At 59.2% G+C, this 69382-nt stretch overlaps 1 protein-coding gene and 1 long non-coding RNA gene across 2 annotated transcripts; both read left to right on the forward strand.

Annotated features, from left to right (window-relative positions):
* The first annotated feature begins 2509 nt into the window (after window positions 1–2509).
* On the forward strand, window positions 2510–33770 carry LOC119095230 (dynein heavy chain 3, axonemal). Its single transcript, XM_037218099.1, has 31 exons — window positions 2510–2579; window positions 2908–3107; window positions 3483–3636; window positions 4750–4833; window positions 5254–5456; window positions 5750–5844; window positions 6349–6455; window positions 9607–9706; window positions 10294–10400; window positions 11185–11299; window positions 12169–12272; window positions 13566–13660; window positions 14169–14337; window positions 15778–15971; window positions 16755–16883; window positions 17462–17535; window positions 18302–18429; window positions 19821–19959; window positions 20786–20877; window positions 22016–22166; window positions 22646–22806; window positions 23207–23329; window positions 25161–25313; window positions 26217–26318; window positions 26926–27071; window positions 28382–28505; window positions 28804–29042; window positions 29946–30129; window positions 31834–32019; window positions 32599–32825; window positions 33764–33770. The coding sequence occupies exons 1-31, from the start codon at window positions 2532–2534 to the stop codon at window positions 33768–33770; spliced, it is 4140 nt and encodes a 1379-aa protein (XP_037073994.1). The 5' UTR covers window positions 2510–2531.
* Window positions 33771–63411: 29641 nt separating this feature from the next.
* Window positions 63412–64826, forward strand: LOC119095623 (uncharacterized). Its single transcript, XR_005093929.1, has 3 exons — window positions 63412–63574; window positions 64111–64258; window positions 64743–64826. It is a non-coding gene; the product is annotated as an uncharacterized LOC119095623 (long non-coding RNA).
* The last annotated feature ends 4556 nt before the right edge of the window (window positions 64827–69382 follow it).

Here is a 69382-nt window from a genome sequence, read left to right on the forward strand (position 1 = left end):
AATTTTATCATTGACGAATGACAATTTTTTTTTAGGAACGGGCTGTGCCATCCTCCGTGTTCCTAACAAAGACGCTGAGGTACTGATGCAGAATGCATTGCTGTCCTCTGTGTGCAGGAAGTGCATTGTATGTGTATTTCCGGGTGGTGTCATACTTTGCATTGTTTCGAAAAGCGTATGATCTTTACGCCCTCGTCATACCCCGATCTTGATATCTTTACTGAAGCTTGACATGCGTGAAATATGGCCAGCCCTGATGTGCTGCGAAATGCGTCTCACATGCGACGTGGCTCCGCGGCAGACTGGACGAGTACAACAAGGCGCTGGAGGCTTTCAAGAAGAAGGACTCGCCCGTACTGAACATGGAGGAGATGAAGTCGAACGTCGACACGCTGAACTGGCTGGGCGAGGCGCTGGCCGACGCCAAACAGGAGCTGTTTGTAAGCTACGCTGTCTGAGCTGGCCTCCCCTTTGACCTGACGAGCTGACCTGGAGACTGAGCTGGTTTGTAAGCTACGCTGTCTGACGTGGCCTTCCCTCTGACCTGACGGGCTGACCTCCTCCGGACAGGGCTGGTTTGTGAGATACGCTGTCTGACGTTGCCTTCCCTCTGACCTGATGAGCCGACCTCCTCCGGATAAGGCCGGCTTGCGAGCTACGCTGTGTGACGTTGCCTTCCCTCTGACCTGACGGGCCGACCTCCTCCGGACAGGGCTGGGTTGTGAGCTACGCTATCTGACCTAGCCTTCCCTCTGACCTGACGGGCCGACCTCCTCCGGACAGGGCCGGCTTGTGAGCTACGCTGTCTGACGTTGCCTTCCCTCTGACCTGACGGGCTGACCTCCTCCGGACAGGGCTGGCTTGTGAGCTACGCTGTCTGACGTTGCCTTTGCTCTGAACTGACGGACTGATCTTCTGGAGGCAGCAGGGGATTGTTACTGACACCGTGTCTTGTGAACGAGAGACGTGCTTGACGCCGTCGCACAAGAACGGCTCTGAGCGAGCTCTCAGTGGTGCTGCCAGCCCTGGTCGGTAAAGGAGGTGTTGGTCAAGCCCTATGTATCCTGCGCGTCAGGGGTGGAGTGTGGAATTGAGAACACTCGGCAGGAAAGCACTGTTACAAGCATGCCTCGCGTGATGTTTTACGCTGCACTGCACGCAATACATGCGCCAAATATCCCTGCTATATGGTGTCATTTCCACATTATTCCGCACGCACAAGAGGCCATCGCACACGAGGCGCCGTTGACGCCCTCCAACTTATGACCTGAAGCGTCTCCAGCGCGGGGCGCCGTGAGAGCAGCGGTGACCGGGCCGCGCGGCTCGGCTGCAGGACATAAACGAGGAGGAGCGTCTGCTGGAGTGGGAGATCTCGCCCTTCCCGCTCGTCGCGCACATGATCTCCTTCAAGGACCCGTACGACAAGCTGTGGAGGACCGCTTACGACTTCCACGTCAAGTATGAACGCTGGTACAACGGTGAGTGGCCGCTAGACACTCTCTGGCGTGAAGGGCTGCCATGCGAGGGGGGAGGGTTCCTGGCGGTGGGCTGAGAGCTGAGACCTGCTGGCTCAGTCATTTCTCTGCTGTAGAGAACTGACAGACTCCTGATATATATATATATATATATATATATATATATATATATATATACGTGGGAGTGGGCGTGGGCGTGGGCGTGGGCGTGGGCGTGGGCGTGGGCGTGGGCGTGGGCGTGGGCGTGGGCGTGGGCGCGGGCGCGGGCGCGGGCGTGGGCGTGCGTGCGTGCGTGCGTGCGTGCGTGCGTGCGTGCGTGCGTGCGTGTGTGTGAGAGAGGTCACGCTGTCCATGGCAGTCACTTTTTAAACATGACTTGACAGTGACTTGGCTGTGAATCGAACGGACTTCTACCGATAATCAGCTGCCTGACTAACGCGATATGACTGATATGATGTCAACTTATTATGACTCGCCTTGACTACAACAGAAGCCCTGGCCATGTTCTCCTGGCCTCATACTCCTGCCTTTTGAACCGGACCCCGCCCCTCCTGATCGCCCCGTTCTGTGTTTGGCCGTAGCTGTAGCCGGCGGATACTTGCACACACCGTTCTAGGTCTGGCCTCGGGTTGTGACTGGCCCCTGTCGAAGACCACGAGCCGAGTATGACCCTGACGCCTGTCCCTGATCTCTGACCCCTGGCTGACCTCTGTCCTGTGGCGGACATCCGTCCTGTGACTGTCGTGTGATGACCTCTGTCCCGTGACTGACCTTTGTCCCATGACTGACCTCTGCCCTGTAGCTGACCCCTGTCTGGTGACGCCGTCGACCTCTGCCCTGAGACTGACCTGTAACCCGTGGCTGACCTCCGCACGTGATCCCTCCCGCCCAGGCCCGTTCCGCGGCATCGATTCGCTGGCGGCCGAGGAGGACGTCGAGAACATGTGGCGCGTGCTCTACAAGCTGGGCAAGGCGTTCATCGACACGCCTGGACCGCGCCGCGTGGCCGAGACAGTCCGCCTCAAGGTGGAGAAGTTCAAGCAGTTCATACCTGTCATGCACTGCATCTGCAATCCGGGCATCCGAGACCGGCACTGGGAGGAGGTGAGGGTGACGACAGGTGTGGACGGCGGCAGACGGCCGGTATGCGGGTGCGTGCGTGCGTGCGGGCGTGCGTGTGGCATGATGCGTGCTCGGCTGTTTGTGCGCTATATCTGCTAGCGGCTTCGCTTCCTTCGTTTTCCTGACTGAAGCTCTGGCCTGTCCTCTGCAGCTTCTCTTGTAGCAGCGTCTATGTGCGGTGTGTTCCTGCTGACTGTTGCCGTCCAGGTTTGACACTGATGCTAGCCCGAGTTTCACATTTTGTACTTTCGCTCCCGCCCTCGCCCCTGCCGACCGCCGCCGCAACTGCAGCTTTTACGGCCGCCGCCAGATGTCAGAAGCGCTGGGCTTCAGCATCCAGCCGCCGCCGGAGGCCTCGCTGGCGCAGATGATCGAACTGGGCGTGCAGAAGTACGTCAAGGTGCTGGAGGAGATCGGCGTGTCAGCCAGCAAGGAGTACGGCCTGGAGCGCGCCCTGCGCAAGATGACGGACGACTGGACGGACGTGCTCTTCGAGTTCATCCCGTACAGGTGCGCCCGGACGTCGGCCCGGCCGCGGCGCGGATGGTGGGCAAGGCTGCGCCAGCTTTTGCTGTTCTGGAGTTCGTTCCGTTTGGGGTGTTTGTTGTAAGAAGCACTAAGGACGCGTGCCGAACCAAGGATAGAAGGAATATATGCGTTGTTTCCATTTCGCATCAGAAGCCTTCCTAAGGCGGCATGACACGATAGTTGATCTTTACACAAGTAAACAATCGGTCAACAGAGGCATGCATACCGACCTACACAGCAATGCGTATGACAGTCCGGCTGCGCGACAAAAGACACGGGATTGAGTCCCCGGGAACTGGAGCCTGAGCTGTGGCGCTGGCGCCGATCCCAGCTGACCTTTCACCCGGCGTGCGCCAGAGACACGGGCGTGAGCATCCTGTCGGCGGTGGACGACATACAGGCGCTGCTGGACGACCATATCGTCAAGGCGCAGACCATGCGCGGCTCGCCGTACGTCAAGCCGTTCGAGGCTGAGATGCGCGCCTGGGAGGAGAAGCTCGTGCGGATGCAGGTGAGGGGAAAGAAGGAAGCAGGGAGGCAGGGAGGCAGGGAGGCAGGGAGGCAGGGAGGCAGAGAGGCAGGGAGGCAGAGAGGCAGAGAGGCAGGGAGGCAGTGAGGCAGGGAGGCAGGGAGGCAGAGAGGCAGTGAGGCAGTGAGACAGAGAGGCAGGCAGACAGAGAGGCAGAGAGGCAGGGAGGCAGGGAGGCAGAGAGACAGGGAGGCAGAGAGACAGGGAGGCAGCGAGGCAGCGAGGCAGCGAGGCAGGGAGCGAAGGAGCGAGGGAGCGAGGGAGCGAGGGAGCGAGGCAGGGAGGCAGGGAGGCAGGGAGGGAGGGAGTTTGGCAGGCGGTAGCGCGCGCACCGGGCGCCAGCGGCGTGCCGTAGCCTCATCTGGCGCGACCTCCGCCCGCAGCGGTCAGGGTTTGTGTGAGATGGACCGTTGCACGGTCACCACCATTATGATATGGACCACGCCAAAATAGCGACCACATGGCCGAGCGATGCTGTATTCAACCCGCACAGGGTGTTCCGTTTCACTCAGCTGTTTAACGCTGAATGCTGGCTATTCACATGGGCCCGGCCCGGCGCACTTAAAACACTAATTAATACAGGATGCTTAGTGTTATAGTATGAGGCGCAAGTGTTTTATGGTAGCACGCCGGCGTGATCCCGCCGGGCCGCTTATTGCGAGGCTGGGCCAGACAGCACCCGGCTCGGTGAGATAACATGAGGAGGGACTACGAGGACTTGTCGACCAGCGATTTGGCTGCCCAACTCCTGTTGCTAAACAGGAGCATATTCTGGTCCCTCGTGAAACAATGCCAGGCACCGCACCGTCTCCTCTGATCTGGAGACAGGTCAGGTCAAGTCGGGTCAGGACAGGTGGTTGTCATGTTCCTCGGTCTCTGTGGCGGAGGCGCCTCACCCTTATATCTGTCTCCGCTTTTCTGGTGGGTACCTGTGGTGGTCCTCTGGTGGGTACATCTGGTGATCGTCTGATGGGTACCTCTGGTGCTCCCTTCGTGCCGTCCGTTGCGCGCGGCCGCGACAACGCCCTGTGCTGGCGTCCGGCGCGCCATCTGCTGGTGAGCTCTGCCACTAACAGTGCTCCTGCGCACCGCCAGGACATCCTGGACGCCTGGCTGAAAGTGCAGGCCACCTGGCTCTACCTGGAGCCCATCTTCGGCTCCGAGGACATCGTCAAACAGGTGCGGACAGCGCTCTCCGAGCTGGGAGCTTGGCGCGCTTCTGGTAGGCTGTCACGGCCGTTGACCGGATTTGGCGCGACGCCGTGGAAGATCGCAGATAATGTCGCTTCATGTCCGGCGCGGGGTCTCGTCTTGTGTCCCGGTCTAACGAGTAGCGGTGTTCGCCGAATCCTCATTGGAGGGACACATTGGGCTCCATGCGTCTATCAAAGTGTAGTGATGCACGTATAGTCTTATTGCTTGATTGGTAAATCAATTCGCAGTTCCATCTTCAGCGCGCTTCACCGCGCTGCCGAAATCTCAGACTTGGCCGCCATGAAATGTGGTCCGACCCGCCGACTAGCCTCGGTGACCTGAGCGGCACGGAACAAGCGCTCAGCGTCACGTCCCGGCCCGGCTAACCCGCCCGTCCGGCTGCAGATGCCGGCCGAGGGGAAGAAGTTCGTGCGGGTGGACCGGATCTGGCGGGACGTGATGGGGAAGGCGGTGGTGGACGCGCACGCCCTGGCGGCCACCGACCAGGACCAAATGCTGGAGCGGCTCAACGACGCCAACCGCCTGCTGGAGGAGATCCAGAAGGGGCTCAACGACTACCTGGAGAAGAAGCGGCTCTTCTTCCCGCGGTGAGCATGCTCGTAGACGAGGCTGCCGCTGCGGTGAGCGCCGGTGGGGGTCGATCCAGCTGCCGCTCTTGCCTTGATGCACACAGCTCGGCTGCTGCCACCTCGTGGCGGAGCGAAGGTCACCGCGCAGCCGGTGACGAGTGAATCCGAATCCGAAGCCGAATCCGAATCCGAATCCGAGCTGTATCCGATCCGGGTGCTGCTGTGTGCGGCGGCGGCGGCGGCGGCGGCGGCGGCGGCGATGGCGGCGGTGTCCTCCGTATGTGGCTCACACGAGTTTGTTTGCTCTGCAGGTTCTTCTTCCTGTCTAATGATGAACTGCTGGAGATTCTGGCCGAGACCAAGGACCCGCTGCGCGTGCAGCCTCATCTGAAGAAGTGTTTCGAGGGTGCGTCCAGCACAGATGTCAATGGAACAGGCCATCTGGCGCCACTGAAGCACGCCTCAAGGCGTTACAATGCTCCGAGGACATGCTCATAGTGTCTTGGATCGATACATTTGCTTTCCAGCTGGTGTCCGTAAAGACCGGGGCAGCGGCAGTGCTGGCTTTAGCTTTGTAAGATATGCAAGGTGATCTGGATGCACGTGTAAGAAGGAGAACGTGCGTGAATGTTGCACATGATGGATGCATCGTGATTTGGGCGTAGGTTAGAAATAGTTTGGATAGATAATCGTTGTTTCATGCAGCCTGGCATCTCATCTGCCCACTGTGATCTGACCTCATCTGTGGGTGACCGATCCGGTCCTCTGTGACCTGACCTGGCCTGCCGGGTGACCGAACCCCGCCCTCACCAGACCTCCCTCTGTGACCTGACCTTGTCTGTGGGTGACCAATCCCGGCCCTCTGTGACCTGACCTGGCCTGCCGAGTGACCGACCCCCGCCCTCTCCAGGCATCCACCGGCTGCGGTTCACTGACGACATGCTGATCGTAGCCATGATCTCGACGGAGAAGGAGGAAGTGCCGCTCAGCACCGCCATCCGGCCGGCAGACGCGCGGGTCGGTGCTGGCGCCGGCGGCCGGAGGGTGGCGCGCTCTGTGGACCTGGTGCCGGCCGGCCGATCTGTCCCACCGCAGGGGTGGTCCGCACTCGGGCGGTGGCTGTGCAGCGGGTGCTAGTCGTGTACCCGCTTGACGTTGGGACGGTCCGTGGCTGGAGTCAGATCTGGGCGGGCGTCCGCCTGCCGTTGCCGCTGACAGCTTGGGAGCCAGCTCACAGTTTGCTCCGCGGCGCGCAGGGTGAGCCTTGTAGCGCTCGTACAGTAGTTCCCTCAGCCGGGGTGAGCCAGATAGCACAAACGCGGCGTGTCCAGTGGCGATCGGTGAGGTAGAATGGTAAGCCGCCGTGTACCCGCCTGTCCACTGACCGGTGTCGTCTCGCCTCATGCCGCCGCCGCCAGATGGAGGTAAGGTGCCGGCGGGCTGTCTGAAGACCGCCCCCCCCCCCCCCCTGCCGACGGGGCGGCCGTCCCCGCAGTCGCCGCAGGGCCGTGCCCCCGCCCGTCCCGCCGGCGGAGCGGCACGATCAGTCGGACTCGAGGGGGGGGGGGGGGATACGAGAGATGGCGCGGCGTGCCCCGGGCTGGGTGGAGGTATCGGGGCCGCAGGCCATGGTTGAGCACCCACACGTTGTTTTGTGCGGGGTGCGTAACGTAGTGCGCAAAAACCCATTGTACGAGCATGAGTGATGTAAGTTCCAGAAATGGATGGTGCTTTCAGCGTTATATCTTCTGTGGTCACCTTCCCTAGGCGGTCTGTTTAGCATGTTTGCAGTTGGAGCAGCAGCAGCTGCAGCAGCCGCTGAAACAGTTGTTCTAGGCCAGCTGGTGGCGGTTGAGCTCATGAGCTCCCCAGTGTTTCCTCGGTGCGGCTGATAGTCCAGGCCTGTGCAGTTTGTCTATGAAGGTAGATTGGGATATGTCATTCTTTGCTTTATCTGTGGGCCAATGTTCCCGTGGTGTTTGCACCCTCACAGAAGGCGCTGCCCGATTTTGGGTGAGTTCATGGCAGCGCTTCCAAGCTTCTGGATGAACCCTCTCGCATCCACTTGGGGATGCCCGTGACGTCAGGACGCTGCAGTTAGGGGTTTGCAGAAGGCATCCAGATATGATTCGGGGCCCTTGCCTCTGTTGAGTCTAGCTCAGGTGCGGACTGACCTTGACGCCTACGGGTTACTCACGGTCGATAGTCTGTAAGTGCCGTTTAACGAGTGTGCCTGCTCAGTACCAAGCGCAGTCCATCTCTTGACTAGTAAGCTGGCTCCAAAGCTGGCCGGTGTAATGCGAAGCGTGGGAACTGCTGTTACACACACTTGTCTGAAGTTGGACATGTTCGTGAAGGCCTTGGCCGGTCGTTGGGCGGCCGGTCGTCTTCGCTCCCATTCACTGCTTATCCCGGCCTTTTTCAGCGCGGGAAGATGTCCAGAGAGGTAACACACGCCAAGCGTGAATAAATGCCATACAAACTGCATGGGGTGCAGCGCGTGATAAACGATAAACAGGAGAACCGGCAGACGCGATAAACTAAAGGCAACGTAGGCATCGGACGCGCTTAAAGACAGGGGTCCGAATTAGCCCCTTGTCAATCACAAAGATGCTAAATAAAGCTGATTTTCTCTTGCTTTCAGTCCAGGTCGTAGTAGCGCCGTATAAAATCGCAAGCCAATACGGCTAATTTCATGATTTTGCTCATATATAAATTCCTTCATGCGCTCATGTCCGAGCTTCTGTTCTTTCTGTTCCTGTAGCATCTTACGATGCCTTGTGTGCGCCTCTTCGCGATGAATTTCAGCGAGGCAGCCGCAGCCTTATCAACAGCGATTGCACAGTAGCCGATAACGTCCTCCGTGTGCCGCTGTGCTTTGCCTGTTCCTCAAGCGATGATGCTAACCCCGCTTCCGTCTTCTCTGTCCTGAGGCTTTCAGCTTTGTCAACTAAACTAATCACCGAACGCTTCATCGCTAAATTGATTCGACATTTGCGCTTTTGTAATCCGTCAACCAATGCTAAACCAACGGCCCTCCGTCACATCCACCGCCTGAGGTCCAGTCCACGCAGCTCCTTGGGGAGGAAAGCCGACAATTTTTGGACGTGGACGCGCGAACGGACAGGGTCAACGAGTGCTGTTAGCTCGCGCTGGCAATGTTGACGGTTGTCCCGCACGTGCGGTGCGCCTGTTGTACGGGTAAACCTGGTGACGGTTGTCGCGCACGTGCGGCGCGCCTGTTGTACGAGTAAACCTGGTGACGGTTGTCTCGCACGTGCAGCGCGCCTGTTGTACGGGTAAACCTGGTGACGGTTGTCGCGCACGTGCAGCGCGCCTGTTGTACGGGTAAACCTGGTGACGGTTGTCTCGCACGTGCAGCGCGCCTGTTGTACGGGTAAACCTGGTGACGGTTGTCGCGCACGTGCGGCGCGCCTGTTGTACGGGTAAACCTGACTCACGTCTGCCTGGCATGGCGAGTCAAACAGGCAGCCTGCCCAGCTTCTGTCCGTCACGATATGGTGCTCAGCATTTTCCCATCTGGGACAGCCGTCACTGCTCGCTGTGCTTTCCGGCGTCGGCATCCGTCCCCACCGCGGCCCCTTGGTCGGCTCCTGTGGTGGCCGACTCACCCCAGGAGCTGTGACCCACGAAACGTGATGTTTTGTAAGCGTGACGGGCGTGACGTGACAAAAATCGTGACGGGCTCCGCCCAGCACCAGCGTCGCACGTGACTTGACCTGTGCTGACCTGACCCGAGCGGCACCTGACGACCTGAGCTGACCTCAGCCGAAGTGAATGGCGCCTGACCCGACCTGTCATGACTCGAAGTGACCTGATCTGTGCGATGTTTGACCTGGGCTGCGCGCGGTATGGCTGTACCCGTCGCGAACTTGATGTGACCTATGCTAGTGAGGCCTGTACGAGACAAGGGCTGGACTTGACCTGGGCTAAACGTGACCTGGCATTACCCCCATCACGTGGCAGAGTAAGTCAGCCAGATCCAACTTGACAGGGCCTTCCGTGCAGACCTGACCTGACCTGACGTGGCCTGGCCTGACCATCGCTGGGCCTGACACGAACCGCACGCTACGGACCTGCGCATGACGTCAGCTGCGTGCAGGGCCTGACCCGACCTGATTTGACCTGACCTGACCCGACGCGGCAGGGCATGGTGGAGAAGTGGCTGTCGCAGGTGGAGCAGCAGATGATGGTGTCACTGCGGGACGTGGCCGAGCGGGCCGTCCAAAGCTATCTGAAGACGCCGCGTGAGTACGGGCCCACCCCGGCCGGGGACAGATCCCGCGTGTCTCGGCGGCACGCGGCGCGCGGCCCGCCGCCCCGGCTGGCGAGCTCGGACCCTGCTCAGCCGGGGCCCAGTGTGAAGCCTCCGGCGGCGACGGTGACTGGCTGTGGGTGGTCATGGTTCGCTGATGTCGCGAGCGAGGGGGCGCCGGCTGCGTCCCCGCGTGCCGCGTGTTGTGGTCCCCCGACCTTGTGTTTCAACTGCAGCATTTGCACTTTGGTGCGACGGATATACAAAGGCTTTTGACGGTTCTGTCAGGCGAAAATGATGACGGCAACATCCCTTAATGTGCTGAAGTACTGGGTTTAAGGTGCATCCAACAACCCGTGCTTAGCAGGCCTCAGCATGTTGGCTTCCACGCAAGCTTTTGCGAAGTGTTTGCCGCAAAGCATCATCAGACAGCGGGCCAGCGTGTGACGCATACGGCTGTTCGTGGTACCGACCTTCCTGGTAACGGCTCACACCACCCCGAGGCTCCTCCAGAGAGGGAGGCATCTGGTGGCCGTGTGACACTGACCGTCGCTCGCGGGCGCGTGCCTGTGCCGCCAGGGGAGCAGTGGGTGCTGGAGTGGCCGGGGCAGATCGTGCTGTGCGGCAGCCAGATTCACTGGACCACCGAGGTCACCGAGGCCATCCAGACGCAGGGCGGCCTGGAGGTGGGCAGGCACTGCCGCAGCGGGGCGCGGCCCAGGCGCGGCCACCGGTCTGCTGGCTGGTCTGCCTGGTCCGCCGGCTGGTCTGCCCGGTCCGCCGGCTGGTCTGCCCGGTCCGCCGGCTGGTCCGGCCGGTCCGCCGGCTGGTCCGCCCGGTCCACCGGCTGGTCTGCCCGGTCTACCGGCTGGTCCGCCCGGTCCGCGGGCTGGTCCGCCCGGTCCGCCGGCTGGTCTGCCCGGTCCGCCGGCTGGTCTGCGGTCGTGCGGTCTTCTGGCACAGATATGTGGTCCTGTGGTCTCTGTGGTTTCTTGTGGTCTCTTGGTGTCGCTTGAGGTTGCCGCATGGTCTCATGACACCCTCGTGCGGTAACGCGATGTTCTCAGTGACTGGTGATCGTCCCTGACCCGTGGGCTCATGTTCCTGTAAAGCGGTCGAACAGTTCTGCTGGGGAAGCTGTATGGTGTTCTCAAACGGTGACGCGGTGGCGGGGTTCCCCGTGTATTCGGAAATGAGTCTTTTTGAGCAGCTCAGGTGGTTTTGCGAGTTCCAGGATTGCGAAAATCGGACACAGAGCGGGCTGACCACGTGAGCTCCTCATCTGCACCACTTCCGTTATACCACAGCCGCGTTACGGGCCTGACCTGGCTTTGGCGGCTACGTCAGCCGCAACCAGCAGCTTTCCCCTGCGCACAGCCTGATCATCACACACACACACACGCCAGCCAGTCGGCGCCGCCGCCCCGGTGATGCCGGCGCCGCCTGACGCTCCGCCGCCGCCGCCGGCAGCGCTACCTGGAGACGTGTAACGGCCAGATCGACGGGACGGTGGCGCTGGTGCGGGGCAAGCTGGAGCCGGGGCACAGGGTCTCGCTCGGAGCACTCATCGTCATCGACGTGCACGGTATGGGCCGGTGCCGGCCGCTCTGGACGCTCTGGACGCTCTGGCCGCTCCGGCCGCTCCGCCCGCTCCGGTCGCTCTGGCCGCTCTGGCCGCTCTGGCCGCTCTGGCCGCTCTGGCCGCTCTGGACGCTCTGGACGCTCTGGCCGCTCTGGCCGCTCTGGCCGCTCTGGCCGCTCTGGCCGCTCCGGCCGCTCCGGCCGCTTCGGTGCGGTGGAGCGGGCGGATGTGAGGTGGGGTGGTGGGGAGTGCGGCGGCAGTGGAAGGACGGCCGCAGTGGGCGGGGATGACGTGGACCGGTGGATGACTGGCACGGCGCCCGAACTGACGTGGGCACCGGCTGCTGTGATGAACAGGCTCACTCGCTGCGTGGAACAAACTCGCTAGTCGGATAGGGCAGGGGCTCACTCGCTATATAGGACAGACCTCACCCGCTGTGCGTATGTGTGTGTGTGGAGGGGGGGGGGGGGGTGAGGTGGCTGTCTAGCCGTACAAGCCCACTCACTGTGTGGGGTTGGCCCGCTCGCTGTATGGTCTCCTCGCTGCGCCGCTATATTCAGCATGCTGGGGAAGTGATGGCGGAAGGAAGACATGGCACCTACAACGCGGCGAGGAAGCGGAGGATCGTCACCGATGGCCTCCGTGCTGACCGTGGGCTGTGCCGCCACCGCGGGACGTGCTGACCGTGGGCTGTGTCGGCAGCGCGGGACGTGCTGACCGTGGGCTGTGCCGCCAGCGCGGGACGTGCTGACCGTGGGCTGTGCCGCCAGCGCGGGACGTGCTGACCGTGGGCTGTGCCGCCAGCGCGGGACGTGCTGACCGTGGGCTGTGTCGGCAGCGCGGGACGTGCTGACCGTGGGCTGTGCCGGCAGCGCGGGACGTGGTGCTGCAGCTGAAGGAGGAGCGCGTGACGTCACCGCTCGACTTCAACTGGATCGCCCAGCTGCGCTACTACTGGGAACAGCAGTCGATCCGGGTGAGGCGGGCTGGTGACTGCACCGCTGGTCACTGCTGGTCCGGTCACTGCACCGCTGGGTCACTGCTGGTGTGGTCACCGCACCACTGGTCACTGCTGGTCCGGTCACGGACTGCTGGTCGCTGCTGGTCCGGTCACTGCACCGCTGGTCACTGCTGGTCCGGTCACCGCACCGCTGGTCGCTGCTGGTCCGGTCACCGACTGCTGGTCACTGCTGGTCCGGTCACCGACTGCTGGTCACTGCTGGTCCGGTCACGGACTGCTGGTCGCTGCTGGTCCGGTCACCGCACCGCTGGCCGCTGCTGGTCCGGTCACCGCACCGCTGGCCGCTGCTGGTCCGGTCACCGACTGCTGGTCACTGCTGGTCCGGTCACCGACTGCTGGTCACTGCTGGTCCGGTCACCGACTGCTGGTCACTGCTGGTCCGGTCACGGACTGCTGGTCACTGCTGGTCCGGTCACCGACTGCTGGTCACTGCTGGTCCGGTCACCGACTGCTGGTCACTGCTGGTCCGGTCACCGACTGCTGGTCACTGCTGGTCCGGTCACCGACTGCTGGTCACTGCTGGTCCGGTCACCGACTGCTGGTCACTGCTGGTCGTTAGCTCGAGATGGCCGCCGTTGGCAGCGGATCGCAGGAAATGGCGACGAATGGCTGCTGGCTGTTGGTGACCTGTAACCTGAATAACTTGACTGAGTCTTGAATAATAAATGATGACTGGTTACGGATGATGGCGGCTTATGAGCGGACAACTCATGACCTTTGTGACCATTGACTCGTGAGTGATGACTGGTGAGCAGTGACCAGCTGGTGATAGCGGATGGTAACAGATGACCCGTGACTGCGAATGATTGATGACTACTGACTCGAAATGATAGTTGCTAACCACAATAGCGACCGGTAACATGTGACTGATGACTGCTGGTAACATATCACTGATGACTGCTGGTAACTATTACCATCGGCTCGCGAACGCCGAGTTAACTGTTAGCTAATGATGGCAGCTGGTAGCGGATAACTGACTGATATTCAATAATTTAGTATATAATAACAGCGCTGCTTATGACTGGCGACAACGGACAGGTGAATGATGAATGATGACTGGTGACGGATGACTGACGGGTGATGACGGTTTAGTGGCTGATGACTAGTGACTAGTGACATTAGTGACCCGTGACCGGCGGCTGGTGACCAGTGACCGGCGACGGGCGCGCGCCCAGCTGCACTGCGCGCTGCCGGGGTCGGCGGGCGCCCGTCCGCGCGCCACCGTGGTGACCCGGCCGCCGGCCACAGGTGCGGATGATGACCACGGACCTGGCGTATGGGTTCGAGTACCTGGGCAACTCGGCCCGGCTCGTCATCACGCCTCTCACCGACCGCTGCTACCGGTACGGCAAGGACGGCGCCGCCGCCAGTACGCGGCGCCCCGCCGCTGCTCGGGTGTGTTGCCTCGTGTGGGTGTGTGCGTGTGTGTGCGTGTGCGCGTGCGCGTGTCTGTATGGGTGTGTTGGTACGTTGTCGGCATGTGCAGATGCGCCGTCGCTGGATTCGGTCTGGTTGTCATGAGTGGCATCTTTGCCTGCCATCACGGATACGGCTAGGTGGCCGCCTCTGTCAGCATATGCGCCGAACATGGTCAGACAAATCTCCTCTCAAATGCAACCGATCGCCTATCTGTCAAACAGTGGTGAGCAAGCGATACGTAGCTTAAACTCTGGCTCCGGCACTACGCGAGGCAATGCTGCATGCGGCCGAGTCTGCCGGGCCCTCCAGAACGGTGATCCAGCCAGGCTTCGACGCGTCGGGTCGGCGAGAGGTGGCGCTGCCTCTGTCGGGTGGCGCGGCGGCCGGCTGTGCTACGGCAGGGCGTGTGCCTGACGCCGCCTCCGTGGCCAGCACGCTGATGGGGGCGCTGAAGCTGAACCTGGGCGGCGCGCCGGAGGGCCCGGCCGGCACCGGCAAGACCGAGACCACCAAGGACCTGGCCAAGGCCATGGCCAAGCAGTGCGTGGTGTTCAACTGCTCGGACGGGCTGGACTACCGCGCCATGGGCAAGTTCTTCAAGGTGAGGCCCTGTGCGCCTGCGCTGGGGCGGGCAGGCGCTGTGCCGAGGCGGAGCGGCTGTCGTGACAGGTGCTGCCAATAGCAAACCGATGACGCGCAAGACAACGGCCAGTTGTCGTCGTCTGCCCTGGGGCTTGTATGGGCCGTTTGCAATGATGTGCGGTGTCGATAAGTTATATGTGATGTTGATTTTGATAAGCTTGTCGGCCGGCGGTCGTAGAGTGGGGCGTGAGGTGCGGACTGGGGCTGTGAAGCGGGGTGTGGGGTGCGGGCTGAGGCTGTGGAGTGGGACGCGAGGTGCGGGCTGAGGCTGTGTAGTGGGGTGTGAGGTGCGGGCTGAGGCTGTGGAGCTGGGTGTGAGGTGCGGGCTGAGGCTGTAGAGCGGGGTGTGAGGTGCGGGCTGAGGCTGTGGAGTGGGGTGTGAGGTGCGGGCTGAGGCTGTGGAGCGGGGTGCGAGGTGCTGGCTGAGGCTGTGGAGCGGGGTGTGGGGTGCGGGCTGAGACTGTGGAGCCAAGTGTGGGGTGCTGGCTGAGGCTACGGAGCGGGTTGTGGGGCGCGGGCTGAGGCTACGGAGCGGGGTGTGGGGTGCGAGCTGGGGCTGTGAAGCCGGGTGTGGGGTGCGGGCTGAGGCTGCGGAGCGGGGTGTGGGGTGCTGGCTGAGGCTGTGTAGCGGGGTGTGGGGTGCGGGCTGAGGCTGTGGAGCGGGGTGTTGGGTGCGAACTGGGGCCGTGAAGCCGGGTGTGGGGTGCGGGCTGAGACTGTGGAGCGAAGTGTGGGGTGCTGGCTGAGGCTACGGAGCGGGGTGTGGGGCGCGGGCTGTGGCTGTGGAGCGGGGTGTGGGGTGCGAACTGGGGCTGTGAAGCCGGGTGTGGGGTGCGGGTTGAGGCTGTGGAGCGGGGTACGAGGTGCGGGCTGAGGCTGTGGTCGCTGCTGTTGGCCTATATCGGCGTAGCTTCTGTGCTGCTCGGATCTACGTAACCCAGTGTCGGACGCTACAAAACTAAAAGAAACGGAAGCATCTAGAGGTTCAGCGCTCTGTGTTTTGGCCCCCAATTGGAGTGCCGTTATCCCGCGGTCTCCGTTAATTTAAACCGGCCACGCAATATCGCACTGTTTTGTCTCCTCACCGCGATAACATCGAGCCACGCTTCCACCGTTTGTATTGTCTTTCCGACCCCGCGATCCCGACAGCCGACGTCGCAAATCGACGCATCGTCGTATTTGGACGCGTCGGCTGTGAAGCTGTGCATCCCGGAGATGTCCCGTCCAGCTCCCGCGTCCCCGTTCCCTGTCCTCGCGTGAACAAACCTCTGACGCCGTGACTCCCCGTCCGAGCCGGCACATGACAGCTCGCCGTGCGCACTCTCGAGCGTCCGGCATCCCCGCACCGGCAGAGCATGCCCCGCCCCCCGCTCACCAGCGCCGCCGCCGCCGCCGACAGGGCCTGGCCCAGGCCGGCGCCTGGGCCTGCTTCGACGAGTTCAACCGCATCGAGCTGGAGGTGCTGTCGGTGGTGGCGCAGCAGATCCACTGTATCCAGCAGGCGATCGTGGCGCACATGAAGAAGTTCATCTTCGAGGGCACCGAGCTCGTGCTCAACCCCACCTGCTGCATCTTCATCACCATGAATCCCGGGTGGGTAAAACCGGAGGCCGTGGGCGCGCGGCTGGCCGCGGCCACCTGCTGGGTGGGGGGTTAGTGCGCGGTGAGCGCGGGGTGGGCTGGCAGTGTGTGGAGGGCTGTGTCACTGAGACCAGCTTCAGGAGCCAGGGTCGGAGCCCGGAAGACTATGGGACCAGAGATCCGTACATTCATAGATCACCCTTTTTTAGATCCACACTATGGATCTGGATCCAGGTTATATACCCATAGATACATATACATAGATACAGGCACACAGGTTCCAGTCCACAGATCCGGATCCACAGATCCGGGTCCATAGATTCATTCTTGAGCTCCTGGCGCATCCTTCCTATCAGTCAGTGGTCGGTCGTCTCACCATGACCTGTCCGTTCCCTCCCGTGACCCACCATGCGTCAGAAGCCTCCCATTCCGCCGTTCGCACAGCGTGCTCCGACTGTGTGGCCTCGTGCGGCGCCCACCGGCGTCTGCCTGGCGCCAGTGCCGCGGGATGGACGGCAGTGTGAGCAGGTGTGAGCGAGTGAGCGAGTGTGGGCGAATATGTGCGAGTGTGAGGGAGTGTATGCGAGTGTGAGCGGGTGTGAGCGAGTGTGAGCGAGCGAGCATGAGCGAGTGCGGGCGAATATGTGCGAGTGTGAGCGAGTGAGCGAGTATGAGCGAGTATGAGCGAGTGTGAGCGAGTATGAGCGAGTGTGACGGAGTGTGTGCGAGTGTGAGCGAGTGCGAGCGAGTGCGAGCGGAGGCCGGTCAGTGACGCCGGCCGTCGCCCTGGTCCAGGTACGCCGGCCGACAGGAGCTGCCCGACAACCTGAAGGTGCTGTTCCGGACAGTGGCCATGATGGTGCCCGACTACGCCATGATCGGCGAGATCTCGCTCTACTCGTTCGGCTTCATGACCGCCAGGGGGTAGGTCTTGTAGGATGGCCTTGCCGAACGTCAGAGTGCTAGGCTTATGGGGGATGCTCGATGACCGCCAGAGGCTGGGGGGGGGGGGGGGGAACGGTCTCAGTGATGTTTGGCAGCGACGGCGATCACTCTCTCCCGATGGCCGTCAGCTGATTGGGTAGTTATCGAAGCTCCCTGTTCCATACAGAGTATGGAACAGGGGGCTCCGGGCGTGGCCCAATCACTTCCGAACCCGGAAGCGATTGGGCCATGACACCGCACTGTTGGTATATTTTCAGCCAGTGACTGCAGTACTAGTCTGGACATCTGAAAATCCACGTAACTCCGTACTGACCATTCCGAAATCGACCCTACGCTCACTTGCCGAGTGGGCCGAGGGGCACGTGGCGCCTGTGGTGGAGCTGTGCTGCGGCGGGCGCGGCGGGCGCCCCGGCGCCGGGCCGTGCCGCTGGAGCGGCCAGGGCGGGCCGGGGCCCGCGAGCCGCCGCCGCCGCCGCCGCCGCCGCCGCCGCCGCCGCCGCCGCCGGCGGCCGCTGACCGCTGTCCGCTGACCCCGCCGACCCCGCCCGCGCCGCCAGCCTGGCTGGCAAGATCGTGGACACGTACCGGCTGTGCTCCGAACAGCTCTCCTCGCAGCACCACTACGACTACGGTGAGGCCGGACGTCGCCGCGCAGCTCCGGGCCGAGAGCTGGCGTGTGTGAGGGCGCCCGCGCGGCTCGCCCCGCGGTGCCTCCGTGTGGATGGGAGTAGTTCTCATATAGGGAGTAGTAGATATATGGAAGTAGATAGGGAGTAGTAGTATGAGTAGAGTAGTAGAGATAGGAGTAGTAGAGTAGAGCAGTAAAGAGTCCAACAACAGCTGTGATGCGTGTTTTGCCGACTGTGGTGTGGGATGGGATGGGATGTCCCGATGTCGTGCAGCAGCGCATGGCGTATATGCATCCCAGCACCAAGAATGCTGGCCTCAGGCAGCTGGGGCCGTGCTCTAGCTCCCGTGATGTCCAGCAGCTTTGACACTGAGGGCGGCTGAGCGGGGCCCAGACGAACTCGCTCAGTTACACAGTTAACACCTTCAGCTCGTGAGTTGTAGTGAGTGGTGCTGGTTGTAGCAAGCACATGATTATCCGTCACACAGACACAGTGCATAGGCGCCAGAGCTATCTTGTCAGCAGCATGCTCGCAGCGACTCGCCGGCTGCCAGGTGGGAACACGGCGTGCCCCAGTGCTGTGCCGGCTGCTCAGTAGTGCCGCCTCGGTCAGTCCCGGGGGTGTGCGGTCGGTCGGCGCAGGCGCCCGAGCCCCAGTACTGTGCCGGCTGCTCAGCAGTACCGGCCCGGTCAGTCCCGGGGGTGTGCGGCCGGTCGGCGCAGGCGCCCGAGCTGTCCGTGGACCGTGGTGCTGCCGCCTCTCCGCCAGGAATGCGGGCGGTCAAGGCGGTGCTGACGGCGGCCGGCAACCTCAAGCTCAAGCTGCCCGACGTCGACGAGTCGGTGCTGGTGCTGCGCGCCATCCAGGACGTCAACCTGCCCAAGTTCCTGTCGCAGGTAGGTCAGCGTGCCCGGCCGCCACCCGCCCAGCTCCGGCGGCGTCGGCTCCGAGGGTGCGTAGGTGCTGGTGCTTCGCTGCTGGCTTCTCCCCACGAGCATGCGCGGAGCAACACAAGACAGCGGTGGTCAGTGGTGCTGAAATTGCCAGCATTGTTCCCCGGCGGAGTCAGACAGCTGGAGCGGGGGCTAAACCATGACGTGACGCTGTTGCTCGGGGTTGAAACCAGCCAGGCCGTCCACTGAGGTGGCTTGTACCATCTCAACCTCGTTTTCTTTGTGCTGCCTCCTAATCCTCTTTTCAAGGTTGGGGGAGATCATGTTTGAAGATACTAAAACAAGCCTCAGAATTATCAAAAAGCTCACTTGTAACTATTGGCATGCTTTTACTTAGGAATGGCTATTTTAGGCAAGACAATTTGCCTATTTATTGAATATGCTCTTCAATACGTCATTGTTTGATTGTGTCATGCAATGTTTGTATGACGCTGAGCTGCTGTTAATCTGGCCGTGCGAAGCTGCTACACAAGCACTCACTTGTAGTACTTAAATCTCCTCAGATGTGGCCGTGGCCGTGCGGGGTGTTTGATTAACATAACATCGTTTTGTGCTCGTGCTTTGGCCGTCTCTCGTGGTGTTCTTGCATACGTACTCGTTGCTTAAATTTGTTTACTTGCTTTCACGTATTCTGTTGTGACGCTTTTCTTAAGTTATTCCATTGCAAGTCTTTCCCGTCACAGCTAGGAAGGATGTCCAACTTCTTGTGTTATTTAACACGAAAAGTGATTCGTGATTGAATCTTGCACAGCCTGCGCAACATTGGCTGAGAGCCAACCAGCGCCGTTACATTTGGAAATCACGCTAACAAACGCCAAATACGAATGATTTGTCAATTATTTCCTTCTTGGCCGTTGCGCTGCATGACGAAATGAGGGGCAGGATCTGAATGACGTTTCTACAGCATTATGCACGCCCGAATAATCTTGAAATAGTCTTCACCAAATAGTCTGCACGTCTTTACGGGCGTATGGCTCAGGAATTAGGGGGTTATAGGTCTCAAGGAAAGCAGGGATGTAGGCCCCGCTGATGAACTTCAAGGTGGTTATTTCAGCACCCCCTTTTAACAGGTAGCAAAAACGTCCTTTCAGCCAACTCAGTCACGCTTCCCTAGCTGGATTATATTAAAACGGTAACCTTGAATGGGATCTGGTTCAGATGGTAAAAAGAGGCCTATTCGTGACGGCTGCAATCGGATTGGCAAGCAAGACATTGTGTTGTGTTGCGCAAAACGCAAAGTGCCGCCGTCATCGTTGTTTTGACGCAAACAGCGTTGCGCTGGCGGCCTGATTCGTCCAGACCGGCCGTTCCTTGACGGATGATGCTGTTGGAAGGACGTGCCGCTGTTCGCCGGCATCATCAGCGACCTGTTCCCGGGCGTGGTGCTGCCCAAGCCGGACTACGAGGTACTCCTGGACGCGCTGCACGAGGCCATCGCCAGGCGTAACTTGCAGCCGGTGCCCTGGTTCATCGGTGCGTCTTTGGCCGCGAGTGTACCGCCGCGTAGACGCCGGCTGGGCTCACGTTGGGGGAGTTTGAGTGCGTCCACGTCCACTTGGTGCAGCACCACCGGCCAAGGAGGGCAGGATGGGTGTCATTTGTCGTTAATGATTTGTGTTAAATGCCGCTCATTGGCGGTTCAGCACGCGTGGGTCGATTCAGAGACTGTTGATAGTGCTGGCAGTGTAACTACGTTGGACAGACTGCTCTTGTATGGTTGTGCGTAAACTGAGGCTGGTTCGTGATAGACAGAAGAGCGATAGTAAACAGTCTGGCAGGATGATATAAGGGAAGTTCAAACGGTGGACAAGCGTCTCACCTTAAAGGCTCCACCGGAGTCAATTAAGTGCACATATCTGACACCTAGGAACCGCCAACCTTCCGCCTTACGTAACGTACTCGCCTTTAAAACGGACAGAAAAAAGCTTTAGGGGCGAGAGCCGAGTCTTTTCGACCAGACTTGCGTGCCACAGTGTCTTTCTTCGCTATCATTCTATCACTTCTCTTCGCTTCCAACTTGGCTCACAGCTTGGCTCGACGGTTATTCGATGACCGCCCCTGACTTCGATGGCTTCGGCGTGGCCAGTAAAAAGCGCCCACATCCATGAACTAACAACACTTGGTTAGCCCACGGAGCTGTGGGCTAACTAAACGTTGTACCAATCACCACCGCCGTGATCTACCGGCGCCCATTCTCCTGACAGCGTGACCCGGCTGTGAGGCATGACGCCCCCTGCGCGTGCCTCCACGCCGACCGCCGTCACAGCAGACACCGCCAGACAGCCGCCTCTCGTTTCAGATAAGATCATCCAGGTGTACGAGATGATCCTGGTGCGCCACGGTCTGATGGTGGTCGGCGACCCCATGGGCGGCAAGACGTGCGCCTACCAGGTGCGTCTCCGGCTCCCTCCGGCTCCCTCCGCCCCCCTCCGGCCCCCTCCGGCTCCCTCCGGCTCCCTCCGACTCCCTCCGGCTCGCTCTGCCGCCCGCGTGCTCGGCGGAGCCCGCTACACGCACATTACTGTGATCGTCCAGGCTCGGAGCGGCGGTAGAAGCCGTTTGAAGGGAGGACTGTGCTAGCTGGTTAGGTGATCGCTCTTCCCGCTGTGACTCCAGCCGTCGTTCGGCAGAAAACTGATGCGCGATTTGCGCTGTTCTTTGACTCAACAAAACTCGTCGTTCCGGGACAATGGCCTTCCAGCAAAACACCCGCCCGGCGCAGATATTCGGTTTAGATATCGTGAGCCTCCCGTCCAGCTTTTCCGTCTGGTTGGCTTCTTCCCTTCGCTGCACGCACGCGGCCCGGGTGCGCCTTCCCAGCACAGCAGCCTGGCCATCCCCATGCATCAGCGTCCACCGTCATTATCAGCCGGGCTCTGCGCCCGCCGACCGGCGACGTGTCGTGGCGTGACGTGGCGTGAGGTGTCGTGGTGTCGTGAGGTGACGTGACGTGACGTGTCGTGTCGTGTCGTGTCGTGTCGTGTCGTGACGTGTCGTGACGTGACGTGATGTGACGTGTCGTGAGGTGACGTGACGTGACGTGACGTGATGTGACGTGACGTGTCGTGTCGTGTCGTGTCGTGACGTGATGTGCCGTTAGGTGACGTGACGTGGTGTGACGTGACGTGACGTGACGTGATGTGACGTGACGTGTCGTGTCGTGTCGTGTCGTGTCGTGTCGTGTCGTGACGTGATGTGCCGTTAGGTGACGTGACGTGGTGTGACGTGACGTGACGTGACGTGACGTGATGTGACGTGTCGTGTCGTGTCGTGACGTAACGTGGCGTTACGTGACGTGTCGTGAGGTGACGTGACGTGTCGTGACGTGGCGTGACGTGGCGTGGCGCGGCGTGGCGTGGCGTGGCGTGGCGTGGCGTGGCGTGGCGTGGCGTGGCGTGGCGTGGCGTGGCGTGGCGTGGCGTGGCGTGGCGTGGCGTGGCGTGGCGTGGCGTGTCTCGTGTCGTGTCGTAACGTGACGTGGTGTGTCGTGTCTCGTGTCGTGTCGTGACGTGACGTGACGTGACGTCAGGTGCTGGCCGACGCGCTGACCATCATCCACGCGTCCGGCAACACAAGCATGGCCGAGAACGCCGTCCAGTACAAGATCATCAACCCGAAGGCGATCACCATGGGCCAGCTGTACGGATGTTTCGATGCCGTCTCGCACGAGTGGTCGGACGGTAAGAGTGGCGTACACCCGCGTGCTGAAGCGAGCCGGGCGAAATTCGCTCCGACAGCTCAGCGTGCCCAAACTCAGCCTTCTGATCAGCAGACCTGTTCGGTGCCTGTCGCAGCAACTGTACAAGATTGGTTGACTCGCGCAACGCAATAACGCACCCCGCTCACCGCTTGCTCCTTGTTCTGGGGCTGAAGCGTTTGTGGTGACCTTTTTCCTTTCATCTCTCGAAGGTTAATTTGGTTCCAGTATCTCGCAAACCTCATTTTGCATTTTTTCACGCGGCATTATTGTTGCGTATTTCCACGCGGCATGTCTCCAGCCTACTTTGTGTTAAGGCCGCTTGCTTACCTTGACTCTGAACGACAACACGTTGCTGACCCTGACCTGTTCAGTCGCCGTGGTTTGCCAGAGACACTATGTCACGTTCCGAGCCCCCGGGCGCCGCTGCTGAGCACGCGCGGCTTCTGCCCCTGCCGCCAGGTGTGCTGGCCAACAGCTTCCGCGACTTCGCGCAGTCGGTGACGCCCGACCGCAAGTGGATCCTGTTCGACGGCCCCGTGGACGCCGTCTGGATCGAGAACATGAACACCGTGCTGGACGACAACAAGAAGCTGTGCCTCATGTCCGGCGAGATCATTCAGGTGGCGGGGGGGGGGGGGGGGGGGAAGAGGCGTCCAGTCGCCGTGGACTGGTCTGCATGCTTGTGGCAAGAGGTGCCTTGGGTGTCGGCAACACGTGGCCGTTCAGGTAATACGTGATCGAGGAAACTACGGAAACACAGCCTTGCCGTTCGCGAGTGCCGGCAGACTGGCAGTCTGACTGGCAGTCTGATGTCAGTCTGATGCCCTTCGCCCGTCCCGTAGTCCCCTCTGTCTCCCGACTGACATGTGCCAGTGACTTCTCTCCACCCCCGAGCGCCGTGAATCTCACGACTGCCCCAGCGGCGCCGACCTCTCCGGTCGTCGGGCCCCGCTCTGGTCGCCGGTCTCCGGGTCTCGCTCCGATGCCCTGGTCTCATGTGGCCGCCGCCGCCCTCCGCAGATGAGCTCCGCCATGAACCTGATCTTCGAGCCGGCCGACCTGGAGCAGGCCTCGCCGGCCACCGTCTCCCGCTGCGGCATGATCTACCTGGAGCCGCACCAGCTGGGCTGGCGGCCCATCAAGGTGCGGCCCGGTCCGCGACGCGGCCGGGCCGCGGTCCGACGCCCCCCCCCCCCCGCCCGCACGGTCCGGTGCCGCCCTGCGACGGACGCTGGTGCGGTGCGGTACCGGACTAGGATGGTCCGGTGCCGACCTGTGACAGACGCTGGTGCGGTGCGGTACCGGACTAGGATGGTCCGGCGCCGACCTGTGACGGACGCTGGTGCGGTGCGGTACCGGACTAGGATGGTCCGGTGCCGACCTGTGACGGACGCTGGTGCGGTGCGGTACCGGACTAGGATGGTCCAGTGCCGACCTGTGACGGACGCTGGTGCGGTTGCGGTACCGGACTAGGATGGTCCAGTGCCGACCTGTGACGGACGCTGGTGCGGTGCGGTACCGGACTAGGATGGTCCGGTGCCGACCTGTGACGGACGCTGGTTGCGGTGCGGTACCGGACTAGGATGGTCCAGTGCCGACCTGTGACGGACGCTGGTGCGGTGCGGTACCGGACTAGGATGGTCCAGTGCCGACCTGTGACGGACGCTGGTGCGGTGCGGTACCGGACTAGGATGGTCCAGTGCCGACCTGTGACGGACGCTGGTGCGGTGCGGTACCGGACTAGGATGGTCCAGTGCCGACTTGTGACGGACGCTGGTGCGGTGCGGTACCGGACTAGGATGGTCCAGTGCCGACCTGTAACGGACGCTGGTGCGGTGCGGTGCCGGCCTAGGATGGTCTGGTGCCGACCTGTGACGGACGCTGGTGCGGTGCGGTACCGGACTAGGATGGTCCGGTGCCGACCTGTGACGGACGCTGGTGCGGTGCGGTACCGGACTAGGATGGTCCATGTGCCGACTTGTGACGGACGCTGGTGCGGTGCGGTACCGGCCTAGGATGGTCTGGTGCCGACCTGTAACGGACGCTGGTGCGGTGCGGTACCGGCCTAGGATGGTCTGGTGCCGACCTGTGACGGACGCTGGTGCGGTGCGGTACCGGACTAGGATGGTCCGGTGCCGACCTGTGACGGACGCTGGTGCGGTGCGGTGTCGGACTAGGATGGTCCGGTGCCGACCTGTGACGGACGCTGGTGCGGTGCGGTACCGGACTAGGACGGTCCAGTGCCGACCTGTGACGGACGCTGGTGCGGTGCGGTACCGGACTAGGATGGTCTGGTGCCGACCTGTGACGGACGCTGGTGCGGTGCGGTACCGGACTAGGATGGTCCGGTGCCGACCTGTGACAGACGCTGGTGCGGTGCGGTGCCGGACTAGGATGGTCCAGTGCCGACTTGTGACGGACGCTGGTGCGGTGCGGTACCGGACTAGGATGGTCCAGTGCCGACCTGTGACGGACGCTGGTGCGGTGCGGTGCCGGCCTAGGATGGTCCAGTGCCGACCTGTGACGGACGCTGGTGCGGTCCGGTACCTTCTGCCGTGATATAGCCCGGCGCCGTACTCTGATGCAGAGTGGTACGCGCCCAGGCGCCAGTGCGCGGCTCGGTTACGGGCTGTCGCCGCCAGAGGCGTTAGTGTCGCTGCTTGTGCCGCGCAGGCTCTGCCGGGTTTATCCCGCGGGTCGCAGGGCACAGGCACTTCTGAAACGAGTGCCGATGGCTTCGCGAATGCATTCTGGCCGCCAGTCTGACTGCCAGTCTGGCTGCCAATCAGTTTGGCAGTCTGACCGCAGAAAAAAACATCGCAAAGCCGGGAGCGAATCTCGAAACTATGATACTTCAGTCAGGCGTCCCCCGGCTCGCCGCCGCCTGGCCGCGGTACCCTCCGAAGCACGCTCTCCATGCTCCCACACACCGTGCCCCAGCCTCGTGTGAACGCGCTGACGCCACCCGCCACAGGACTCGTACCTGACCACGCTGCCCGAGGCCATCACCGACGAGCTGAGGGCCAGCATCGACGACATGTTCGAGTGGTTGGTGGACCCGCTGCTGCGGTTCCTCAAGCACCAGGCCAAGGTGTTCATGCGGACGTCGGACCTGCACCTCGTCTGGGTAAGCAGCTGACCGGCGGCGGCGGCGGTGGTGGCTCCAGTCCTGGGGTCGGTACGGGAGCACGCCTGTCAGGTGGATCCGGTTGGAGTGGAACATGGATGTCAGGTGGACCCAGTTGGGGTGGAACATGGATGTCAGGTGGACCCGGTTGGGGTGGAACATGGATGTCAGGTGGACCCGGTTGGGGTGGAACATGGATGTCAGGTGGACCCAGTTGGGGTGGAACATGGATGTCAGGTGGACCCAGTTGAGGTGGAACATGGATGTCAAGTTGGACCCAGTTGGGGTGGAATATGGATGTCAGGTGGACCCGGTTGGGGTGGGGCATGGATGTCGGGTGGACCCGGTTGGGGTGGGGCATGGATGTCGGGTGGACCCGGTTGGGGTGGAACATCGATGTCAGGTGGACCCGCTTGGTGTGGAATATGGATGTCAGGTGGACCCGGTTGGGGTAGAACATGAATATCAGGTGGACCCGGTTGGGGTGGAACATGAATGTCAGGTGGACCCGGTTGGGGGAATGGATGTCAGGTGGACCCGGTTGGGGGGAGGAAGGGAGGTCGGTAGGTGACGCCACGATTCTCAACGGGCCACCCGCTCAGAATCGTCAAAAATCCAAAGCCAGGGTCGCTGTGTAGTTGACTGCCCAAAGCCGGGGTCGTTAAGTAGCTGCTCCGGGCGTGATGAATTAACGCTGGTTGTCATATTGAAGAGGGGGGGGGGGGGGGGGGGGAGACGCCTTTCAATAGCAGACGGCCTCATGCCTGCGGCTCTGTATCCTCACGCAACCTGACCAGAAGACCGGCACCTTCACCATTGCGCTACACTCCCGGCACGTGTCAGCTGCAAAGCTCTGAAGCAGACCCCGCTGCTGGCTGTCTGACGGGGTATGCGCGCCGGCAGTGTTTCACCAAGCTGTACACGTGCATGCTGGACGAGATAGCCGAGTCCACACAGCCCGGCAAGGACCCGATCCACCCCAACAACTTGACCAACTGGGTCCAGGTCAGTAACGGAGGCGGGCCTCGGCTAACGCAGGCGGGCCTAACCTGCCCGCCTCGGTCGGTCGATGATGTGCTCGAGCCGGGTGTCGCAGCTTAGGTTACAGGGCCTGCGCGTGTTCTGCCAGCCCTGGTCGATTGGTGCTCTGTTCTAGCCGGGTGTCGTGGCGTCTGTTACAAGGCCTGTTCACGTTCTGCCTTCCCTGGTCTGTCTGTGCTGTGTTCGAGCCGGGTGTCGTGGCGTCTGTTACAGGGCCTGTTCGTGTTCTGTCTTCCCTGCGGGAGCCGGGTGTCGTGGCGTCTGTTACAGGGCCTGTTCACGTTCTGCCTTTCCTGGTCTGTCTGTGCTGTGTTCGAGCCGGGTGTCGTGGCGTCTGTTACAGGGCCTGTTCGTGCTCTGCCTACCCTGCTGGAGCCGAGTGTCGTGGCGTCTGTTACAAGGCCTGTTCGTGCTCTGCCTACCCTGCTGGAGCCGAGTGTCGTGGCGTATGTTACAGGGCCTGTTCGTGTTCTGTCTGCCCTGCTGGAGCCGGTTGTCGTGGCGTCTGTTACAGGGCCTGTTCGTGCTCTGCCTACCCTGCTGGAGCCGGGTGTCGTGGCGTCTGTTACAGGGCCTGTTCGTGTTCTGCCTGCCCTGGTCGATCGGCGCTCTGATGACTACTGAGAGCAGAGTCGCGTTCGACGCGCTGCTCCGGGACATTCTGCTGGGCACCAACAAGGAGTACCCCAAGCCCAAGTCCTTCAAGCTCGGCAAGGGGTGAGTCGCCGGCCAGACGGCAGGCCGACACGGCCGTACAGCCAGCCCCGCACCATTGCCGGCGGGAGGGCGGTCCACTATTGGCGGCGGGGGGGCTGTCCACCATTGCTGGCGGGAGGGCGGTCCACTATTGCCGGCGGGAGGGCGGTCCACTGTTGCCGGCGGGGGTGGGGGGGGGGGGGGGGGGCGGTCCACTGTTACCGGCGGGAGGGCGGTCCACTGTTGCCGGCGGGAGGGCGGTCCACTATTGGCGGCGGGAGGGCTGTCCACCATTGCTGGCGGGAGGGCGGTCCACTATTGCCGGCGGGAGGGCGGTCCACTGTTGCCGGCGGGGGGGGGGGGGGGGGGGGGGGCGGTCCACTGTTGCCGGCGGGAGGGCGGTCCACCATTGCTGGCGGAAGGGCGGTCCACTATTGCCGGCGGGAGGGCGGTCCACTATTGGCGGCGGGAGGGCTGTCCACCATTGCTGGCGGGAGGGCGGTCCACTATTGCCGGCGGGAGGGCGGTCCACTATTGGCGGCGGGAGGGCTGTCCACCATTGCTGGCGGGAGGGCGGTCCACTATTGCTGGCGGGAGGGCGGTCCACTATTGGCGGCGGGAGGGCTGTCCACCATTGCCGGCGGGAGGGCTGTCCACCATTGCTGGCGGGAGGGCTGTCCACCATTGCTGGCGGGAGGGCGGTCCACTATTGCCGGCGGGAGGGCGGTCCACTGTTGCCGGCGGGGGGGGGGGGGGCGGTCCACTGTTGCCGGCGGGAGGGCGGTCGGCGCCGGCGAGCCGCGTGCTACCGTCTCGCAAACATGACGCCCCGCTGCGCGGGCGCACAGCAGCCGCCGGCCGAGCGAGCCGGCGGACAGACTGCGGCCGGTGCCGGAGACTGCGTCCGCAGCCGAGAATGCACTGCTGATGAAAGGTGTCTTGTGCCGACCGTAGCGTGTCCAGTGCGCGGCTCGGGAACAGCGCTGTGTGTTCGACCGTCCGCCGCACTTGGACAGCGGTCCGCTGTGCGCTGTGGCGCTCGCGTCTCTCGCGGTCTGCTGTGCGCTGTGGCGCTCGCGTCTCTCGCGGTCTGCTGTGCGCTGTGGCGCTCGCGTCGCTCGCGGTCCGCTGAGGTCCCGCTGCCTGGATGGCGAGCCGACGTCCGCCGCAGCGCGCTCCACAGCCACCTGCTGTCGGGAGAGAGGCCCGACAGTGTCGCGTGAGTGTCGGGGGTGGGGGGGGGGGGGGGGGGGGATGCAGGACTGATGCAGAGCTTAGCGTGTCCCGCTCGAGATCGGATGACGACGCGCGCTGCCTCTCGTCTCCCGCAGCCAGCTCTGCCCCGAGAGCGGCCTCCTGTACGACTTCATGTACGAGAAGCGCGACACAGGCCGATGGGTGCGCTGGATCGACACGGTCGACAAGGAGCAGCTGCAGATCCCGGCCAACGCCAAGGTAGGGCCCGCCGGGGCCGGCCTTCCCGGCTGCCGCCGGAGCCAGCGGCCGGCCACCCGCGCCCGGCCGGCCGCCGCTGGGGATAGTCAGCCCGGCCAGAAAACCTGGCTGTTGTGGCAGCACGTCCTCCGCGTGAGATGTTCAAAACGGCTTCCAATCCCAATGGCACGTCCTGGGCGGCCGTGACCGTTCATGACGTGACAGAGTCGGCTGACGCACTGCCAACGTGCGTGAGCGCGTCCGCAGCCGATCGCGGCCGACGCCGGCTAACCGGCGGCCCGGCCGCGTCCGGCGCCAGGTGAGCGAGCTGACCGTGGCCACGGACGAGACGGCGCGCCAGTCGTTCCTGCTCGACACGTACCTGGCGCACGGCGTGCCCGTGCTGATGGTGGGCCCCACCGGCACCGGCAAGTCGGCCATCGCCAACAGCTTCCTGGCGCAGCTGCCGCGCGAGCGCTACGTGCTCAACATGATCAGCTTCTCGGCGCGCACTTCGGCCGGCCAGACGCAGGACATCGTCATGAGCAAGCTGGACAGGTGAGGGCGGCGCTGGGGACTGTGGTGACGTCCGGGCTGGCCAGGGGGCTGGGCGGTCAGTCCAGACGAGGAGGACAGGTGAGGAGGACAGGCGAGAGCGGCGCTGGGGACTGTGGTGACGTCCAGACTGGCCAGGGGGCTGGGCGGTCAGTCCAGACGAGGAGGACAGGTGAGGAGGACAGGCGAGAGCGGCGCTGGGGACTGTGGTGACGTCCAGACCGACCAGGGGGCTGGGCGGTCAGTCCAGACGAGGAGGACAGGTGAGAGATGGGCGGTCAGTCCAGACGAGGAGGACAGGTGAGAGATGGGCGTTCAGTCCAGACGAGGAGGACAGGTGACGAGGACAGGTGAGAGCGAGACTGGCGGCTGTGGTCACGTCCGGGCTGGACATGTGGTCACGTCCGGGCTGGACATGTGGTCACGTCCGGGCTGGACACTGGCGGCTGTGGTCACGTCCGGGCTGTGGTCACGTCCGGGCTGCTCGTCCAGCCCAGGCGAGGAGGACAGCTGAGGAGGAGGCGCCAGTCAGGTGGTGGCGCTGGCGGGACCGGGGGCCCGTTAGGCTGCGGCACAGCGGCGCGCGAGAGTATTGCCTCCACGCTGGACTGGCGAACAGTGAGCCGCAGCATGCCCACGGGGTCGCGCAGTACGCCGCAGGTGGCTGTCACAGCTGTAACGTCATGCAGAAAGGCGCGTCGCAGCTTGCCAGCCACATCGGTCTTGGTGTTTGGCTGCTCACACCTGCTCTCCGGACGCCCTTGTCCAGCGCTCGCTGTCCTCGCTCAGCTTCCCTCTCATCATTTTTGCTGCCTGCCCGTCAGGCTGGGTTTGGCGCCTCACCGTTTCCCTTATTTGCCTGTCTGGCGTCTGTCTGAACCCGCCGTTTCCCCCTCTGGCCGCCAGGCGGCGGAAGGGCGTGTTCGGCCCCGTGATGGGCCGCAAGTGCGTCGTGTTCGTCGACGACCTCAACATGCCGCAGAAGGAGAAGTACGGCGCGCAGCCGCCGGTTGAGCTGCTGCGCCAGTGGATCGACCACGGCCACTGGTACGACAAGAAGGACACCTCCACGCTGAAGCTCATCGACGTGGTAAGTGGCAGCACCGGCGCTGCTGGACAGGCTTGCGACCCCAGATACCGCGCGTCTATGTTGCTTTTCGGTCGTTCTGGTCGTGAATTGTCGCGCGGGTGGGGGCGGGGGAGGAGAGTGGGCGAAGGGAGGACATTTTGAACCCCGAAGGTTTTCCCAAAATGACTTTCGGAGGCGGGGCTCAATCGTGCCAAGCCTTGCACAGCTGTGGCCAATTGAATAGCTGATCTCTTGGTGTACAAATTATATGTGCCTTGTAAGGTTGCTGATACATGGCGGGCCAAATGCAGGCCGTGGCTCTCAGCGAAAGGCATTCGTAGATAATCGTCCGGCCTGATCGGGCATCGGAATGTGAGACAAAGCCATACAAGCCTGAAGTAGGTTCTTAGGCAAAGAAACATTTGAATTTAGAATCACAAATTCCATTGGCTTAAGGTCAGGTTTGAAGGCCGGGCCGAGGTCTAAACCAGCCCGTTTTTTACTCAAAAGATTGTTGTATGAGGTAGTTTCTGGTCCTCATTTCGAATCTATTACAGGAAACGCAACAGCCATATTGCATGGACATCTTAGAGGTCAGAGTAGGTCACTAACCTTAAATGACCCAGGTCGACATTGTGTTTCTAAAAGCATACCGCCTAGCGTAATTCTTGACACTTATTCAAATGACAAATTGGAAGTAATCCGTAGTTTTTTGGCACCTTGACCTGTAAAGGTCACACAAGGTCATTGACGTCAAAATGAAAACCAGTAGAGTTTGATCTTGTTTGACCTTATTTTACCGCAAGGTCTTGACCTAGGAACTACAAATTTTTGTCACAAGTGAGTTCACACACGGGCTAACTAACTCCGCGACTTTAGTGTCCCTAGCTCTCTTAGGTTTTGAAATCTCAATGGATGAAATTGAGCCCCCGAGCCCGGGGTATTCAACCGGCCACCTGTGCGCGTGTTAAGCTTAGTTTAAACTGTTTGAGTCTGCGACGCCATAACATTTTCACCTGTCTCGTACCGACCTGAGCTGTCCATTTGAGATGTACGTAAGTGTAGGGTCGGGTTGGTTCTAGGCTGATCTATTTGAGGTGCGTGCTGTGACGTAAATGCTGGTAGCCCCATGTGGCGTTCTAGTGACCCTGCTGATCTGTTGAGTTATGACATACCGACTTGGTATGTGATATCGGCATCGATATCGACATCGATATCGATATCGATATCGATATCCGGTGATATCTAATGATTGGTTAGCCCGTTGGTGAATAGCACTGGCACTTGATGGCTGTGGTGCGTTGCTCCGAAAGCCCGATCACCTCATTGTGTCGTATTTATTATTGTACATGACGCGGCAAACAGGTAATTCTGCGGCGGGGGTTCTTCTGCGCGTAATCCTCCGCATACTTGGCGTTGCTGCGCACACCCTGACTGCTCTTCTGACCTGCGACCCCGCTCTGCTGAACGCTCACCCCAGCGGTGTCACCTGATCTCCGACCTCGCTCGCCGCCGCGTCTGACCTCCGACCCCGCTCTGCCGAACCCTGACCCCAGCGGTGCCCCCTGATCTCCGACCTCGCTCGCCGCCGCGTCTGACCCCTGACCTCTCTCGCTGTCCTAGCCGGCCACTCATGTCGGCCATCCCCGCGGTGCCCAAAACCACTCAGCCGACCCCTGACCTGTGCCCTCGTCCCCTGACCTGACCTCTGGCCGTCCCCGTCAGCTGTTTGTGTCGGCCATGGGCCCTCCGGGCGGCGGCCGAAACGACGTGACGGGCCGGTTCGTGCGCCACTTGAACGTCATCGGCATCGACGAGTTCCGCGACGAGGTGCTCAACAAGATCTTCGGCGCCATCGTCGACTGGCACTTCGCCAAGGGCTTCGACACGGCAGTGGCCCGCTTCGGCAGGGTGAGGACGGCGGTGGGAGGGGGGGGGGACCAACCAGGGGGGGGGACCACCAAACCAACATCACCCAGCAGGGCTGGGTGATGTTGGTCTGGGTGGGGGGTCTTTGAGATGTGGTGTGACAGCGTGGGAATGGCTGGTGTTGTGAGTCGGGCTGGGAGGGGCGTGTGGAGTCTGTAAGAGGCCCGGATGGTGACGAGGGGCACGGAGAGGCTAGGCGCCCGTAAAGCATGAACGAGGCAAGTGCCGACTGAATTAAAGACGCGGGTAGCTGATCCATCGCTCCACCTAGCCCGGCCCACTTTCTTAGAGACCAGTGACCAAGGTCTGACATACTGTCTGCCCCTCACCTTTGGTGGTCGTCTGGCCCGGCTTGTGACCCAGCTTCTGATGCTCTACTCCGACCACGCTGACCGCCCCACTACCCGCTCCACCACCAAGTCCACCGCGTGAACCTCATCATCTCCGCCCCGGCTTCCTGGCCCGCTCTTCGACGCACTGGCTCATCTCACCCGTCCCGACCCGCTACGACCCCTGACCGACCCTGTGACCCGGCGTCCGGCCGCGCTCTGACCCCGCCAGACGCTGGTGGAGGCCACGCGGACGGTGTACGCGGCGATGGTGAGCACGTTCCTGCCGACGCCGGCCAAGTCGCACTACGTGTTCAACCTGCGTGACATGGCGCGTGTCATCCGGGGCGTGCTGCTGGTGCCGTGCGCCCAGCTGCCCGACGCCGCCAAGCTGGTCCGGCTCTGGGTGCACGAGGTGTACCGCGTCTTCTGCGACCGGCTGGTGGAGGACCAGGACAGGTCAGTTGGGGTCAGGTCCGGGTCAAGGGGTCAGGTCACCTGGTGACCTGGCGTGCGGAGGTGGAGGATCAGGTCAGGTCAGTCGAGGTCAGGTCCGGGTCAGAGGGGGTTAGGTCACCTGGTGGCCTGGCGTGCTGGGATGGAGGGTCGCGTCAGGTCAGTCGGGGTCAGGCCCGGGTCATGGTGTTAGGTCACCTGGTGACACGGGTCACGGGTCTGTGGGGCCAGATCACGGGGCAAGCGGAGAATGCCAGAAGGCCTTTAACACACGCGTGAAAAGCTGGCTTCTGTCTGACGCAGCCAAGTGCTGACGAAGCTAGCGAAATAGGACTGGGTGAGCATTGGTTCCAACCCAGTCAACCCAGGTTCGAGCGTGCCTTGCGCTTCCCGCCAAGATCAGGTAAGGCCAATCGCAGTCACAGACGCCCAGGTGGGCATCTGTACGTATTACGGTAAACGACATCGAATCAGATCCTTCACGGCCCCTGCAGCCATTCCTCACCAGCTGTGAGAGACTGACACCGATCGTGGCCGTGTACCGGGCGCCAGCAGCGCACCGTTCAGAGGTTGGCTGGCCGTCGATCCGGCTGGGTCAGGCTCCGGCAGCCGCGGGCCGGACGCGTGACCTCCGGGACGGGAGAGCGCCCGCTCCACCCACCTCACAGGTCACGTGTGGGATCAGGGCGTGACCTCCGGGACAGCAGAGCACCCGCTCCACCTACCTCACAGGTCACGTGTGGGATCAGAGCGTGACCTCCGGGACAGCAGAGCACCCGCTCCACCCACCTCACCGGTCACGTGTGGGATCAGAGCGTGACCTCCGGGACGGGAGAGCGCCCGCTCCATCCACCTCACAGGTCACGTGTGGGATCAGGGCGTGACCTCCGGGACGGGAGAGCGCCCGCCCCACCTACCTCACCGGTCACGTGTGGGATCAGGGCGTGACCTCCGGGACGGGAGAGCGCCCGCTCCACCCACCTCACAGGTCACGTGTGGGATCAGGGCGTGACCTCCGGGACAGCAGAGCACCCGCTCCACCTACCTCACCGGTCACGTGTGGGATCAGGGCGTGACCTCCGGGACGGGAGAGCGCCCGCTCCACCTACCTCACCGGTCACGTGTGGGATCAGGGCGTGACCTCCGGGACAGCAGAGCACCCGCTCCACCTACCTCACCGGTCACGTGTGGGATCAGAGCGCGACCTCCGGGACAGCAGAGCACCCGCTCCACCTACCCCACCGGTCACGTGTGGGGCCAGAGCGAGCGAGGGAGCTCCACCTGGCGGACGCGGGGTTTCGCACTGGACAAGCTCTGGTGCGGGCCACTTCAGACGTGCGGCAGGGGATGTCGGAGGACATTGCGCTCCGTGATAGGCAGGAGGCATGTTCAGATTTTTGAGCGAACGCCTCAGCACACTACGGCTGGGATAGGGGATTTCGTGGCCGGAGATAAACTTGAGGCGTAGTGGAAACATGTGCATTACCGCTTTATGAGCATTCATACACCACATTCGTATGCACACATTCGTTTTATTCATTCTTTCTTGTTCGCTTACCTTCTCACTCTTAGCGATTGATATTGGCCGAAAAAGCTCAACCCAATTTAAAAGTACACGGCTGAGACGCGTTCACAAGCTGTCCCATTTGTAAAACACAGCGATCATCGTCACAAAGCTATGATGAGCTCGGCGTGCTGGTCTGTTACACAGAACGGCCACACACCGCTAGATGAAACTGTAAAGCGGGCTGTACAGCATCCTTCAGCGTGAGATGCCCACTGCGCATCTGCGTTCGTTATGCAGTCCCGCTGACCCGCTGGAGAACATTTGTATCCTGCTCCGTTGTGCTGTTGTCCGCTCGTGACAATTGGCGTGTCTCGTTCGCCTTCCTGCGCTTGGACCAGAACGGTGACGATACAAGTGGCTTCGTCTCACTTTGCCGATGTACGTCGTGTTACTGACGCTCCCAGACTAGTGAGGGGCGCAGCGAACCACTAGCACCCGTTAAACTGACTCCCGTAAGGGTGTAAACTGACACCGAGGGGTGTAATGAGCTACCGACACTCCTACAGACCACGGAAGGGCGCGTCACACCGCTCCAGGTGATCCATATGCCGCTGCGGCTTGTCGAACCGGCTGCCGCAGAACAGACAGCGGTAACGGGGCACGCGCGGCCCCGGGGGTGACGCCGGCGGCGGCGGCCAGGCCGGCTCCGGCAGGCGCAGGTCGGCGGCCGGCTCCAGCGGAGGCCCGGCCGGCGCCACCGGCGGCCCGGCCAGCCGCGTCCACCGGCTGACCGGCGACGTCGGCCCGATCAGATGGAACCCCGGCCGGCGCCGCGGCCGCACGCGCCGCCCGCGCCCGTCCGATCGGCCCGCGTTGGGCTCCAGCGAGTCATGGCTGGCGTTCGCCGCGCCCGGCGGGCTGGGCGCCTTGTGCGGGCCGCCGGCAGCTGACTGCTCGCCGTGGGCTGGCGCGGGGTCGGCGGGGTCGGCTCCTCGTCCCGCTGCGCCGTTCGACAGGCCGGCCGGCTGCGCACCGGTGACCGGGCGCGCCTTCTCTGTCGGCGCGCCGGGACGGCCGCCGATAGCGCCGGCGTGTGTCGGTGTGGTGCTGGCGGCGCCTCGCTGCCCTTCTGTCTCTGGACGTCCCGCTGCAGCCTGCTGACGGTCACTGGCGTCGTCCGTCGCACCAGCCGGCCGCTGTCCCGGACCGTCCGACGTCCGGTCCGGTCCGTCCGGCGGGCGTGCGGCGGAAGCCGCGTCCGGCGCGTGGCTCGGGACCGTTGCCGGTCGCCTCCGCCGCTGCCTCCTCACGCCCCAGTGCGGGTCCCGCCCCCGCGAACGCGGCGTGCAGTGGAAGGACGCTGACCCGCTCCAAGGCATCCGCGGGACCCTGACGCCCGCCAGTGGAGCTCCCGGGCTCGCTTGAGTCCGTGGCCCGCCGGCGGGAGGGCCGAGTCCGCCAAGGGACCTCCTGCAGCACGCCTCCGGCCCAGGCAGGTCGGGTGGGCCAGACGCAGCCTCCAGCGAGATGGGGTCGACCGCGCAGAGGTCTCCCGCCTCGTCGCGGCCCCACCTAGCGGCGGGGCAGCCGCGCCAGATCTTGAGCGCCAGCTCGCTGACGGCGCAGAGCGAGGCGGCCGGCTCCGGGTGAACGCTGGCAGGCCGGCCGCCCTCGCGGCTACAACGCGACGGACCGGCGACGGCTGCACGGCGGGAGGAGGAGGCGACCGAGGCGGGGCATGGGGCGAGACGGGCGGTGGGGAGAGAGCTGCCCGGAGGGCAGAGGCACCACTCGGGCGTCGCCGCGCACCCGCCGCCGTGCCAGCTGCGGCTGGCCCTGTCGTGGCCGTCGAGGTCGGTGCAGACGTCTAAAGCGGGCCGCTTGGTGTTTATCTCGCCGGCATTGCTGTTGTCGGTGATGGGAGATGTTGTGGAGTGGAACTGCGTCAAGTCGCCGCCGCTCCACGCGTCCGCCTTCTCCGAGTCCACCAGCTCTTCGGTTCTGGACAGCGGCTCCAGCCAGTCGGCACCGTCAGCCAGACCCAGCTCCACTGCCACCTTCCAGTCGTTATCGTCGGATACCGCGGACTCGTATGCCAATGCGGCGTTCTTTCTACCAGCGGGCAGTTCCAGCTGGGCTGGCGCTGGGGCCGCCGCAGCAGTGGGGCGGAACCCGGCCGCGAGCCGCCGTGTCACTAGGCCCACGGCCGCGCCAGTGAAGGCTCGGAGCCGCTGTCGCGGGACCGGCGCGCTCGCGGGCGGCTGGCGCCGGCACCGAGGCTGTCCTGCGTCACGGGCGTGGAGCTCACCGAGGTCCTGCTGCGACCAGCGCACCGGGAACCGATGCCGCGCGCCGCGCCAGCCGCCGCCTGCCGCCGGCGCGAGCCGCTGCTGCTGCTGCGGCGGCGGCGGCTCTCCGGGCGTCCGCACCGCCCGCCGTCCGAGAACGATTGGCTCGAAGGCGCTCGGCGGTCGCCGGCCGTCCAGCGGAGGTCGCGCCCGCGGCAGACCGACTTTGCCCATCCGACGCTGGCCCGTCGCAGACGACGCAGAGCTGTGCGCGAGCCGCAGCAGCGCTTCGGCCACGGCGCTGTTGGGCCGCGCGGCGCCGGAATCGCGGCCGTGGCCGTTCTCGGGCGGTGGCTGCCCCGCGGACCCGCTCTGCCCGGGGGCTACGAAACACCGCCGGTAGGTGGCAGGAGGAACGCCCGGGCCTAGTTGTTTTCGTGGTCGGCAGATGGCGGTGAACGGGCCGACGGGCGGCACCGTGCCAGCAGCCCCGCCTTGCCGCGGTTGAGCGTGCGCGGGCACGGACGACAGTTGTGTGGTTTTCATTGACGCGAAGTCCAACGCCGGCTTTCCCGCGGGCGGACAGACCGGTGACGTCCGAACTGCCGCCGATGACGTCATCAGCGGAGCCCGCGGCGACCGGTCGCGGTGCCGCCGGCGGTGCGGCGGGCGGGTCCGGTGGGCGGCTTCCCGCCGACCGCCGCGGCCCAGGCGCGGCTGATCTCCGACCTGACCCCGGGGTCGACCTGTCGGCCCTGGCGGTCGGCTCACTGCCCCTGGTGGCCCCATCCGTGAGGCTCGATTCGCCGTGCCAGGCGGCGGCACCGTCCCGGCTGGCGGCGCACCGGACACGCCCCGGCCGCGGACCGCCGCTGGAGGAGAGGGTGCGGGGCCGGCCGCCGCCCCGGTTGGCTGGGGGTGGCCGGCCGTCTCACCGGCCGTCCCCCGTTTGCTGGCGGGCTGGCGCCGCCGGGGCGCGGCGGCGGCGGCCCCGCGCCCGCGGGCCGGCGCCCGCCCGCCGTCGCACCGCCCCCCGCGCCTCAGAGCGCCGCCGCGGCTGCCGAGCTGCTGCTTACGTCTTCCGTGGCCGCTGGCCGAGCTGGGGGCGAGGGCGGTCACGGAGATCCGAGGCTTGACTGAAGGCTGAGGTCCCCGGACGCCTGTTCGATGGTACTCCACGCGTGATGGCGACTGTACGCCATTGACGGCCGTGGCGCTTGCGGAGTCTGGCCGATGAGTGCCAGGTCCACTGCTCGGGTCCTGCACGCTTCGGGCTCGGTCGATCACCTTCCCAGCTGCCGTTCTCGGGACGGCTGTGCCGGCATTCTCGCAGGGAACACTGCCGACAGCGTGATCGCGCACCCCACCCGCCGACACGCCACCAGCTGCATTGGCCTCCTCATCGCGGCATCCCTCGACGCTCGCGCGCGCCGCTGACATCTCGGTTACGGATACTGCCCCGGCGCCCGGGCGCACCGCCGCTGACATATCGGTTACGGATACTACCCCGGCGCCCGGGCGCACCGCCGCTGACATCTCGGTTACGGATACTGCCCCGGCGCCCGGGCGCATCGCCGCTGACATCTCGGTTACGGATACTACCCCGGCGCCCGGGCGCACCGCCGCTGACCTCTCGGTTACGGGTACTGCCCCGGCGCCCGGGCGCACCGCCGCTGATTGGTCAGCGGCGAGCGCCTCCGCTGGCGGCGTGGGAGCCGCATGCGAGTGCGGCGGCCGAGCTGGTGCAGGCGGCGCGGATGATGGAGCTGCTGCTGACACCGCGGGAGGTTGCGCCGCCGCCGCCGGGCGCTGCTCGCTCGTCTCCGCCTGTGGTCTGCTGTCTGCCGGCGGTCGATCGGCCGTCTGCACCGCTGGCACGCCGGCTGCCGGCTCGGCGGAGCACCGGTCTCGCGCCGCCATCGCCTGGAGGTCGGCGTCGACGGAGCGGAGCGCCCGGCCGCCAGTCTGCCAGTCTGCAGTCAGGCCGGGTATGGTCTTAGGTGCCGCTGTTGGGCGACGCGCAGAGGCTAGTGAGCGACGCGCAGAGGCTACGAACGCTACGGTCAGACACGAGATCCTCGGGATCCCGAGTCCCGGCCGCTCATGATCCCGAGTCTGGCGTGATCCAGGCATTGCATGATTTGACGCGTGCAATTTAAAACTAGGTATTGGATGGAGATCCGCGGAGGGGGGGGGGGGGCGGAACAACAGCTAGTTTTGAAATGTCGCACGGTTAGTGCCATCTAAGCAACACATCGCATAACAAGCGTTAACATACCAAATGTACGTCGCTGGGCTTATTTCACTGCCATTTAAAATCGCAATGCTCTGCTCATTTCAAGACAAACATATAGACCTTTTTGGCACGCCCAGAGCCTAAAGGTTTTGATTTGGTTCTTCGAAATTTGAGTGTTTTCGTCATGAAACACGTAAGCAGTTGGTTGGATTTGAACACACAACCTTTTCATCGCCACTCCCTCCGGCCCATCAATCCGTCGAATGCTGCCAACTCCATCCTCCAATCCCCAGGACGGGCATCACCAGTCCGCGCACGGACACTCGGCGGACGCCAACGAATGTCCGGCGGCAAAACGCGTGACGGCGCCCCCGGGTTTACAGGGGGATCTAATCCTTGGGGAGGATTGACGCGAAGTATCCGGGCTGGCATTAGCAGGCGGCGGGCGGCCGCTGGCTGGTCGGTGCAGTTCGCCACCGGCGGCGACGCCCCGCCCACAGGCCGGCAGAGTAACCAAGTCTGCAGGATTGACTTTTGATCCACTATTGCCTGGGAGGTGCTGTTTGAGTTGAACTTCCAGACGGGTGCAAAACACCATATCTTAGCACAGATGCAGGTCTTTACAAAAGTAATAAGTAACGTTGGAAAGTATAAAACAGACCATTCATGAGTCACAAGATAAGAAAAACCTTGACCACCATTTTTTCATAATCGATTCAATGAAAATTTACCCGATTTCAAAACTGATCCTGACTTTTCCAGAACCACACACAAGTCTGCTACAGGCGATATGAATAAGCACACTCTGCGATGAACAATAGCGCTCCGTGCTCGGATCCCAAACTAACTTTCCATCAAGAATATAGGTGGCGCTAGGTAGGCACCTCTCGTATGCCCATTTTTAGCTGGTCGAAGTGCGCTTACTTGGTTTTCACAACTAAATTTTAGGGTCAGGGTATACATGGCTACTTCATTTTGAAAAAGAGCATAGTACATCAATCGTCGTTTTAAAGGCAGAACATATCGTAATTTATCGTGAAACAGGTCAACTAAACTCTTACCTTGGAACTTAAATAACTACGAAAGCGAACAGCCGAGCGCCGTACACACGCAGCAACCGCGACCCCGGCGTCATTGCTACGCGTAATCACATTACTGCGTGATCACAACATAACTGCGCATCAAGGACCATAAAAATGTGCGAGGCCAAGGTAACAAGAATCCAATGAAATATGTTTCTTGCGTGTCCAAGCAGTCTTCTGTATTGCTTGTAGATTAGTCGACATGGTGGGGAAATATGACGTTTTGGGTGGGAATGAAAACCAAAATGAGAATATGGCGGCTGAACAAAACTTCTCAATACGGTACATATATATGACATGGAAAATGGATGCCAATGGGACACTGGGTTGAAGGGGATAGGGTGAGGGGTTAGGTTAGGTTAGGTTAGGTTAGGTTAGGCTAGGCTAGGCTAGGCTAGGCTAGGCTAGGCTAGGCTAGGCTAGGCTAGGCTAGGCTAGGCTAGGCTAGGCTAGGCTAGGCTAGGCTAGGCTAGGCTAGGCTAGGCTAGGCCAGGCCAGGCCAGGCCAGGCCAGGCCAGGCCAGGCGAGGCGAGGCGAGGCGAGGCGAGGCGAGGCGAGGCGAGGCGAGGCGAGGCGAGGCGAGGCGAGGCGAGGCGAGGTGAGGTGAGGTGAGGTGAGGTGAGGTGAGGTGAGGTGAGGTGAGGTGGGGTGAGGTGAGGTGAGGTGAGGTTGGGTTGGGTTGGGTTGGGTTGGGTTGGGTTGGGTTGGGTTGGGTTGGGTTGGGTTGGGTTGGGTTGGGTTGGGTTGGTTGGGTTGGGTTGGGTTGGGTTAGGTTAGGTTAGGTTAGGTTAGGCTATTTTAGGCTATGTTGTGGACCATTCTGGCCTGTCCGTTTCATAAACGTACCTAGACGCGATGAGAAACGTTTTTCATTGCACTATTATTGTTACCTTGGCCCCGTACATTTTTTATGGTTTTTGGTAAGCAGAAATATTGTAATTACGCAACGATAACGCAGAAACAGCGCTGGGGAGTCGAGGCGGTAGGGTGCGTGCGGCGCTCGGGAGCTCGCTATCGTAGTTATTAAAATTCGAATGTAGAGGCATGAATCTACCTGTTTTATGATTATTTATGATATGTTCCGCCTTAAACACGACGAATGATGTACACCGATTTTTTCTAACATTAGGTACCAATATATATGTACTCCAATTTTAGCATCAAAAGCTTGTAATTGCCTTCGGCGCGAACACTAACAGCTGGTGAAAGCCTGACATTAACACGACCAGTGATTGGTTGATCTACCGGCCGGTGGGCGGGGCGTCGCCGCCGGTGGCGATCTGCACCGACCAGCCAGCGGCTGCTTGCCGCCTGCTCATGCCAACCCGGATACTTCGCATCAAGCTTGCCCAAAGCTTCGAACCCTCGAAACTCCGGTGGCGCCGTCGGGCTTTTTGCCGCCGGGCATTCCTTGGCGTCCGCCGAGCACGCGCACGGACTGGTGATGCCCGTCCTGGGGATTGGAGGAGGGAGTTGGCAGCATTCGACGGATTGATGGGCGGGAGAACGTGGAGATCAAAGGGTTGTGTGTTCAAATCCCACTAGCTGCCTCCGCGTTTTATGATGAAATCCCTCCGATTTCAAAGAACCGAATGAAAAGCTACCAGTTCCAGGCGTGCCCGAAAGCTCTATTTGTTTGTCTGTTCAAATCCAGCTAACTGATTCCGTGTTTTACGACAAGTCATTCAAACTTCGAAGCACAGAATCAAAAGCTGTCGGCTCTGTGCGTGCAGAAAAGCTCTATGTTTGTCTTGAAATGAGCAGAGTATTGCGATTTTAAATGACAGTGAAATAGGTCCAACGAGTTCCGTACGCTTGACATGCTACCGCTTATTATGTGACGTGTGGCTTAGATGGCACTAAACGTACGACACTTCAAAACTAGCTTTTGTCCCGGTCCCCCCCCCCCCCCCTGCTGATCTCCACCGAACACCTAGTTCTAAATGGCACGCGTCAAAAGGCATTGTCGCCTGGGTGACCGTTGTGAGCTCTGTATCAAATACGACCCATAGGCTTTTGCAGTGACGGGTGTCAAACTGCCTCCCCCTTTCTCACAAAATTGAAGCGAAATACATCGCATGAAAACAGATGTGAAGACATACATTTGCTGTATCTTCGTATTGTAAGGACAGGACTCCTAGCGACTAAGAAGCAGTAAAAACTTGACAACTTGTAGACTCACGACTGATTTATGTTGCCTAGGCTCAGGTTCCATATTGATCAGTTTCTCGCTTACATTAACGTCCAATATTCTAACGTAAAGTTTGCGAAAAAGGAGGAAGATGAAATCCACTCGTTGCCTTAGCTTGATGTGCGAGTTCGAAAGTTACAAAGCAAGTTTTATGCCTCTGTTTATAGAAAGCCCGCGTTCACTGGTCTTGGATTGAGCTCTCTCTCGCTCAATCCCGACGCTTTTGAGCTATGCGGTGTAAAAAAACTATTTTGTCCCGAGCTTGATCGGCTTAGGTCATTCTTTCAGTGAAACGACTTCCCACATCCAGTCATTCGTAGTTTAATGAATAGCTTCCAGAATGTAAAATATGTAAACGCCTCCGCTGTTCATAAAGCCTTAAGACTAAGCAAATATTTCATGCTGCCAACTTTGGAAAGCAGTCCATAAAAATGAAAAGGAGTTCGCACGTCTACTATAAGTTTTTACCGACTGACGTCCCCAAGAGCCATGTTAGTAAATTTTTGCACTGTTGGATCTTTCTTCATGTTGAAAGACAAAATTCGCAAGTGTTCAGTCTCGGCAGTCATTTATACATATTGCGTTTCATGTGGAACATCTTACGCGGGTTCGACCCTTTGTAGCTTGCGCTGTGGAGTGCAGCCACGTCAGGGAGAGTCTGGCTGTTCAGACAGCATTCTTTCCAACCCAAAACCTGCGGCCATCCGAGAATCGCTTTATTTTCATTAAAAAAATCGCTAGCGAATATCATGGGGTATTTACATCCTTTGCAATTTATAACGTAGCCCTTTTACACGGAACCCAAAAAGTTTTTCGTCGCAAAATTTTCGCATTTTTTTCTGGGCAGTCGTGTTTGCGCTGTGACCGTTGCCATGTCTAGCGATGTAGGCTAAATGTACATGTGTGTTATTATACCTTTGCACCCTTTGCTGGTAATAATACACAATGCATAGCAACTTTGGCACGCACGCACGCACGCACGCACGCACGCACGCACGTTTTTGATATTTTATTTGTTATATATATATATATATATATATAACAAATATATATATATATATAACAAATAAAATATCAAAAACGTGCGTGCGTGCGTGCGTGCGTGCGTGCGTGCGTGCGTGCGTGCGTGCGTGCGTGCGTGCGTGCGTGCGTGCGTGCGTGCGTATATATATAAATATAAATATATATATATATATATATATATATATATATATATGTATATATATATATATATATTTTGAGTGATTTCGTCATGAAACACGGAGGCAGTTGGTTGGATTTGAATACACAACCCGTGCTTTGCCAGTTTCTTCAACCTGCCAATCCGTCGAATGCTGCCAACTCCCTCCTCCAATCCCCAGGACGGGCATCACCAGTCCGTGCGCGCACTCGGCGGACACCAGCGAATGCCCGGCGGCAAAACGCCTGACGGCGCCGCCGAATTTTCGAGGGTTTGAATCCTTGGGTAGGCTTGATGCGAAGTATCCGGGGTGGCATTAGCAGGCGGCGGGCGGCCGCTGGCTGGTCAGTGCAGTTCGCCACCGGCGGCGACGCCCCGCCCACTGGCCGGCAGAGCAGCCAAGTCTGCATGATTGGCTTTGATCCATTATTGCCTAGGAGGTGCTGTTTGAGTTGAACTTCCAAGTGGGTGCAAAACATCATATCTTAGCACAGATGCAGGTCTTCACAAAAGTAACGTTGGAAAGTATAAAACAGAACATTCATGAGTCACAAGATAAGAAAAACCTTGACCACCATTTTTCATAGCCGATTCAATGAAAATTTACCCGATTTCAAAGCTGATCCTGACTTTTCCAGAACCACACACAAGTCTGCTAAAGGCGATAGGAATAAGCACACTCCGCGATGAACACTAGCGCTCCGTGCTCGGATCCCAAACTAACTTCCCATCAAGAATATAGGTGGCGCCAGGTGGGCACCTCTCGTAAGCCTATTTTTTGGCAGGTCGAAGTGCACTTACTTGGTTTTATCACTAAATTTTAGCATCAAAAGCTTGAAATTGTCTTCGGCGCGAACAACGACAGCTAGGGAAAGCCTGACATATAGCAGGGCCCGTGACTGATTGCTCTGCCGGCCGGTGGGCAGGGCGTCGCCGCCGGCGGCGAGCTGCACCGACCAAACAGCGGCCGCCCGCCGCCTGCTAATGCCAGCCCGGATACTTCGCGTCAATCCTGCCAAAGGATTAGATCCCCCTGTAAACCCGGAGGCGCCGTCGGGCGTTTTGCCGCCGGACATTCGTTGGCATCCGCTGAGTACGCGCACGGACTGGTGATCCCCGCCGTGGGGATTGGAGGAAGGAGTTGGCAGCATTCGACGGATTGATGGGCTGGAGGAAGTGGCGATGAAAAGGTTGTGTGTTCAAATCCAACTAACTGCTTCCGTGTTTCATGACGAAATCACTCATATTTCGAAGAACCAAATCAAACGCTACCGGTTCGAGGCGTGCCCAAAAGCTCTATATGTATGACTGTTCAAATCCAGCTAACTGATTCCGTGTTTTACGAAAAGTCATTCAAATTTCGAAGCACCGAATCAAAAGCTATCGGCTTTGTGCGTGCCGAAAAACTCTATAATATGTTTGTCTTGAAATGAGGAGAGCAATGCGATTTTAAATGACGGCGAAATAGGTCCAACAGTGAGCAAGAATCTCTTTAAAACTAGGGTGGGAGTGAAAAATTCCATCGCAAAATGACTGTGCAGGAGTGAAAAATTCAAGGTACAAAAGATGGAACTTATGAGCTAGTGACTGATGCTTCAGCAGTCAAAGACACCTATTTCAGGTAAGCATGGACGAAACACCATAAACCTGACAAAACTGTTTTGTTTTTTGACATTTAAGGCCATTTAAGTGAAACAGAATATATCAAAGCATAGCAACTTTATGACAGTGTAATGAGCGTAAAAATTAGTTAACACCAATAGTTTGATGCTGCACTTTGCACTTCCATTACACATAATTTGTAGCACAAAACAAAGCAAAGAGACTCAACAGCGAAATAACAGCAAAAAATTCAACAAGCATCAAGCAAGCAACAACAGGAACAAACACTCAACCAAAAAACCTTGGACTCCTACACATCAGCCCATCAACATGTTAAACCAAATGCACATACCTCTGGCTTCTGTTAAGAAAGTGTCAGAGAAAACAAACATGTTTTCACTGTTTCTGACAAAATACCAATGGCTATTTCCGTGAAAGTAGCCTTCCTATGTCTAGCCTAAAGAGCCCTTACTTCATCTCATCATGTCTAACCTGTTGGTATCACGGCAGAAGTTGTGAGTTACTGATTCCTGTACAATTCCTGTTGTCACTTGCCATGCACTTAACCAACTTAGCCTAACTTAGAGTGGCCCATATGTTGAACATCATCTCAACTCACCTATCTGTTGACAGCAGCACTTATAATAAAACCATGATAAAGCTCATCTTTTGGCTGGTTTCAACTTGCATCTTTATTCAGTTCATTCGTGTGTGCTTGTTGACATCAGACAAAGTTGACAACACGTAACACTTAAAATCACTTCGAACAACTTATTCTGATTGTCATGGTTAACCTCTGTCAGGGGTAACAATGGGTATGCTCCACAAAACAATCTCTCTCCTCCAAAAGTAACATAACTTTTAGATGACCATGCCAGTTTTGCTGCTTGTCTTTTCAGCTGCGGCAAAGGCATCTATTTAGGCTTGTTTATTCGTTTTTAATGACATAGCTTGAGATGTTCGCTTCACATTTTAAATGGGATGGTCTGACGATTTGCTTCATGCTGATATTTGCCTCATATTATAATTGCTATGCAGCTTAGAGTATCCCAGTATGAAAAATATAGTGCATATATACAGTACAGTCATTTGCCAGGCAGCAAACCGTGAAAACTATGGAAAACGTCAGGTTAAAGCAACCATGAGGGACCACTTTACCACAGTTTGCACTGTTTGCTGACAGACAGAGTCATCTCACTCATCCCCCAAACATAAATATCAATCACGTCCACCAACCAACAAGATTAAAATGCGAAAGAAGTAAGAGGCGTGCATGATCAACATTTCTGGAGGACAGAGTTCCGCCATCAAGCACTTCTGTATTAGCTGGGCCAGGTCTGTCTCAAAGCTCCATGTGGCAACATAAGGATAGCCTTGTCTAGGGGCGTGATGAGTTGGAGACTCGAAAGGCTTAGATTTATCATTATCGAGCACCACCATAAACCAAGAAATGGATAACCGAGGGTTTAACAGGGCAAAAATGGCGTTAAAAATAAGTTCCGTGGTTCAAATTGTCTCCTTCATTCCCTGTGAATTGTTCACTCTTGGGTGTGTATAAAATATGATTGGGCGGCTGACGAATTAATCCAATTTATGTATGAAATACGTGCAAGTTTCTAGTTGGAGCATCTTGCAGAGAAATTGGTCAACATTTCAAGCAACAGATGGTACCTCTAAAGGCAATGGGAAAGGAAGGAAGAATTAAGTGGTATCACACTCTTATGATACCAGGAGAAATAAAAGTAGTTAAATAGATGTAAGACTGATACTTCTTTGGAAAATTTTGTAATCAGCTGGCTTTACTTGAAATCTGTTAAAAGTGCTCAAATGGAGATAAGTTGATTTTTTTATTTTATTTAGAAGACATTTCTTGAATTTTTACTCCTGCATTTCAGAAGTGATGCAATTTAATGGTCAAGTTTCTTCGGGTAAAAGAAATACGTGGGGCAAAATTCTCTACCAGGCCTTGCTGATGTTTGCACCAGGCTATGCTCTCGCAGCGTGGTGGTGAGACAAAGAATTGGGGATGCGCGAAAACTTTGCATTTGGCACACTGCTGCCGATTGTGATGCATTTTGTAAACAAACCAAACTTGATGCGCGCAAGCGGCTGGAGTCGCAGGGGGGTCTTGGGCTTGAAGGTACCTGGCGCCCTTGCTCTGTGCGTACATAGGCCTGATTCAGATGTAGGTGAGGCAGGACATAGCCATAGGCGTCCGGGTTCTGTGGAGCCTTGTTTATGCTTGGCGTTTTCAAGTGAGCTCGGTTTTGGATGCCATCTGAAAACCTCAGAAAGGGAAATGTGTGTTCAGCATGTGCGATTAGACAGTGTCAAGCAGGAGTGAAAAATTCACATAAAATGTGGGAAAAGGAATGAAAAATCTCTCCTCATAGGGTGTTGCTTTACACCCAAAGTCGGCAATTCTAGGACACTGAGGTCCAACGAGTTTCGTATACTTGACATGTTAAGCTTATTATGTGACGTATGGCTTAGATGGCAAAAAACGTATGACATTTCCAAACTAAATGTTGTCCCGCTTCTCCCCGCGGATCTCCATCAAATACCTAGTTTAAATTGCACGCGTCAAAAGGCATTGTCGTACTGGTGGCCGTTGTGAGCTTTCTATAAAATAGGCTTAAATAAATAGGCTTAAAAGTAGGCTTAAGATAGGCTTAAAAATCGGCCCCTTAGGCTTTTGCAGTGACGGGTGTCAAACTGCCTACCTCTTTCACATAAAATTGAAACGAAATACATCGCATTAAAAAAATATGTGAAGACATACATTTGCTGTATTTTCGTAATGTAAGGACAGGACTTTTAGCGTTTAAGAAGCAGTAAAAACTTGACAACTTGTAGACTCACGACTGATTTCTGTTGCCTCGGCTCAGGTTCCATATTGATCAGTTTCTCACTTATCTTAGCGTCCAACATTCTAACATAAAGTTTGCGAAGGGGGAGGAAGATGAAATCGGCTATTTGCCTTAGCTTGATGGGCGAGTTCGAAATTTACAAAGCAAGTTTGATTGCCTCTGTTTATAGAAATCCCGCGTTCACTGGTCTCGGATTGAGCTTTCTCTCGCTCAATCCCGACGCTTTTAAGCTATGTGGTGTAAAAAAAGACCTCTTGTCCCGAGCTTGATCGGCTTAGGTTTTTCTTTCAGTGACACAACTTCCCCTTCCAATCATTAACAGTTTAATGAAGAGCTTCCAGAGTGTAAAATATGTAAACGCCTCCGCTGTTCATGAAGTGCTAAGACTAAGTAAATATTGGATGCTGTCCAATGTTGGGAAGCAGTCGATAAAAATGAAAAGGAGCTCGCACGTCTACTGTAAGGTTTTACCGATTGACGTCCCCAAGAGCCATGTTAGTAAATTCTTACACTCTTGGATCTTTCTTCATGTTGAAAGACAAAATTCGCAAGTGTTCAGTCTCGGCAGTCATTTATATGTATTGGGCTTCAAGTGGAGCATCTTACGTGCGTTCGACCCTTTGTAGCTTGCGCTGCGGAGTGCAGCCAAGTCAGGGAGAGTCTGCCCGTCCAGACAGCATTCTTTCCAACCCAAAGCCTGCGGCCATCCGAGAATCACTTCATTTTCACAAACAAATCCGCTAAGAATATCATGGAGTATTTATATCCTTCGGAATTTATAACATAGCCTTTTTACACGGAGCCAAAAGAAGTTTTTCGTCGCGGGATTTGTGTATTTTTTCTGAGCAGTCCCGTTCGCGCTGTTACCGCTGCCATGTCTAGCGGTGTAGGTTAAATGTACATGTATGTTATTATACCCTTTGTTGTTGCACCCTTTGTTGGTAATAATACACAATGCATGGAAACTTTGCCAGTCATATAAAAGATAGCGACTGCTGTCCTTGCCATCAAGTTTTTACTGTTTCATGCTACCCGAGCATGTTTCACGTAGACACACATATTTTTGATATTTACATCTTCATATCTGTTTGATATTTACATCCTCATATTCGTTATATATGTATATATGTATATATATATATATATATATATATATATATATATATATATATATATATATAACGAATATGAGGACCACGCCTGAATGTTCCGCGTATTTTACTAAAATTTGGTTTTCATCCTCGGAAGTCGAATTACGCACGTAGATGGGATGCAAGGCCTGCGGGTATTTTCTGCATGTAGGCGCATTTTATTGCACTGATAAGTCCGGAAACGCAACTAAACGGCCTTGTATGGATTACGGTTTTCACCTGAACCTGAAACTTACGGAAACCGTAGAAATGCGTCGTCGTCGTTAGATAAACAGAACATTCAACGTTGCCATCTTGGTGACAACCAAGTGACAAACACCTTTCTGTGACCGCCATTGTTTCAGCCTCCCTCTTCACCCATTTGGCTCGTCGTTTTAGCATAAGCTGGGTGGCCTCTGTGGCCCACTGCTCACCTGTCCGAAGATCCGTGGCGTTTCCGTGCGGCGGAGCCCCGGCCCGCGTCCGCAGTCGGTACCACTGGCCCCTCTCAACTCCGCAGGCCGCTGGTGGCGGGCCAAGGTCAGGCCGCCCCCCCCCCCCGGCCAAGGTCAGGGCCGCCGCCCTCCGGCCGGCCACCGCTCTTGACCCCAGAGCCCGGTTCAGAAACAGATTGCAGGGATCGCGCTGATTTTTTATTTCCACATTAGAATTTTATTGAATGACTAATTATGCAAGGAATGGACGGGACAAATATCCTGCAAATATCGCCGCAACATTCCGTTGTGGAAATGGCTTGTAAGAGCGTCGAAAAGGTAGTCATATGTTAACAACTGAACCTACCGGTGTGTCCGGGTGCGCCCTATGAGATCAAATTGCAAAGGTATGGCCAGTCACGGGAAGACTGACCATGCCTGAGGTTGGAAAGTCGGAAAAGGAGGGCGGAGGGACACGCCTTCCAAACCATCTTGCAGGATCAGGATTGATCCCGGGGCGTGTGGAGAGACAAGCTTCGAGAGCTTTGATGTGTCCCTCCACAGTGTGTGGTCTGTGGAGAAGCCACGGCATGCAAGTAACCATATGGATGGGAAGGGAGTCAACTTTACTGCAGTTTTCGATTCGTAGGCATGCGTAAATAAGACATGACTGTCCAATGCAAGTGGGCTGTGCAGTGTAATAAGGATGCAGCGCAAGCCAGTGTTCCGCACGTCCGGGCTTCTATAGTAACTGGTTCGGATTATCAACGGAGCATTATTCATTAATGATTGCAATATCGTTAAGCTGCCCGCGTATAATGTTTTGGGCATTTCCGCTGCACTTCTGACCGACTTAAGGTAGCACGACGGGAAAAAAACGGTGCATTGCTTTGCTTTTGCGTATCCAATGTCAACCGACTTGATACTCTTAAGCCCAGACCAGCCGTGCTGGTCGGGAAATGGGCGAAGGAACGTTTCACAAAGTTCAGGCATCAAAATTGATTTGGGAGTTGATTTACTCCATACGTCACTATCGGGTAAATGTACAGTTTTCTGGGAAAGTGGCATGCCATGGCACACTGAGATCCCTGCTCCTGCAGCCATGTGTGCCGTCGTTGTTTTTTTTTTTTCATTTTTGTTTTAGATGGACGTACACGACTTACACCAAATCGTGTGTGGGATTATTAGGCAACGCAACGCTAGGACAACGAAGTAATGCGCGCTGCTTAGCACAACACTTCCCCAGTGATATGCTTTCTACGAGCATATCACTGGGGAAGTGTTGTTCCTGTCTTGTGTTGTTGTGTTGTGTTGTGTTGTCGCAGCTGATGACTAAGCGAGAACCGAGGGCGAGGGGCGGATCCGGCCCCTCGGTTGGGTGGGATCAGCAGTGGGATCAGCAGTGGGATCAGCAGTGGGATCAGCAGTGAGATCGGCAGTGGGATCATCAGCATCACTGGCTACCAACAGTGACGCACCAACGAGTGAGGGCGACCTAGTGCAATGCGCCAGAGGAGCGCCGCCGAAAGCGTGCGTTTTATGTTGGCGTGTAAGTGTGTTGCCGCGCTATTTAAAGCTGTGGTGCCCCTACAGTTAGTATACCTCCAAGGTGTTATGTATTTAAAACTTGGCGTTCGTGCCCGCGCCCGATCTATTGACCAGTCCGTGCCGTTGGCCATCGCCTAGGAAAATGGAACTAGTGGCTCCGAACGACGATGGCGAACACAGCAAATAGACTTGAAAAAGAGATCTGCGCAGCACTGTGGGAGATTAGGCAAAACTCATATTTTGGCCACGTTTGGGGTGGGGGGGGGGGGGGGGGGAAGGAGGCAGCTGCCTATCTCCGACGCCTTCCCCGGAACCACATGCACCGAGGGCTGTCACTTCCACATGGTGCAAAACCAACTACAACGCATTCCAGCCAGGACCAGCGTCACCACCAGCTGGATGGGACGGGAGAAGAGTCGATGGGTATATCCTAATGGGGGTAGTTACGGAATAAGTTATTCTCATACAAGACGCTCGTAAGGCGAGATTTTCAGGCGAGCCATCTTTGAAGCACGTGCCCTCCAGGCTCTTCCCGAGCTCCATACAGCCAATTACGACCACGGGCACCTCTGCCTTGACTCCAACTGTCTTGACCAGGCTTTGTCGAGCACGGCAGAATCGAAGCACCGGAACTACGCGGATGCGGTGACGCATTTGGACGTTAATTAGAAACACTGCTCAGGGAGCTCGCCGACTAATCCTCGTCAGGCATTGGTTCGGGTCCGGTTGAAAACTGGACGCACGCCCGCTGCAATCAGGACGCACGCAATCAGGACGCACGCCCGCTGCCATTGCGACTGCCATTGCCATTGATCCAGGATTCGGAAGCAAACTCCGTAATACATGCAAGATATGCATCAAAACCGTACCCGGACTCATCGCTGAAAAGGGCTCTAGCCAGGGCTGGAGACTCAAGCTTAAATGAAAGGGAATCGACCTCCTTTAAACGTAGGATTTGGGGTTGGGCTTACCCCACACTTGACCGTGGAGGTGGTATGCGTTTCCCGCATTCAAAACATCGGACCAGTGGAAAACAGACGCCGCATGCGATGAATATGTAGAGTGCGTGTGTCGTTGCCTTTTGCTTTCTTTAGCACACATGCGTCAACATTTGATCTAATTTAGATTTAGGCGCCAGCTGAAATATCCACCCCAAGTTTAACCATTACTGAGGCAAAAGTCCTGTAGTTCCGCTACTCAGGGAAAGGCTCTGTGGAAACGGCTTCGATAAACTCAATAAACATTCGCGGGGGGACCGGACAAATATGTGGTTGACCGTCCTACGAAGGGCATGGCTGTGGAGTGCCGAGACCAACCCTCATCCTCGTCTTGCGCCAGTACAAGCTTCGAGAGCCTTTTTGGAACCGATTACGGTGCCGGTGATGGCTGCATTCGCTCGGACGTGCGTGGCATACTGCATTTACAAATGATCTTACCAGTTTTGTCCGCGAGCACAGGGCCTTTCATCTGACGTCAGATTTAAACGACTGTGATATGCGCGAAACGCTTCATGATATGCTATTTTACGGAGCACTTCTCCAAAGCCCAGAATGACCCACGCCTACTGATGACTTTCGAATGGTTTGTCCAGCCGCTGTGGGCGCGGACAGAGGTCAAAATCGCTAGCTCCCACACTATGATGGCGTGAAGTAAAGCAATCGAAATGTCGGACAAATTTTAACAATGCGCGCCAGATACCGCCTGCTTGCTAAGTTTGTAGAATCGCTACTCGCACTTTTAGACACATGAAGTCATGCACCAGAAGACCTCATCCTGCTCAGCTTCGTTTGTCTTCGGTAAAAAAACGACGTATAGTAACTAGATTCGCTTTATTCTGTGGCCACCATAGACTTTTTGGGGCTTAGAACAATCTTCGTGCAAGGTGCAGGATACAAGACACAATGCGTCGAATTGAACAGAGAAGGGAAGGGCTGCACATCATGGGTATCGAGCAAGTCATGAGGATTATGGTTTCCGTCATAATGCAGCAGCTCAAAGATGCTTCGGAACCGAAACTTGAGGAAAGTAACAAACTCCTTCGCAAACAAAAAGCGAGGGAATCATGATTTCCTGACGCTGAAAGTGACCAGACCGAGCCGTCTCTTATGGCTAAAAAACGCCCCGAATGAACCGCAAAACGCACGCTATGACCCGAGTGAGCTTTGCTCGAACGTTTTACCCTACCGACGGCGACTTGCAGCACGTCAAAAATGTCGATCAGCTGATGTCATTCCATTCTCGCCACATCGGCATCCGGGCAAGCTACTGACACGATCGAATCACATTGCTCCAATTCCGCGCTTCGCAATCCTAAATTGCTTGCGCCATAACTGATGGCACCTCCGTCGGCCACGGGCGGCGCTGGCATCGCACCGCCTAGCAAGGAGACGACCTCAGCAGCGGACGGCCGTCGCTGTCCGCCGTGGCGTTACCGGCGGCTGGCGCTGGCGTCGGTGCCGACGGCGGCGGGGGCGGTGGCGGTGGCGGTGTGGGAGGCGGCTGGGACGGTGGCGGTGGCGGTGTGGGAGGAGGCTGTGACAGCGGCTGTGATGGTAGCGGTGGCGGTGGCGGTCACGGCGTTGGCTGTGACGGTGACGATGGCGGTGGCGGTGGCGGTGTGGGCGGTGGCGATGGCGGTGGCGTTGTGGGTGGTGGCAGTGGCGGTGTGGGGCGGGCGGCTGTGACAGAGTGGACGGCGGCTGTGACAGAGTGGACGGTGGCTGTGACAGTGTGGGCGGCGGCTGTGACAGAGTGGACGGCGGCTGTGACAGAGTGGACGGCGGCTGTGACAGAGTGGACGGTGGCTGTGACAGTGTGGGCGGCGGCTGTGACAGTGTGGGCGTTGGTGGTGTAGGGCGGCGGCTGGGACGGTGGCGGTGGCGGTGTGGGAGGCGGCTGTGACGGTGACGATGGTGGTGGCGGTGTGGGCGGTGGCGGTGGTGGTGGCGTTGTGGGTGGTGGCAGTGGCCTTGTGGGCGGGCGGCTGTGACAGTGTGGGCGGTGGCTGCGACGGTAGCAGTGGCAGCGGTGTGGGCGGCGGTGTGCTGTGACGGTGGCGGTGACGGTGGCGGTGGCGGTGGCGGTGCGGCGGCGGCGGCGGCGGTGGCGGTGGCGGTGGCTGTGACGACAGTGGCGGTGGTGGTGGAGGAGGAGGCATCGACGCTGGCGGCGGAGAAGGCGGCGGTGGTGGTGGAGGCGCTGGCTCGTCCTCCACCTTTACGTTTGTGCGGCACTGCTCCTCGAACCGCGCCAGGAACTGGTCCATCGTCTCCTGCCCCTGACGTTGGGACGCGGGCGGCGGCGGGCCGCGCCTCGGCAGCCTCAGATCGAGCGGCTTCTCGGCGGCGGCAGCGGCTGCGGTGGCGGCGGCGCCGGCCGGCGGCCGCTCGCTCGGCCACAATGGTCGGCGCAGCTCTCTCCTGAAGTGCACTCGGAAGTCGGCGCGCGTCGGCGCGGGCTGCGCCGCGCCCGCCGCGCGCCGCAGCAGGTGGCGCAGCAGCTCGGCGCGCATGTCGGTCGCCGAGCCGGTGAAGCAGTGCGCTGGCAGCGCGCGCTCGGCCGGCGCCTCCACGGCGCGCCAGAAGAGCTCAGAGCGGCGTGCTTGGAGCGGGTCGAGCCGCGGCGCCGGGCGGCCGGAGTTCATCACCGGCACGTAGAACGGCCGCATGCCGCGCATATGCACCGTGCAGCCCTGGAATGAAGTGAGGCCGCTGGCCTGCAGCGGCAGCGGCGCGCTGCCGTGGAACTCGAGGCGAACGCCGTCCGGGGTGATGATGGTGGTGCTGGAGACGGACGCGCGAGGCGGCGCCGGGGCGGCGCGGGCCCGGACGCCGGCCGGGCGCGCCGCCGTCCCGGCCGGAGGAGCCGGAGTCGTGCTCTGAAGCGAAGGATCGGAGGTGGTGGCGGCCCAAACCTCCGCAGAGCAGCTCAGATCGGTCGCTCCCTGAGAGAGAGGAGGAGAAGGAGCTGCTGCTGCTCCTGTCAGGCCGGGTCCCCTGCCTCCCGCGTCCATCCCCGGCTCGACCTCCAGCTTCGCCTCCGGCTCAGCAGACGCCGGACACTGCGGCGCCGGCTTGCAGGTGATGGTCACATGCCAGTCGCTGGAGCGCGCGGCGAGCGGCGCGCCTGCGGAAGCCTGGCTCACGACGCTCTCCGCCCCGGCCGGCGCCGGCGCCGCGCCACTCACCGACTTTTGCACCTCGTCGATGAACGGCACCGAGATGTCGCTGGTCGGGCTCCGGCCGCCGCAGCTGGCTGATGAGTCGGACGGCGGCCGCTGCACGTCCGTCTGGGCACGGCACATCACCGGCGCCCGCCGGCCCGGTGATACGCCGCCCCTCGGGCTCACGGTCCGGGCGCGGGCGCTGGCGCTGCGATCGGCGGCCGGCTGCTGAGGCGGCCGCCGCTCCGGACTGGCCTCGCGGCTCCCCTGCGTGATCCTCGGCACCGGGCGCGCGCCGGCCTGCTGCGGCGGGGGTGGAGTTGCCGTGTCGTCACGCGGCGATGCGAGGTCCGGCGGCGGAGGTGCGCTCGCCTGACTGGCCGACGCGCCTCCAGCGTGGGGCGCGGCATCACTGGTGTCGTCCTGACCCGCCCTGACCGGATCGCTGACTCTGATCGCCGACTCACCGTCGTCTGTGGACGGCTCGGTCTTGTCCGATGTCTTCTTACTGAGCCTGCGAGCCGTGTCCTCCGTGTGTGCCGGTGTGTTAGGCTCAGTCCCGGCCGGCCCTGCAGCGGCCTCTGGGGCCCGCCTGGCCGGTCCTGCCACCCCAGGCTCCGGCTGTCGGCCGCTGGTTAGGCCGCGGTCGTGGATCACCAAGTTAAGCGGCCGGTCGGCTGGGTCATTCAGGTCGGCCATGTCGGTCAGGTCGGACAGGTCGGCCAGGTCGGACAGGTCGGCAGGAGCTGCAGCCATCCCGGCGGCCGGCCGTCGCTCCCGCAGGCGCAGCAGGGTCAGGTAGTGGTGCAGATAGTACCACTCGAGGAAGTCAGCGCCGCTCTCGCGGCTGAGCGCGTGCACCACGCCGGAGGCCAGCTCCATGGCGGTCGCCTCCTCCAAGCTGATGGTGTCCGGTGGTGTAGGCGCGCCATCCGCAGCGGCGGCGCCGGCGGCAGCGGTGGTGGCGGTGGCGGTTCCGTCTGAGGTGGAGCCGGAACTGGAGGCGAAACCGGCAGCGGATCCGACCGGCACCGTGCGGCCCTGTTTGGCTCCGGCCCTGGCGCCGGTCCCGCCGGTCTTCCGGCCCGTGGTTTGTGGTGGGTTTCGTTCCGCCGAGGCCTGTGGCGCCGAAGCAATGGGATGGCCAGCTGCGGACGTCTGATCTGCGGTTTTGGCCACCTTGCTCCCCGCCCTGGTCCGTTTCGTGCCTCTGTCTCCGCCTCTTCCGCCCCTGAAGCTCGCGGCTGCTCGTGCCGCTGCCCGAGGACGTCGGGGACCGCCTGGAGCGTATGGCACGCCTCCGGCGGCGCCGCCGATCTTCGGCCTCCTTTGGGAGGGAGGGAAGGGCCAGGCATCGCCAGCTCTGTTCTCCAGCCGTGTAAATCCTTGCTTTCTCTGACGCCGCGCCGCCAGCACCGGACACACCTCGACGTCTCGTCTGGTCCGCTCTGTCTTGGCCTTGGTCTGTGCTCCTGATCGCATCTGCGCCCGCTCCACCGCGGCTTTGCCCACCGCCGCTTCGGTGGCTCCCACTGGCCTTGGGGCGGCTCTCCCCGCGCCTCTGGCGGTTCCCATCGCGCGTCCGGCGGCCGCCTCCGCGCGTCCTCCGTTGGCAAGCGCGCCTGCAGCGGCGCCTGCCGCGCCTCCTCCATCGGCCAGCGCGCCTGCGGCGGCGCCCGGCCCGCTCCTCGCCGCACCGAGGCGCCGCTCAACGGGGCGCCCGTCCTGCCGGAGGCCGCCGGCCGCCAGAGGGCCGGTGGCCCTCTCCGGGCGTGGTGTGTCCACCAGACCCGGCGGCCGGCGTCGCGGCGAGACGATGGCGTCGAGCATCAGCGGCGGCGGCGGGCCAGGCGGTGGCGCGTGCTGACCACGGTCGGCGGCCGCCGCCGGCGGAGCTGCGGGAACTGACGGCGCTGAAGGTGCCGGCGGAGCTGCAGGAGCTGACGACGCTGAAGATGCCGGCGGAGCCGTCCGCGGTGGGGGAGCCGGAGCAGCTGGAGGAGCTGCTCCAGTGGATGGAGCCGAGGCGGCTGGCGTTGCGGCTGGAACTCGAGCAGCTGACGAGGCAGCCACAGTGGTAGCAGCTGGAGAAGCTGACGGCGCTGGAGGGGCTTGAAGAGGTAGAGGAGCCGAGGGTGCGGTAGGAGCCGAAGGTGCACGTGGAGTTCGTGGACCTGACGATGCCGCCTGTGCTGCTAAGGCCGAGGATGTCGTCCCCGCCGACAGCGGCGGGTCCGGCCGTCTGAAGGGGCCGTCTTGCTCCTGGGACCGCAGTACAAACGGCCGCGCTGCGGTGCCGTTCAGCCGGCTCGGCGGCTCGGGCTCGTGCGGCCTCGGCATACTAAACGCGGCTCCCTGGTCGGCCGGCCGGGCGTGGTACCTCGGCTGGAGCAGGGGCAGGGCCAACCACGGAGCCGCCATGGACCTCGTCGGGCTGCTGGCGCCGAATGGTTGCGGCGGGCGCCACCTGGCGTCCAGAAATGATGGCGAAGAGCGGTAGCCGCGGGGTGGGACGTGGTAACAGTTTAATGCATTAGGGCACCGGCCAAGTGGGCATGAGTTGCCACCCGAAGACCCGGTGGAACCTTCCGATGAACCGGGATAGCCGTTCCATGGAGCGGAGTAGCCATGTGATTGACTAGGGTATTCGCCTGGTCGGGGATGGTCACCGTTTTGTGGACGGAGGTGATCTTCCGGTGGACGAGGGTCGCCATTCGCTAGACGGGGCTCGCCTCCCAGTGACACATGGTCATCTACAGGCGGAATGTAGTCATCCAACGCACGGGGTGGATCGCGCCGCAGGTTGGGATAGCCGTTGTGCCGTCCAGTGTGGCGGGTCGGTGCGAGTTCCTCATCGGAGTGGTCGTCCCACTGGTGGCGAAAGTGCCCTAACCAACCAAAGTGGCCTGCCCGCCCGCCGCGCGGTCGACCGAGCCTATTCCGAGCCTGTTCGGCGAACAACGCCAGCAGATCGGAGAAGGTGCGGAGTGTCGTGTAACGGAAGCCTTCCGGTGGGTAAGGACTGGCCCTGGCGGCGTAACGACGGGGCGACGGCGGCAGGTCCGGCTGCGAAAAACCCCCTGGGTGCTTCGGCGGCAAAAGGCATTGGCCTGTGTGCCATGCTACTGCTCCCTCTGCCTCTGCAGGTCTGCGGGGGCCATCCAGCCGCGGATCCCGTCTGCTCGGCCGCGGCGCCCGGGCGCTTCCCGCCGCCCGGTCCCGGGCGCCTCCCGCCGCCCGGGACCGGGCGCCTCCCGCCGCCCGGGACCGGGCGCCCGGGCCCCCTCCGGCAGCCGCGCCCGCTGATGCTGCCGCCAACGGTCGGTTTGAAGCCGGTTTATCTTCTGCAGCCGACCGATCATCCACAGCTGATTTATCTATTGTAGCCGGGCGGTCATCCGTAGCTGATTTACGTACTGTAGCCGGTCGATCATCTGTAGCTGGCTTATCTGTTCTAGCCGGTCGATCACCCTTGGCCAGTTGATCTGCTGTAGCCGGTCGGTCATCCGTAGCTGGTTTATCTACTGTAGCCGGTCGATCATCCGTAGCTGGTTTGTCTACTGTACTCGGTCGATCATCCGTAGCCGGTTTATCTGTTCTAGCCGGTCGACCACCCTTGGCCAGTTGATCTGCTGTAGCCGGTCGATCATCCGTAGCTGGTTTATCTATTGTAGCCGGTCGATCATCCGTAGCCGGTTGATCTGCTGTAGCCGGTCGGTCATCCGAAGCTGGTTTATCTACTGTAGCCGGTCGATCATCCGTAGCTGGTTTATCTACTGTAGCCGGTCGATCATCCGAAGCTGGTTTATCTACTGCAGCCGGGCGATCATCCGTAGCCGGTTGATCTGCTGTTGCCAGGCGATCATCCGTAGCCGCTTGATCTAAGAGAGGCGTCCCGTCGTCCGGGGTTGGCCGATCATCCGTAACTGGTCCATTACCTGTGCCAGGTCCACTATATGTACCCGGCCCGTTATTTGTAGCTAGACGATTATCTGTAGCCGGTCGATCATCCGTAGCCGATTGATCCGCGGCAGCTGGTCGGTCATCCGTAGCCGGTTGATCTGCGGCAGCTGGTCGGTCATCCGTCGCCGGTCGATCTGCGGCAGCTGATCGGTCATCCGTAGTCGGTTGATCTGCGGCAGCTGGTCGGTCATCCGTAGCCGGTTGATCTGCGGCAGCTGGTTGGTCATCCGTAGCCGGTTGATCTGTAGCAGCTGGTCGGTCATCCGTAGCCGGTCGATCTGCCGCAGCTGGTCGATCATCCGTAACCAGTCGATCTGCCGCAGCTGGTCGGTCATCCGTAGCCAGTCGATCTGCGGCAGCTGGTCGGTCATCCGTAGCCAGTCGATCTGCAGCAGCTGGTCGGTCATCCGTAGCCAGTCGATCTGCCGCAGCTGGTCGGTCATTCATATCCGGTTGATCTGCGGCAGCTGATCGATCATCCGTAGCCGGCCGATCTGCGGCAGCTGGTCGGTCATCCGTATCCGGTTGATCTGCGGTAGCTGGTCGGTCATCCGTAGCCGGTCGATCTGCGGCGGCTGGTCGATCATCCGTAGCCGGTCGATCTGCGGCAGCTGGTCGGTCATCCGTAGCCTGTCGATCTGCGGCAGCTGGTCGGTCATCCGTAGCCGGTCGATCTGCGGCAGCTGGTCGGTCATCCGTATCCGGTTGATCTGCGGCAGCTGGTCGGTCCGCCGTGCCGGGCCGAGGCTGAGTTTGCATCGCGGCGTCGGTCGTCTCGGCAGAGGCGAAGCCGCGGCGTGGCGTCATGGACCAGGTGGGGCGACGCGGCGGCATCACGCGCCGCTGGCGTCGGACGCGGCGTTCGGGGCTCGGCTGCGCTGCCGTCAGTGGTGACGTCTGTAATGACGCGAGACGCGATTTGCGATGCATGCAGGATCTCGCCACGGGAGCATTTGCAAAGTTGTATCGAACTCACTGATCAGGTTCGCCAGTGCCTGCTGTCAGACATTTTGTAGGTGGTGGCTTGAAAACAGCGCTCGAATGCTATGTGCAAACCAACGATATAGTCACATGGCCCAGTGGCCTTGATTTATAACAGGGATCGCAACAGATAGCTTCCACGGACTTATCAAAGGTCAGAGTATGTCACCGATTTAAAATGGCCCAGGTCAACGCTTTGTTTTTAAAAATATGTCGCATGACAATTCTTGACGCTCACTCAAATGCAAAAATCAAAACAATCTTGCAGAATACGGTCACCGTGATCTTCCAAAGGTCAAACAAGGTAAACGGACATTTGAACAATGAACATGAACAATGACATTTTCCTCAGAACAGGTACCTGGGTACAGGGCAGTTGCATCGGGATGTCCGAGGGGACTTAACACGCGCCCGGGTGGCGGGATGCCCTTCGCTGGGATGGGGGGGGGGGGGGGCGCAATGTGCCCTACTGATATCCCAATAACTAATGTCTGGAGAGATAAAATTTACAAGGTGTGTTGGTCTATACGTGAGCTTACTTGCCTCAGAGTTTGAGGTTCCAGGGTTATGACCTTCGCGCCAAATATAATCATAACAAAGTCAAACTACAGATTGCTGTCCAAAGTGCCCCATACTTTCTCATGCAACCACCGTGAACCTAGATACTTGTTTTTAAGCAAAACGTCACTGGTGCCCATTAAAGTAAGCGACCTTGCTCGACCTTTCGAAAGAAATGGTGGTCAGAATAATACCAGACTGCGTTGATGGTGCATTTGAAGAAGCGTCAAGGATTACGCTGAGTCGTATACTCCCTAAAAACAAAATGTTAATCTGGGTCATTTTAGGTAAGACCTGACCCTCATCCCGACCCTTGATCGATGGAATTTATTATTTCAATTCTTGTGATGCCTAAAAAACCTCTCCGATATGTTGAACTTCGTCCAACACTCCGCTGTTGCATCATGCTGAACGAGTCCCTAGAAAATATTTTCCCTGAACCCATAGCCTGTTTGAACTGCCGTAAGTTGGCGACCTTATGAGGGACATCTGAACTCTTAGTGCCAAACGATCCACTTTTCAATTTTCTACAATTTTGCGAGATTTGGTGTGGTGTGCTAAAACATCTATCTTGACTTCGACCTTATTCGACGTTATTAGACCCGAAGGTCATAACTTGGAACCTCAAATTTTGGCACAAGTGGGCTGACATACAGACTAACTCACCTTGCGAATTGGTGCCTCTGGCTCTTAGTTTTTGAGAATTAAGGGGGTTCAAGTTACCCCCACCCGAGCAAGCCTGTTCAGCAGGCCGCCCGGGTGCGTGTTAAGCGACGCTATAGAGCGAGCATTGGCTACAACTAAACACGTGTTTGCTCCGTAACGAGGTTTAACAAGTACCTCCAGGCAAAATGAAGGCCGATAACTCAGCATGGGAAGCATGCGCAAAGTTTTCAAGAAGTCGTAGACCGCCTCGCCTGGAGCGACAATTTCAAGTTTGCGGCGTTGTGTTTGCGGAACGCGAGGGAAGAGCATGAGGCTGAAAGGCTGCACAATGATGAACATAACACTCACCGCGCTTACCAAGTCCCTCGGAGCCGACCTCCGCCCCTCGCTCCGCCCTCCGACTGAGCTGACCCGGCCCGGCCTGACCCCACTGACCCCCGGCCGGGCGGCCCGACCGGTCCGGGTCACGCCTCGGGGCACCGCTGGCTCTGCTCGACAACGACGGGTGCAGTGGCGGCGCCAGGGAGGTCCGGATAGAGGACATCACCGCTGGCGTAGTCCGCTGAGTACACGGATAGGATTGGCAACGGGCTGTGTAAGGTCACAGACTGGGAATATTTAGGTTACGGATACGGGTGTGGGCAAGACGTTCACGAAATGTCGGTTAGGTACTCATCGAGTCTAGTGAAATTGTACAGCTGCACTTCTTTTAAGCGTAATTATCCCATTTTACTACTTTTTAAATTACCAACGCATAAAAACAACCTTGGGTGTAAACATTCCTAAAACTCCAAAACTCAGAATCAAAGGGCCGGAAAATGCAAATGGGTGCGTCGCTAGGAACGGGCAGCGGCAGAGTATAGGTACAGTCCCGTAGGCAGGAAGTGCATCGGGTACGTGATGCTGCCAGTGCTAGCCGTCAGCGCAGGTAAAGCAAAGTCACACCGTTCACGCCTGAGGGAGTAAGTGCGTTATGAAGCCCGGTTCGGCACGAATCCAGCCGTGTCTTCGCCAGTTTCACACGTTCTGGCCGCGGCTATGGTGTCGCCGCCATGCCGCAGTGGTGTGGCTTGAAGTCGAGCGGTCTTGCAGCTGACGACTGCCGAAAATGGCGTAGCAACACATCAGCGATGGCCGAGCAGAAGCCAAGAAGTTCTGAACCTCTCATCCGCCGCTGTGGAGCCCTGAGGAAATGGGCCAGTGGGGTACCACTCACACCTTAAAAGCGCAGTGATTTTTCCCATCGAGGGGTTAGTTGGTCTGTTGGTGCCTTCTGAATACAAGCGCGGAAGTGCTGTAAACCTTTGTTTGGGATCTGTTTGGTATAAAACATTCGGTTGCACGTAGAGAGAAATGCGCACGCGGTACTCTTACATCGGTTCGTCGTCATCCAATACCGCCTTTAACGCTAGCGGCCGGCCCACGCGATAGCCCGCTCAGCTTTGCCTCGCATGCGGGGTCGTCTGGCGGAAATTGTGCGGTGTTCCGACTTGTCATCGTGCAACAGCCTGTTCGGAACACTTAAGTGTCATTCGCACTCAGATACTCCAGTTGCAACACCCAGGACCGTGATGGCAGCTTCATCTCGAACCTTCACACCGCTCCCTGCGATGAGTCTGAAAAACGTGCAGGCCGTGGGAGCAGAACACGCGTCTCACAGTCTGGAGGGTCATACCCACGACGCGCTCATCGTGTGCCGTTTTAGACTTGAACCTGGCGTCTCAGCTGGTCTTGTTTTGCTGTGCTGCAGTAGTTATTTGTTCTGTCACCGTTGTGAGTTTTTTCACGGCGCGGCAAGTCCACGTCAGAAGGCGGCTCCGGGCTGACAAGTTGTACTCATGGTGTGCTCAGCAGTATGTTTGGAGCGCTAGCCAGCCGCCGCCAACACGGCTCGGTCACTAGGCTTGCGACCTGAACCTGTCACGCTCTCTCACATGTCATCGCTCACCCTCTGTTCCCTCACTGGCCCGGCCTCTTCCGTCCCTGGCCTGCCCTCCGACCCAGTGTCTGACATGTCACTGTCCTCCTGCGTTGAAGTCACCATTTTACTTGTCCCGTGATCTGCAGTCTCATTTAGCCCCTGGCCCACCGTCTGATCCACGCTCTGACCCACGCTCTGACGCACGCTCTAACGCACGCTCTGACGCACGCTCTGACCGGCACGTTGACCCGATGCCAGGGCGGCCTTCTTCAAGCTGGTGGCGTCCACGTGCGACACCAGCTTCCACCAGCCGGTGGAGAAGGTGCTGGGTCACCTGGCGCCCGAGGGCACGCGCCTCACAGAAGACCACGCGCGCAACCTCTTCTTCGGCGACTATCTCTTCCCCGACAACGACCCCAAGATCTACGACGAGGTTAGGGCGCTGGTGCGGACGCGGGAGCAGCAGGGCGCGGCTGGGTTGGATAGGTGCGCGTAGATTTGGGGCGCGCCGTCCCAAACAAGAAGAGCGAGCATCAAATTTGCATTTTTCGTGTGAGCATTTTAGGTGGTTGGCTCTGTTAAGTCCACATTAAGTAGAAAAGGACAGATGCTCTGATCGTCACTTGGAAGTATAGTTGCTTGGAAGTAAATATATATATATATATATATATATATATATTTATTTATGTATGTATGTAGCTACTTGGAAGTAATTAGAATTGGACAACGCACCGCCCAAGCGGCTCGGGCCCATACCTGCATCAGCTAGGTGGTCACCGTTGAAGCCCCATACTGTATTTCAGCATGAAGCCTCACACACTGCCTCATTACAAGCTTTGCCAGATTTCATGACGGTACGTGAATTCTGTGACGTGCGTTACATATCCGAGAGTTGTTCGATGTCGGCGCACGTATGCCGGGCTGTCAGCTGAAGGCCCGGCTGATACTGGATACTGGATGCTGTTCCAGATCACGGAGCTGGACGCGCTGACGGAGGTGATGGAGGGCTACCTCAGCGAGTACAACATGGTCAACAAGACGCCGATGAACCTGGTCATGTTCAAGTTCATCATAGAGCACATCAGTCGGATCAGCCGCGTGCTCAAGCAGGACTCCGGTGAGGGTGTGGCCGGTGCTCGCCGAGAAAACTGGGATGCGGGGTATTGCACTGCAACATAATTATCACAAGTCAGACCTCTTTGCAATACAGTGCACGAACTGGTCCACATAGGATGACGCATTGCAAGCGTACGGTGTGGTTTTGTTGCAAGTTGCCAATCACGAGCATTTCTTCAGTGTTCTGAGGCGCCAATATGCCGCCAGTTTACACCTGATGTATGTGGGCATTGCATGCTACAGCGTCTACGACGACCTATGTGCGTTAGCTTAGCGGTCTGTCATCAGTGCATGGTTAACAGCTTAACAGGTTGGTTAAGGTTGGTAGCTTAACAGGCTGGTAGTCTGTCGTGCGATGGCTTACGTCGCTAAAACTCCAAACGGCTGTATGCAGTCTCTCGAAGACTTCGCTGCACATTTCCCATGTTTTGCCGTGGGCGTTCTGCCCGCCGCGGGCGACCCGTGACCGTGGCCCGTGACCCCAGGTCACGCCCTGCTGGTGGGTATCGGCGGCAGCGGCCGACAGAGCGCCACCAAGCTGGCCGCCTTCATGGACAACTTCGACCTGTACCAGGTCAGCCGCGCCCCCCGCCTGGTCTGTGGTGTGCATGTCCCGCCCGACTCCAGAGCTCCCGGGCTCCGGGGCTTCCGGACCCCCGGCTGCCGGTCTCCCGGGTCCTCGGTCTCCCAGGCTCCCGTCTCCCGGGCCGGTCTGGAGCGTGCCGGGTCCTGCCGGGACCAGCTGGGCACCGCTGTCCGCCGCTGAGGGCGCGGCACTGACCGTCAGCTGGGCACCGCTGTCCGCCGCTGAGGGCGCGGCACTGACCGTCAGCTGGGCACCGCTGTCCGCCGCTGAGGGCGCGGCACTGACCGTCAGCTGGGCACCGCTGTCCGCCGCTGAGGGCGCGGCACTGACCGTCAGCTGGGCACCGCTGTCCGCCGCTGAGGGCGTGGCACCTGCCGTCAGCTGGGCGAGGCGGAGACGCGCCCCATGTCACGTCTGAGTCCTCGGTGTTACCGTGCGCACGGCGTGCCGCTGATGGCGTTATGGTTTTATCTCCCCCGTTGTGCCGTTAACGGTGAGTTGCGACGCTCCAAGCTGAAGGAGCTACACGCGTGGCGAAATAGCCAGCACTTTCCAGTCCATAACCAGGCTAACCAGTTAGCCAGTTTCTGCTATTGGGTACGGACATCAGTCATCAGCCTGCGCCGTCAACCATCAGCATGCGCCGCCAGTCATCAACCTGCACCGTAAATCATCAACCCGCGCCGTCACTCATCAGCCTGCGCCGTGAATCATCAACCGGCGCCGTCAGTCATCAGCCTGCGCCGTCAGTCATCAACCTGCACCGTAAATCATCAACCCGCGCCGTCACTCATCAGCCTGCGCCGTAAATCATCAACCTGCGCCGTCAGTCATCAGCCTGCGCATAGGCGGTTGCGGTTCGTTGTTTGTGTTGCATTGTTTCTCAAGCTCGGATTGACACGCCGGTGTGAAGCATCTCCCCTCTGCGGGGCCACCAGCAGAAATCGTCTTGTTCTGGGCGACCTGTTAATTCCCATTGACGATCGCAGCAATTCATGAACTTGAACCAACCAAAATGGGGTCCATCAGCATCGTGATTAGCATGAGGTGGTCATCTTGGCGGTTTCTGAAAATGATATTTTAAACCAATGGCATACGCAAATGGAATACCAGTAGGAGGGATGTGAAACCCAACGATAAAACAAGTACGCTTATTTTCCTCTCGCCAATAGCTGACTTCATATGCACACAACCATATATATAACAGCTTATCGCAGTCTCTGCCTGCAGCGCGTGAAAGACTTGTGGGGCGTGAGCTGCTGGCAAAGCAACGTTTTCGTTGGATAATTGTAATAGTTATTTTCAGAGAAAGTATTAGGTGGTCATTGTTGGGGATTCCCACCAATTACCATGCTTAAATTGGTCGTGTCGGGAGTATGCATGCTGGATGCGGGTGATCGATGCCTAAAATACAAAGCATCGCCTGCGTTTAAACCTAGCAGATGAAGGCAGGATATACCGCTTTCAGAGCAGGCACCGCATGCCCAACGTGGTGATTTGGCCGCTGCTGAAACACAGGGAGGCCGCGTAGTCTTCGCGTGCTGTAAATACTAGCGCGTCATTCTGTGCTGCAGAATGTTGCACCTGCATGCAGCTTGTATATTGCTGTCATTGCCCTCAACTGCTTCATCGGATGAGTGAGCAAATTCAAGGACTCACGAAATGCTGGCGGGCCACGCTATGCTAAATGTGGCGTCGTGTGTTTTTACTCTGCATGACAATATCGGAGGCATCAAAGCCAGACAACAACGGGCGTGGCATGACTAACAGCCGGGCTCAGACCGGGGCGGTCTCCTGGAACACGTGCTGCACCCTGTAAACAAGGTCGCCTCGCACAGCTGTACTCATTGTTGTGACTGCGTGCAACTGCCGAACAATGAAATCGCCTCGTACTAACACATGGATTGACGTCCAAATGTCTCCCGGTTTGGACGTTATCGCGTACGAATTTGCTTTTCCGCCCGACACGGCGACTTGCTAAGTTCGTAAGTTACCACGGCGGAAAATCCAGGAGCCTGGACCCCTGCCGAATGTACCTGCCCGTACGGCGCTGGTGACAGCTTTCGCAACGGCTGGCGCGTTACCAGGCAGCGGCGTGAAGGCATGGACGAGCTGCTGGAACTGCCACTAGCCGGGCTGGAGGTCGACTCTGCCTCCGCTTATCCGGCCGTGACGCGGGCCCAGCGCGCGTGGGCGGGCGATTGGCGCCCGGCTTCCGACACGGAGCGATCCGTGCACATTTGATTCGCTTTCCACGGGTCGTGAGCTTAAGGTGGCAATCTGGAAGCAGTTCCAGCACACTGCTGTGCGGTGACACGAGCTTGAAGATCATGCGAGGTCTTAGGCTGGAGCTGGATTTTGCACGCCGGCAAATATGTATCGAGTCTTTAATCTGTCACCTATGTCGGAATATCAGCATCCAGTCGGAGCGACACGTTTCCATCTGTCTTAGGGACGATCGGACACCCGGCAGGCGGTTCCGTTGCCGAGGCACACACAACATCGGAGTGAGCACGAAATTATGCGCTTGGCCCTCGTAAACTCGGCTGATTTCTGAGTGCATTGCATCCCTTACCGGCTTCTGGCGGTGGTGTACAGTCTGATTACCGCTCTGCTTCGCCGTGCGCAGTGCCAGGGCTTATTTTGGCACCAGAGGCTGGCTGGCTACGGCAGCTGTTCAAAAAGGAAGAAAAAACATTACGGTCAGGGACGCACCAGCCGCCATTCCCTAGCTTTGTGAACGTGGCTGCCGGCGGCTTACTTGTGGGTGGAGGCGCGCCATTGCATCAGCTCGGTGTGGAGCGTTTTTTTTTTGCCCGCGCCGCTCATAAAAAACGACACAAAAGACGGGGCCAACCCACCGGGGCGGCTCCAGAATTCGTGGGACGCTGGCTGTGAGTGACGCTCGTGCCAACTGAAGAACAGACGAGCCTGGCCGGACGCTCGTGGCGCCTCGGCAAGCGCACGCCTCCTCTGCGTGCTGCTCTGCGCCAGACGAGCCCAGTGACGTCAGCGTCTGGGGCACCCGTAGTTTGACCGGGGGGAGGGGGGGGGGGGAGGAGGGTGCAGAGCGCAGAGTGCTGCCGGTGCACGCGGGCACGGCAACAATGCTCGACCACTGCAAGCTTTGCAATCGATGTGCAGCGCGAACACGCACGCCACTGCAGTCACGAGGAGGCATTGCAATTCACGGCGGATGTAGGCGGTACTTCTGACTCGCGGGTGCCAAGTCTGGTTCGGGTTTGTTGTGAGTAGCCGCAGATCAGGGCGTTTTTTCGGGCGTAGAAACTGCGCAGTTCGCTGGAAACATGCACCCTGAATGAATTTCGAGGAAATGCCCTCGCTTTTTTGGTGGGATTTTATTTTGTGATGTATGCGATGGATAAGACTGAGGTGCTCGAAACAACTTGACAGCAACGGGTGCATTTTTGGTAAAAAGTGTTGTCCAATTTTGATATCTTCTAACGTTTTTTTTAATCGACTCCGACGTATTGCGGTATCTTGCGGGCCAATTTCAGCACTGAAACATGGCATACCTAACCAACCCTTTGCCAGTTTCGGGAGTCATGCGTCACTCCAGAGGTTATAGTGTGGAAGTGACATGACCCCTGTCAGTTCTTGACCCAATGCGGTCAGTTGGATGTAATGTGACTTTTACTCAGGTTGTTTCTACCGTTTCGGAAACCAAAACGACAACGACGCCGGACTTTTAAGAAACGAACTGGCGACAGCATTAAGATTAGACGGGTGCAAATAGAGGCAAACGGATGTAAACGGGTGCAAACTCCGAGCAACCAGCCCTGGTTGGGTCTTCGGTCGGTTTGCTTTCGCAAGTTGAAACAAAATCAGGTGATTCTCTGCAGACAGCATATCAGCCACATGTGTGTGACCCGCGGCGGTAAGCTATTGGCGTCAAAAGGCTGCTGTCACTGATGTGGTGTCGTTTACAGCCGTTACGGCCTCCTTAACCGACGTTGGCCGTGAACGGCCATTACGCCCGTCATGGGCATTAACGGCGTGCCTTACGTGACTAATAAGCACCTTAACGTCTTACTAAACACCTTCGTTCTCGGACGAACGAATACACCGGCGCGCGAATATTCAGCGGATGCGCCGCCGCGGCGAGGTGCGCTTCGGGGAGCAGGGAAGAGACCTTGTTTACGTGGCTTGTTGGTGCGGTGGCTGCCTTCTCAGGCCGCCGAGCCGGTTTTAGCGTCTTTGCGGTGACTTCAGCCTTGGCTGGCTTAGCTATGGAGACTGTCGTCAAGGGGATATCACGGCTAATCGCTGGTAGGGCTTGCGTGGGATATGCAGAGAAGTGTTGTAGGTTCCTCCTCGCAAAGACATTTGAGAACGAGGTCGTAGTTCTGTGTCTTTGCCTAGTGAGAAGGCGAAACTTAGGGCATGTTTCCGGATGTTTGTAAGAAAGCTCGCCACCATGTCATTAAGACCCACCGAGTGGCGATTCGCAATTTTTTTCGCAATTCGCAATTCGGCGAGTGGAGATTCCTTCTTTTAAAAAATTGGGGCTGGAATTTA

The sequence above is a fragment of the Pollicipes pollicipes genome, unplaced genomic scaffold (assembly GCF_011947565.3).
Source record: "Pollicipes pollicipes isolate AB1234 unplaced genomic scaffold, Ppol_2.1 Scaffold_4219;HRSCAF=4965_pilon_pilon_pilon, whole genome shotgun sequence".
Lineage (NCBI taxonomy): Eukaryota > Metazoa > Arthropoda > Thecostraca > Pollicipedomorpha > Pollicipedidae > Pollicipes > Pollicipes pollicipes.

Coding starts and splice junctions, on each gene's coding strand:
- LOC119095230 (XM_037218099.1), top strand. CDS start 2,532: ATGCACTGCATCTGCAATCCGGGCATCCGAGACCGGCACTGGGAGGAG. Junction 22,807..23,206: donor TGTCCGGCGAGATCATTCAG/GTGGCGGGGGGG, acceptor CGCCCTCCGCAG/ATGAGCTCCGCCATGAACCT. Junction 23,330..25,160: donor TGGGCTGGCGGCCCATCAAG/GTGCGGCCCGGT, acceptor CACCCGCCACAG/GACTCGTACCTGACCACGCT.